Below are 62584 nucleotides of genomic sequence, written 5' to 3'. Positions count from 1 at the left end.
ACCACATGATCATCTCATTAGATGCGGAGAAAGCATTTGAAAAAATACACCCCCCATTCGTGATAAAAGTCTTGGAAAGATCAGGAATTCAAGGCCCATACCTAAACATGATAAAAGCAATCTATATCAAACCAGTAGCCAACATCAAAGTAAATGGAGAGAAGCTGTAAGCAATCCCACTAAAATCAGGGATTAGACTAGGCTTCCCACTTCTGAGCAATTTGACAACAAAAGATATCAAGGGGATACAAATTGGAAAGGAAGAAGTCAAAATATCACTTTTTGCAGATGATATGATAGTATATATAAGTGACCATAAAAATTCCAACAGTGAAGTCCTAAGCCTGATAAACAGCTTCAGTGAAGTAGCTAGATATAAAATTACCTCAAACAAGTCAATGGCCTTTCTGTACACAAAGGATAAACAGGCTGAGAAAGAAATTAGGGAAATAACACCCTTCTCAATAGTCACAAATAATATAAAATACCTTGGCGTAACTTTAACTAAGGAAGTGAAAGATCTGTATGATAAGAACTTCAAGTCTCTGAAGAAAGAAATTAAAGAAGATCTCAGAAGGTGGAAAGATCTCCCATGCTCATGGATTGGCAGGATCAATATAGTAAAAACGGTTATCTTGCCAAAAGCAATCTACAGATTCAATGCAATCCCCATCAAAATTCCAACTCAATTCTTCAACGAATTAGAAAGGGCAATTGCAAATTCATCTGGAATAACAAAAGACCTAGGATAGCAAAAACTCTTCTCAAGGACAAAAGAACCTCTGGTGGAATCACCATGCCTGACCTAAAGCTATACTATAGATCAATTGTGATAAAAACTGCATGGTACTGGAAAAGGACAGATAAGTAGACCAATGGAATAGAATTGAAGACCCAGAAATGAACCCACACACCTATGGTCACCTGATCTTTGACAAGGGAGCAAAAAACCTTACCGAGGAAAAAAGACAGCATTTTCAACAAATGGTGCTGGAACAACTGGTAGTTATCATATAGAAGAATGCGAATTGATCCATTCCTATCTCCTTGTACTAAAGTCAAATCTAAGTGGATTAAAGAAATCCACATAAAACCAGAGACACTGAAACTTATAGAGGAGAAAATAGAGAAAAGCCTAGAAGATATGGGTACAGAGGAAAAATTCCTGAATAGAACAGCAATGGCTTGTGTTGTAAGATCGAGAATCAACAAATGGGACCTCATAAAAGTACAAAGCTTCTGTAAGGCAAAAGACACCATCAATAAGACAGAAAGGCCACCAACAGATTGGGAAAGGATCTTTACCTATCCTAAATCAGATAGGGGACTAATATCCAATATATATAAAGAACTCAAGAAGGTAGACTCCAGAAAATCAAATAACCCCATTAAAAAACGGGGCTCAGAGCTAAACAAAAATTCTCACCTGAGGAATACCGAATGGCTGAGAAGCACCTGAAAAAATGTTCAACATCCTTAATCATCAGGGAAATGCAAATCAAAACAACCCTGAGATTCCACCTCACACCAGTTTGAATGGCTAAGATAAAAAATTCAGGTCACAGCAGATGCTGGTGAGGATGTGGAGAAAGAGGAACACTCCTCCATTGTGGGATTGCAAGCTTGTACAACCACTCTGGAAATCAGTCTGTCAGTTCCTCAGAAAATTGGACGTAGTACTACTGGAGGATCCTGCAATACCTCTCCTGGGCATATATCCAGAAGATGTTCCAACTGGTAAGTAGGACACATGCTCCACTATGTTCACAGCAGCCTTATTTATAATAACCAGAAGCTGCAAAGAACCCAGATGTCCTCAACAGAGGAATGGATACAGACAATATGGTATATTTACACAGTGGACTACTACTCAGCTATTAAAAAGATTGAATTTATGAAATTCCTAGGCAAATGGATGGACCTGGAGGGCATCATCCTAAGTGAGGTAACCCAATCACAAAGAACTCACACAATATGTACTCACTGATAAGTGGGTTTTAGGCCAGAAACTTAGAATACGCAAACATAAGATACAGTTTGCTAAACACATGAAACTCAAGAAGAACGAAGACCAAAGTGTGGACACTTTGCCCCTTCTTAGAATTGGGAGCAAAACACCCATGGAAGGAGTTACAGAGACAAATTTTGGAGCTGTGATGAAAGTATGGACCATCTAGAGACTGCCAAACCCTGGGTTCCATCACATAATCAGTCTCCAAATGCTGACACCATTGCATATACTAGCAAGATTTTGCTGAAAGGACCCAGATATAGTTGTCTCTTGTGAGACTAGGCTGGGGCCTAGCAAACACAGAAGTGGATGCTCACAGTCAGGCATTGGATGGATCACAGGGCCCCTAATGGAGGAGCTACAGAATGTACCCAAAGAGCTAAAGGGGTCTGCAACCCTATAGGTGGAACAACAATATGAACTACCCAGTACCCACCAGAGCTCATGTCTCTAGCTGCATATGTATGAGAAGATGGCCTAGTCGGTCATCAGTGGAAAGAGAGGCCCATTGGTCATGCAAACTTTATCTGCCTCAGTACAAGGGAACGCCAGGGCCAAGAAGTGGGAATGGGTGTGTGGGGTAGTGGGTGGGGGAGAGGGTGGGAGACTTTTGGGATAGCATTGGAAATGTAAATGATTTAAATGCCTAATTAAAAAAATAAAAAACCAACCAAACAACAACAAAAAAACAAACAAAAAGAACTTCTAACTGTTAGCCTGTGTTTTTCTGTATTTCTTTAAGAGAGTTATTTATAACAGCCTTAAATGCTTCAATCATCTTCATTAGATGGGATTTTAGGTCATCATCTTGAGTTTCAGGGGTGTTAAGGAATCTAGGGCTTTTTGTAGTGGGATAACTTGGTTCTGATAATGGTGAATTGCATTGTGTTCTGTCCCTTATGATTTTGCACTTGCCTTTTATTGTTTTTCTTTCGTTTTTGTTTTTAGTTTTTGGTTTTGAATAGATGTAGATATCAATCCACTATTAGATTATAGGAGTCAGAATTACAGTGTACAAATCATTTGACCTTTCAATCTGTGCTCTCTCAAATGAAAAATGAGAATAAGAAAAGCATCTGCATCCTAACATCTTGTAAATATTCTCTATATGTAAATTGCTTACCATAATGATCAGAATTAAGGGATATGGGTAGGAATATTTGGTCACTATTACTATAGTTATTGTCAAAGCAACACTCCTATAGCAGGGCTACAAGGGATCCTGCAATTAGGATCTGCAAGAGAACTAGAGTACCACTGATTCTTTGGGCTGAAGAGTTAGTGTTATCCCATGACCTATTTATATCAAGATCACTACTCAAGCATGATATGTGGACTATATTTCCATTGTTGGGAGCATCCAAGTAATTTTAAAATTCTACTTCTTTATGCAATTTTAAGACATTTATGTTCTGACTTCATATCCAATGATGAAAATGTCAAAAATATTTGTTATTTAAAATGTAATTTTTTATATAAAGTTCCATTTTATGCTCCCTTGGGATACTGGATGGCATATGCTAAAGATGGCCATTAAACTATTTATTGATAAAAATTATTGCTAAATATATATTGAATGAATAAAAGTAGTTGTAGCTTTTATAGTTGATATTTAGCATTATTAATTTATTGCAAATATCACAGTAAAAGAAACAACTGTTCTTAGAAAAAATTATTATAGATGATGTAGTAAATAGTGAACAAATCATATAACACTATGCATGAACACCTAGACAAAACAAAATAATAAATTGACCTCTTGAGAATTGACAGGAGCTTGGGAGCTTAGGTATTCTTCCCTGTGATTTGAATCACTCAATATCCATCACAAGAAATAATAAAGCTCTATGATAACCTCAGAATTCACATTTGAATTTTCAGCATCTTCAGGAATTGATCTCTAAAGGAAACAAAAGCTAAAAGATGACAATATAACCACACAACATTGACCTTATTCTGAAGAAGGAATGAGTTCTCATTTCAGGTAGGTCTTTGGCTTTTCATAATGAATTTAGCTGAAAAATATTCATGTATGTCCTGAGAAAATGTATGTTCTACAAATAAATCTATTTTAGCTATTGGTTAAGTATCTATTATATTTTCATACTAACTCCATAGATCTATCAAATTATTTGGTAAAATATTTTTTATTTAAAAAATAGGAAAATATCTAAAAATTTAAATTAGATAATTTCACTAATAAATTAAAATTCCTGTCTAGTTGTTGTTTCAATAATAAATAAATAATAAATTTATTTATTTATGTAGGAAAATCTCATACAATGTATCTTTTAAACATTTTTATAAAACCATTCCAATCATTTTTGGTTTATAGGAGTCTAAGATTATTATTATTATTATTATTATTTAAGTATATTATTATGTGGCTGGCAAGAAATTGGTTTCTAATTCTAATTTTGCTGGATGTTATATAAACTTAATGCAAGTTAAACAATCTCTTCCAAAGATATTATAATCCTGATTTAAATAATATATGAAAATCTTATATTTTATGAATAATGTGGCAAACATTATAATGTCATAAATTACCTATGTGTATCTATACATATTTCTTACATTTCTCTTAGATATTTATACTTATTATTTTAAGAACCATGTAAAATATTGGCTACTATCCAATTCTTTCCTATAAAACTCTGCATTCATTTTCCCAAATAGGACCAGCATTCATTTTTGTTATTTTTTTTATATTATATTTTTATATGTCATTTAAAGGTACAAGTGGTTAAACAAGATAACAAGAAAAGAAAATGACATGTGAGGAAAACAGTTTTGGTGTATTGCTAACCAACTTGAAATATTGACTCATTCCTGCAGGCAAATAAGTAGGGATGCTTGGTCATATTTAAATATAATTGATTTATCTGTGCACTAAAGAAATTGAAACTACCCACTTATAAATCCTTTCCTCTACTATCTCCATGACAGACTTGATCTGGCAACAGCTATACTGTTCCATGGCTTTCCTGGAGGACGGGAACTACACTACAGTGACAGGATTCATTTTATTGGGATTAACAAATGACCCAGTCCTTAGAGTTGTCCTCTTTGTCATCATCTTGTGCATCTACCTGGTGACTGTGTCTGGGAATCTCAGCACCATTATTCTCATCAGAGTCTCATCCCAGCTCCATCACCCCATGTACTTTTTTCTCAGCCACTTAGCTTCTGTTGACATAGGCTATTCATCTTCTGTCACACCCAATATGCTTGTCAACTTCCTGGTGGAGAGAAACACCATCTCCTATCTTGGATGTGGCATCCAGCTTGGCTCGGCTGTTTTCTTTGGGACAGTTGAATGTTTCCTTTTAGCTGCCATGGCTTATGACCGATTTATAGCAATCTGTAGCCCACTGCTTTATTCAAACAAAATGTCCACACAGGTTTGTGTCCAGCTGCTTGTAGGATCTTACATAGGGGGTTTTCTTAATGCCTCCTCCTTCACTCTTTCCTTCTTTTCTCTTGTGTTTTGTGGTCCAAATAGAATCAATCACTTTTTCTGTGATTTTGCCCCATTAGTAAAACTATCTTGTTCTGATGTCAGTATCCCTGCAGTTGTTCCCTCATTCATAGCTGGCTCCATCATCATGGTGACCATATTTGTAATAGCTGTCTCCTACATCTATATCCTTATCACCATCCTGAAGATGCGCTCCACTGAGGGCCGACAGAAGGCATTCTCTACCTGCACCTCCCACCTCACTGCAGTCACTCTCTTCTATGGGACCATCACATTCATTTATGTGATGCCCAATTCCAGCTACTCCACAGACCAGAACAAGGTGGTATCTGTGTTCTACATGGTGGTGGTCCCCATGTTGAACCCCCTCATCTATAGCCTCAGAAATAAAGAGATTAAGGGTGCTCTGAAGAGACAGTTGGGTAAAAATACATTTTCTTAGAGACCTCTGCTATTTAGAAAGATTTGATTTAGTAATAAATTTCTCATAAGATTAAAGGGAAGGTTCTGACTAAAAAAGATTGATGACAGTGTTAGCATGTGACAAGCTCTTCAATAAATATTGGTAATCTTATTTCATTATATATGGAAAACTGGAAATTTCATAAAGTCAAATTAAGTTTTTAAATTAAGGGAATAAATCCAATCACATAAATATATATTGCTAAACATAATTTTGATGTTACGTTAATACTTTTTTAAAGTTATTCATTATGAAACATGTTATAGACAGGATCTTTATTTGTTGTTGTTAGGTTTCTTTAGACAGATATCTCTATATTACAGTCCTGGTAGAACAGGCTGACCTTGACCTAACAGATCTGTTTTTCTCTGCCTCCAAAGTACTTTGATTAAAGGCAAGCACTACCACCACCTGGCTTAGATTGGATATTAAATTTCCCCCAAATCTCATGTCATTTGCAAAAGTCTACTGCCTATTGTAATGCTCTTGGACAATGCAAGAAAATTTAGAAATTGAGCCTACTTTAATAATTCCTTTACTTGAGGCATGTCAAAAAAAAATAAATAAAAGTGACTCAGAAATTTGCTTATTGTTCCTTTTGTCCAGGAGGTGAGTAGCTTTGTTCAACCACACATCCCTACCATGAGGTATAGAAATAGATCATATCAATATACTCATCCTATCAGTGACTGTGAATTGTAAACCTCTGTGCCAGGAATAATTTTTTTGATAAGTTGATTATCTTAGCTATTTGTTTTAGTATGAGAAACCTAAATAATACAGACTTCAATCCTTCAGGCGGTACTTGACTTAATACTGTTATCTTGAGATAAATTCAATAAATACTCCCATCTTATTGAGTGATAAGAAGCAAGAAGAGACTATAAAATTTCTAAAAATATTGTAGAAAAAGTTGTCTATATATATCGATGTTCTAGATTCATAAAACTTCTGATCTGTAATCTTTATCCCTGGCCATGGCCTTATTGTGGAATACACAGAGAAGAGTTGGGAATCAATTCCTGATTTCTCTGTTAATTTCTCTTTCTAAAACTATATTCTTATGTTTTGAAATTTACATAAATCATAATATATTGATCATATCCACCCACTACTATCCCTCTCTAACTTCATAGTGTCCCCTCTATCTTCTCCTGCTCAAATCCATATATTTTAAATATATTTATCTCTTTTATTTTGTGTACGATATTTTTCCTCCTTTCTTTTGTCCAAATACCCTATTTGATTTTTCAAATTCATAGCTACTTTTTTCCATTTTTATTAATACCATCTGAGTACAATTAGTATTGTTGAATTGCACATGGCTGTGTGGACATTTGCTGGGTCAGTATCATAACAGCAGCCTTATTCCAAAATGAGAGTGAGTGTCTCTCCTCAAGAACCATCACACATCAGTAGCTCCTCTTACTGACTTAGGGGAACAGAGTCTCGTTTTCTTTTATTCATGCTGGACTGTGCATTGGCCTGACCTTGTGCAGGTAACCATATTAATTGTGCATCAGGCATGTTATATTTAGAGCTAAGCATTTCATAGTACTGGTATCTATCTGTCAGCTCTTACATTCTTTCCAACTTATTTTCTGTGATGTTGTAGGGGGGTTAAAAGGTTGAGAATGGTATAGATGACCCATGTGCTTTGATCAGCTATAGGCCTCTGCATTAATCACTGTCTTCTGGGAAGAAAAGTGCTTTTCTAACTAAGATTGAAAACAATACAGACTTCTTTCCTTGTTTTTGGACTCCTGCCAACCTGAACTCATGGACTGCATGTTCCTGCCAAGCTCTGGCCTGGGATGGTCTGTGACATTCTATACCAGGCACAAAGTGTGGGATCTTGTCCTGGAAAGAATGAGTTGCTGAGTTTCCAAGAACTAAGATGACCAAATGAAAATACTTTCCCAGAAGAGTCAAGCTTGTAAGTTTGACCATGAATTTGTGAAGAGGAAAATTTTAGAAAAAAATTGTGGTCAGAGTTACACCCTACTCTGAATGCTCATTTTACCTTGGCTGTCTTTTCTTCGAAGTTGTGATTACCTTCAGTGGGGGCAACCTTCAGATGATGGTGGTTATCATACTCAATCTCTTTTGTGGTCTCTGCTTTAAAGCTTCAAAATAAAAGTCTATCTTTGAATATATTTTAGAATTATATTTTGTAATTGGACATGCAAGGCATTAATCTATGCCAATAGTTTTGTGAATGAATAAACACTCAAAATGGATCTTATATACTACAACTGGATTCCAAGAAAGAACTTTAGAAGTTAGAGATGTGAACTATAGTTTGTGTTGAGTAGTGTGAATGAAAAAGACAAAACAAAAACACCCAAAACAAAATTAAGCCAATGAACATAGGAGATGGTTGTGTTAAGACAGGATGTGTTCAACATAGCCCTAACTGGGAACCCAAGACCCTAGCAAGGACTTCAGAATGTCCTCACATTCTTCTGGGATGGGATGCTATCTCTGTATATCTTGTTGTGTGAATTCAATACTCACTCATGTGCATGCGATTTACTTTTAAGTTTTCAGTTGCAACAATATCAGCATTGGTCATTTTAATCAATCCAATGGGGCACCACAACTAGAAAAATTAATAAATGTTAGGTTTGATATAAAAATAGGGTTTACGGAATAACAAACCTGAAAATATAAGAGCAGGCAGAACTGTGTATTGATAGAGAGGGTGACCTAACATTCAATTTAATTCTCTCAATAGTAAGGATTTGATAATCAGGAAGATAATCAGGAAGAAAATGCTACATACATGGTTTAATGTTCTTTGGGAATGGATGGGATAAAAGCCGAAACTAGGTATTGTTCCTGGAAGACAGGCTATTGGTAGACATCACACATGTTCTTAGGAAAAGAGGAAATATAATATATCAAGCCATGCAAAGGTAACAACTACATATCTCTAGCCATGGCCTTTTGTTCAATATGGTCAAAATCCAGTGATTTCTCAGGATAAATTGAGTAAATGAACAACTTTCATTTTCTCAATTACTTCATTTACTTCAACATTCAAGTTGTCCTATCAATCAAGAGAAAGTTATTGACAAGCCAAAAGGAATCCAGGAACACTAAATATGGAAGTTATTGAAAGCAACATATGCAAGAAATGAAACCAGTAACATTTGGTTAATATTGATATGAATCAACACAGGCCATAATATATTAATTTTACTAAAGTGGTCAGAGATAATTGAATTGGATATAGTGATCAAAAATGAAAAAGTAAGTGCCGGCAAAATATAGAATCTTCTGGGTGATACGGCCAAATCGTAACATCCAGGACAATATGTCTCTACTAGAGACCAACAACCCTTCCACCACAAGCTCTGAGAATTTTGACATAGCTGAAACACATGGCAAAATACTTGAAACAGCTTTTATGTATCTGAAAGAATACCTTTAAAAAAGGAAATGAATACATCCCTTAAAGAAATCTATGAAAAACAAGCAGTGGGAGGAAGTAAATAAATAGTTCATGATGCAAAACTCGAAGTTGAATAAATAAACACAAAACCAAAGGAAATCAGGAAGTATAATTTAGGTACTTGAACAGGAACCTCAGAGACAAACCTCACCAACAAAGTATCAGATGTCAAAGAGAGAACTTCAGATATTGAAGTCCCAAATAGAGGAAATGATTACCTCCATAAAAATCAAATGTTAAATCTAAACGTCACACAACATAAAACATCAAGGAAATCTGGGACACTATTTAAAGACCAAACCTAAGAGTAGGTATAGAGGAAAGAGAAGAAACCCAACAGAAATTTTCAACAAAATAGTAGAAGAAAATTTCCCAAATGTATAGAATACCAAATAATTGAAACAGGAAAGAAAAGCCTTTCAGCACATAGTAATCAAAGCACTAAACACATAGAATTTAAAGGAGTATTAAAAATTGCAAGGGAAAAAGTCAAAGTAAGTTATAACGCCAGAGCTATTTCATTTACACTCAACTTTTCAATGAAGACTCTAAAAGCCAGAAGGGCCTGAATAGACGATCTAAAGATAGATTGAAAATCATAATCACCATCCTAAAATTCATTATGCCCAGGAAACTGTCAATCACAATTGGTGGTAGAAAATAAGGCATTCCATGCAAAAACCAAATTTAAGCAACATCTATCTACAAATGGAGCTCTACAGAAGGTGCTAGGAAAATTCTAAGAAAAGACAGTAATCACACCAAAGAAAACACAAGAAATAAATAATCACAGGCAAGCAAATCAAAAGAGGATACACCCTCTCTTCCCGCCACCCAGCACATACATCCCACTCCCACATTTTGGCAACAGCCAGCAGCAATACCACAAAATGTGAAGCAAAACAGTGCTCATTTATTTTCTTTTGTTTTTATTATTAGTTTTTAAAATTTACTTTACATTTGGATTGCAGGCCCCCCTACATCCTCTCCTCCATGTTCTTGTGGGGCAGTGGGCTATGCAAAGACAGTCTGGTCTTCAGTTGAGCTGAGATGCTGAACCCCAGGACCCGGTGGTGATAATACATCTACATAAGATGGAAGGAGTTCTCTCATGTCTCCTGGAACCCTAACTCCTGTTGAAGTTACTGCCCCTCACAGCCCCCATAAGAGAAGCATGGTTAGAAGTCATGTAGGGAATGTCCCAAGCTTCTGACCTTCAGGCTAAACTCCTCCCCAGTTACCTAGCAACAGAAAAGATAGCAGCATACTTTAAAAGGGGCTGTTTATCCCTCCTTGCTTTCTCTCACCCCTCTCACTCTCACTCCTTTGTTCTCTTGCTCTTACCTTCCTCTCCTCTCACTCTCTCCCTCTTACTCTCATTCACTCTAGCCTTTCCCCCGTCCTTCTCTCTTGCCCCCTGCATTTCTACAATAAAGCTCTAAAACCATAGATTGTTTCTGTTCTGCTGCTCTCAGTCTTACCTGTGTGGGAACCTCTCTTCCTTATGCCCTCTGTCCCATAACCAGGACTCTACAGGGTGTAACCCTGGGGCCCCTTTTGGTTTCAGGGGCTGCCTCTTGTCCACCCACCCCCCATTGAGTGGGTCAGAGGCTTGGATGCCCACTCAGGGCTGAGTGGAAAGCGTCTGGCAGCCCTCCCGTGTCTGCCTGTCCAGAGCATAGGTGGAGCTCTGCCAGACGTGGGCTATCCTCCCTCCCCTTTCTTCCCCAGGCCCCCTTTTAGTTACCACATGTTCTACCCTTATGAGCTACTTCTGATATTATCTCCTCCACTTTTCTTTCAAGAATGGGAAGGTCCCCATTTGCTCTAACCTGCCCTGACACATTAAATCTCAGTAGCAGTTAAGGCAAACTATCTCACTGAGGGTAGACAAGGCAGCCCAGATAGGGTAAGGGATCAAAGTAACAGAGTGAGAGATAGCCCCTGCTCCAATAATTAGGGCATCCCCATGAATATGGTGCTATATCTGTTACAAATATTTACAGGGCCTAGGACAAGCCTATACATGTGCTTTAGTTAGAGGAGTCCCATTGAACCAGGTTAATTGACTCTATACGTCTTATTGTTGTGTCCTTGACCCATCTGGCTCCCTCAATCTTTCCCCTTCTCTTCCACAAGACTCCTTAAGTCTGCCTAATGTTTATAGCAGAGTATCATTTACAGTCTCAGGGGTAGACTTTCCCTCATGGGTTGGGTCTCAAGTTGGGCCAGTCGTTGGTTGCCCATTCCCTCAATCTCTGCTTAATCTTTGTCTCTGAAAATCTTGTGGTAGGAAAAATTTTGGGTCAAAGTTTTGTCAGTGTGTTGGTGTCACCCTCTCTTCACTAGAGGTCATGCTTAGCTATAGGAGAAAGCCATTTTTTTGTCTCCATATCCCCATCTTGTAGGAGTTTCAGCTCGAGGCAACTCCTTAGATTCCTTGATGCTGCACTGTTCCAAGTACCCTGCCAGTTCAAAAGATGTCTCCCCACTGGTTTCCCTTGTTTCCTCTATTCCACTCCCTACCCATTTCTCCTCCCCAGTCTGATTCCCAGCCCCTATCACTTTCCCTTTTCCCTCCCAGGTTCCTTCCTCTATCCACTCTAATGTTTATTTTATTTTCCCTTCTGGGATTCAAGCATTCTTCCTTGGGTTATCCTTGTACTTAGGTTCTTTGGGTCTGCAGATTATAGAAAGGCTGTCCTATACTTTATGACTAATATCCAATTATAAGTACCATGTGTACCTTTCTGGGTTTGGGTTACCTCACTTCGAATGGTATTTTCTAGTTCCATTCATTTGCCTGCAGATTGCATAATGTCATTTTTTCAATAACAGAGTAATATCCTACTGTTTAAACCTATCACTTTTTAATTATCCATTCTTTTGTGGGGGGACATTCAGGTTGTTTCCCATTTTTAACTCTTAATAATAAAGCTGCTATGACTTTGAGCTAGTGTCCTTGTGGTATGTGGGAGCTTCTTTTGGGTCTGTGTCCAGGAGTGCTATAGATGGGTCTTGAATTAAAATTTACCTGACCTTTCTGAGACATCAGAATGATTTCCTATGTGGCTGTACTAGTTTACACACACACAAACACTGGAGGGGTATGCCCATTGCTCCACATCCTTGGCAGCATGTGCTGTCCCATGAGTTTTTGAACATAAATATTATGCCATGTGTAAGGTGAAATCTCAGAGTAATTTTGATTTGAATTTCCCTAATGAGTACATATGCTGAATATTTCTTTAAGTGCTTTTAGTTCATTTAAAATTTATCTGTTGAGAATTCTCTATTTAGCTCTTTATCCCTTTTTAAAATTGAGTTCTGTTGGCTGCTCTTTGTCCTATTGATGTTGTTCTTTGCCTTACAGAAGCTTTTACACTCCACAAAGTCCTATTTATTCAGTGTCGATCTTAGTGCCTGATCTATTGGTACTCTGTTAAAGACATCTCTTGTGCCAATGTGGTATAGGCACTTCCTCACTTTCTATTCTATTAGATTTAATGTACTGGTTTTATGTTGAGTTTCTTTTTCCACTTGGACTTGAGTTTTGTGAGAGTAATAGACATGAATCTATTTGCATCCTTCTACAAGCAGACATCCATTTACACCACCACCATATGTTGAAGGTGTTTTCTTCATCCTAAGATTTAGATTGTTTATCAAAAATCAAGTGTCTGTAGGTGTGTGGGTTTAAATCTGTGTCATTTATTCTATTCCATTGATCAACTTGCCTATTTTTATACCAACACCATGAGGTTTTTATTACTATTACTTCTGTAATATAGCTTGAAATAAGGGATAGTGATATCCCTAGAAGTTCTCTTAATGTACAGGATTGTTCTAACTCTCCTGTTTTTGTTTTTTTTGTTTTTTTTTTTTTTTATGTCCTGGCTGGAGCAGTCTTTCAGGCTGGACTATTTGATCTATCTACTTTTGAAGTGATCCAGCATGTAATACATTAGCTACTCTATGTAGGTCAAGTGCATTGTCCCACCAGACAGGCATAAGAATTAGTAAGGTTGAGTGAACTCAAACATTGGGACTCTCAGAGATTTGAGAACTGCAGATGTAGGGCCACTTCCTACCTGTCTCTGTACTTGCTCTGAAACACATAATTTCAGAGGACTGTGGGCAATCTGTCACATAACATAGTACTGGAATCCTTCCCCATGCAAATGGAGCATCACTAACATCTCAAACTCAGTCAATAGAAAATCCCCCCCAAATTCCATCCTGCTCCCCAAGGTTCATATAGTCCCCACCCACTGAAGATCATCCGAGAGTGGCTGATCTTGCTGAACTGTAACATATGTGGAAGAGTTCTCTCTGTAGGAGTATTCACTTACGGATCTTGGACAAACCTGGGAGAGGCTCGCAGCATCAGTTGACTTCAGAGGCTCAAATCAGAGCCAGTGGCAGCTCATGCCATCACCATGACTCCCACTGCCCCTGGCACCACTGCAGTTACAGCTATTGAGATACCCAGGATCCCAGCCACTTGCCCTGTGCAAAACACCCAAACCTCTTTATTTTTATTCCAAGAGCTGTAACACTGTTGAACAGATTGGAGTCCTGTAAAACCTATTTATCCCACATTCCCTTTCACCCTCCTTGGTCTGGTGTACAGAGACATCTGACACCTAGAGAGAAGCAGGTAGACTGTGAGGCTACAAGCAGGTACAAGTCTATGAGGTTGGATCACCTGGGCAACTTGTCTTGCTTTCATTGGTGTCTGGTTGTTTTGTTCTGAAAACACATAAACTTTTAAAGGTAATATACATTTCTGCATTAACACATGTATGGATTGTGGGGTGTGGACAAATTGACTAAAGATATTCTCTGCTCTATGTTTGAGCAGGTGAAAGGTATTAAACTTTAAAAATCTGTTTGGATTGTATAATCAAATGGTATAATAATCACTCTGGCATATGGGAGGATGGCATGTAATAATAAGTCATGAGAACTTTGTTAACAATATTATTTATTGGCTACTGCAGAGACATTCATATCTCAGCTAGTCTCAGAGCTGATCTCATGTAGAGGGATCACATTTCCACCATCTGTTTTATTGTTCTTCTGGGTCTCTTTGTTCATGCCTGCAGCCAGGAATTTTAGGTGGTCTCCCACGGTCAAATTAAATCTTAATTAATTTTAAAGGAATACGTAGCTTTTTGCTTCCTGCTGAAACAAAGGTATTTCCTCTCCCCACATGCAACACTTTTCCTGACTTCCATTCTGGACTTAATATATCCATATAATATACAAGCTAGTTTAATTCAGCAATCTTTTCTTTTTCTTTTTTTTTTCTTTTTTTTTTAATTAGGTATTTTCCTCAATTACATTTCAAATGCTATCCAAAAAGTCCCCAATACACTCCCCCACCCCAGTCCCCTACCCACCCACTCCCACTTTTTGGCCCTGGCATTCCGCTGTACTGGGGCATATAAAGTTGGCAAGTCCAATGGGCCTCTCTTTCCAGTGATGACCAACTAGGCCATCTTTTGATACAAATGCAGCTAGAGTCAAGAGCTCTGGGGTACTGGTTAGTTCATAATAATGTTCCACCTATGGGGTTGCAGTTCCCTTTAGCTCCTTGGGTACTTTCTCTAGCTCCTCCATTGGGGGCCCTGTGATCCATCCAATAGCTGACTGTGAGCATCCACTTCTGTGTTTGCTAGGCCCCTGCATTGTCTCACAAGAGACAGCTATATCTGAGTCCTTTAAGCAAAATCTTGCTAGTGTATGCAATGGTGTCAGCGTTTGGAAGCTGATTATGGGATGGATCCCTGGATATGGCAGTCTTTAGATGGTCCATCCTTTCTTCACAGCTCCAAACTTTATCTCTGTAACTCTTTCCATGGGTGTTTTGTTCCCAATTCCAAGAAGGGGCACAGTGTCCACACTTTGGTCTTCGTTCTTCTTGAGTTTCATGTGTTTAACAAATTGTATCTTATATCTTGTGTATCCTAAGTTTTTGGGTTAATATCCACTTATCAGTGAGTACATATTGTGTGAGTTCCTTTGTGAATATGTTACCTCACTCAGGATGATGCCCTCCAGATCCATCCATTTGCCTAGGAATTTCATAAATTCATTCCTTTTAATAGCTGAGTAGTACTCCATTGTGTAAATGTACCACATTTTCTGTACCCATTCCTCTGTTGAGGGGCATCTGGGTTCTTTCCAGCTTCTGGCTATTAAAATAAGGCTGCTATGGACATAGTGGAGCATGTGTCCTCTTACCGGTTGGAACATCTTCTGGATATATGCCCAGGAGAGGTATTGCTGGATCCTCCGGTAGTACTATGTTCAATTTTCTGAGGAACCGCCAAACTGATTTCCAGAGTGGTTGTACAAGCTTGCAATCCCACCAACAATGAAGGAGCATTTCTCTTTCTCCACATCCTCACCAGCATCTGCTGTCACCTGAATTTTTGATCATAGCCATTCTGACTGGTGTGAGGTGGAATCTCAGGGTTGTTTTGAGTTGCATTTCCCTGATGATTAAGGATGTTGAACATTTTTTCAGGTGCTTCTCTGCCATTCGGTATTCCTCAGGTGAGAATTCTTTGTTCAGTTCTGAGCCCCATTTTTAACGGGGTTATTTGATTTTCTGGAGTCCACCTTCTTGAGTTCTTTATATATATTGGATATTAGTCCCCTATCTGATTTAGGATAGGTAAAGATCCTTTCCCAATCTGTTGGTGGTCTTTTTGTCTTATTGACGGTGTCTTTTGCCTTGCAGAAGCTTTGCAACTTTATGAAGGCCCATTTATCGATTCTCGATCTTACAGCACAAGCCTTTGCTGTTCTATTCAGGAATTTTTCCCCTGTACCCATATCTTCGAGGCTTTTCCCTACTTTCTCCTCTATAAGTTTCAGTGTCTCTGGTTTTATGTGGAGTTCCTTAATCCACTTAGATTTGACCTTGGTACAAGGAGATAGGAATGGATCAATTCGCATTCTTCTACATGATAACCGCCAGTTGTGCCAGCACCATTTGTTGAAAATGCTGTCTTTTTTCCACTGGATGGTTTTTGCTCCCTTGTCAAAGATCAAGTGACCTCAGGTATGTGGGTTGATCTCAGGGTCTTCAATTCTGTTCCATTGGTCTACTTGTCTGTCGTTATACCAGTACCATGCAGTTTTTATCACAATTGCTCTGTAGTACAGCTTTAGGTCTGACATGGTGATTCCACCAGAGGTTCTTTTATCCTTGAGAAGAGTTTTTGCTATCCTAGGTTTTTTGTTGTTCCAGATGAATTTGCAGATTGCCCTTTCTAATTCGTTGAAGAATTGAGTTGGAATTTTGATGGGGATTGCATTGAATCTGTAGATTGCTTTTGGTAAGATAGCCATTTTTACAATGTTGATCCTGCCAATCCATGAGCATGGGAGGTTTTTCCATCTTCTGAGATCTTCTTTAATTTCTTTCTTCAGGGACTTGAAGATCTTGTCATACAGATCTTTCACTTCCTTAGTTAGAGTCACGCCAAGGTATTTTATATTGTTTGTGACTATTGAGAAGGGTTTTGTTTCCCTAATTTCCTTCTGTGCCTGTTTATCCTTTGTGTACAGAAAGGCCATTGACTTGCTTGAGTTAATTTTATATCCAGCTACTTCACCGAAGCTATGTATCAGGCTTAGGAGTTCTCTGGTGGAATTTTTAGGGTCACTTATGTATACTATCATATCATCTGCAAAAAGTGATATTTTGACTTCTTCTTTTCCGATTTGTATCCCCTTGATCTCCTTTTGTTGTCTAATTGCTCTGGCTAGGACTTCAAGTACAATGTTGAATAGGTAGGGAGAGAGTGGGCAGCCTTGTGTAGTCCCTGATTTTAGTGGGATTTCTTCCAGCTTCTCACAATTTACTTTTATGTTGGCTACTGGTTTGCTGTATATTGCTTTTATCATAGTTAGGTATGGGCCTTGAATTCCTGATCTTTCCAAGGCTTTTATCATAAATGGGTGTTGGATTTTGTCAAATGCTTTTTCAGCATCTAACGAGATGATCATGTGGTTTTTGTCTTTGAGTTTGTTTGTATAATGGATTACATTGATGGATTTTCGTATATTGAACCATCCCTGCATCCCTGGGATGAAACCTACTTGGTCAGGATGGATGATTTTTTTGATGTGTTCTTGACTTCGGTTAGCGAGAACTTTATTCAGGATTTTTGCATCAATATTCATAAGGGATATTGGTCTGAATTCTCTATGTTTTTGGGTCTTTATGTGGTTTAGGTATCAGAGTAATTGTGGCTTCATAGAATGAGTTGGGTAGAGTACCTTCTGATTCTATTTTGTGGAATAGTTTGTGAAGAACTGGGATTAGTTCTTCTTTGAAGGTTTGATAGAACTCTGCACTAAACCCATCTGGTCCTGGGCTTTTTTTTTGGTTGGGAGACTATTAATGACTGCTTCTATTTCTTTAGGGGATATGGGACTGTTTAGATCATTAACCTGACCTTGATTTAACTTTGGTACCTGGTATCTGTCTAGAAACTTCTCCATTTCATCCAGGTTCTCCAGTTTTGTTGAGTATAGCCTTTGGTAGAAGGATCTGATGGTGTTTTGGTTGTCTTCAGGATCTGTTGTTATGTCTCCCTTTTCATTTCTGATTTTGTTAATTAGAATACTTTCCCTATGCCCTCTAGTGAGTCTGGCTAAGGGTTTATCTATCTTGTTGATTTTCTCAAAGAACCAGATCCTCGATTGGTTGATTCTTTGAATTGTTCTTCTTGTTTCCACTAAGTTGATTTCACCCCCTGAGTTTGATTATTTCTTGCCGTCTATTCCTCTTGGGTGAATTTGCTTCCTTTTGTTCTAGAGCTTTTAGGTGTGTTGTCAAGCTGCTAATGTGTGCTCTCTCTAGTTTCTTTTTGGAGGCACTCAGAGCTATGAGTTTTCCTCTTAGAAATGCTTTCAATGTGTCACATAAGTTTGGGTATGTTGTGGCTTCATTTTCATTAAACTCCAGAAAGTCCTTAATTTCTTTCTTTATTCCTTCCTTGATCAAGGTATCATTGAGAAGAGTGTTGTTTAGTTTCCATGTGTGTGTTGGCTTTCTATTATTTATTTTGTTATTGAAGATCAGTCTTAGTCCATGGTTATCTGATAGGATGCATGGGACAATTTCAATATTTTTGTATATGTTGAGGCTTGTTTTGTAACCAATTATGTGGTCAATTTTGGAGAAGGTACCGTGAGGTGCTGAGAAGAAGGTATGTCCTTTTGGTTTAGGATAAAATGTTCTGTAGATATCTGTCAGATCCATTTGTTTTATAACCTCTGTTAGTTTCACTGTGTCCCTGTTTAGTTTCTGCTTCCATGATCTGTCCATGGGTGAAAGTGGTGTGTTGAAGTCTCCCACTATTATTGTGTGAGGTGCAATGTGTGCTTTGAGCTTTATTAAAGGTTCTTTAATGAATGTGGCTGCCCTTGTATTTGGAGCACAGATATTCAGAATTGATAGTTCCTCTTGGAGGATTTTACCTTTGTTGAGAATGAAGTGCCCTTCCTTGTCTTTTTTGATGACATTGGGTTGGAAGTCAATCTTATCAGATATTATAATGGCTACTCCAGCTTGTTTCTTCCTACCATTTTCTTTGAAAATTGTTTTCCAGCCTTTCACTCTGAGGTAGTGTCTATCTTTTTCTCTGAGATGAGTTTCCTGTAAGCAGCAAAATGTTGGGTCCTGTTTCTGTAGCCAGTCTGTTAGTCTATGTCTTTTTATTGGGGAGTTGAGTCCATTGATATTAAGAGATATTAGGGAGAAGTAATTGTTGCTTCCTTTTATTTTTGTTGTTAGAGTTGGTGTTCTGTACTTGTGGCTGTCCTCTTTTAGGTTTGTTGAGGGATTACCTTCTTGCTTTTTCTAGGACGTGGTTTCCGTCTTTGTATTGTTTTTTTTCAGTTATTATCCTTTGAAGGGCTGGATTCGTGGAAAGATAATGTGTGAATTTGGTTTTGTCGTGGAATACTTTGGTTTCTCCATCTATGGTAATTGAGAATTTGGCTGGGTATAGTAGCCTGGGCTGTATATTTTGTTCTCTTACTTTCTGTATAACATCTGTCCAGACCCTTCTGGCTTTCATAGTCTCTGGTGAAAAATCCGGTGTAATTCTGATAGGCTTGCCTTTATATATTACTTGACCTTTTTCCCTTACTGCTTTTAGTATTCTATCTTTATTTAGTGCATTTGTTGTTCTGATTATTATGTGTCAGGAGGAATTTCTTTTCTGGTCCAGTCTATTTGGAGTTCTGTAAGCTTCTTGTATGTTCATGGGCATCTCTTTCTTTAGGTTTGGGAAGTTTTCTTCTATAATTTTGTTGAAGATATTTGCTGGACCTTTGAGTTGAAAATCTTCATTCTCATCTACTCCTATTACACGTAGGTTTGGTCTTCTCATTTTGTCCTGGATTTCCTGGATGTTTTGAGTTAGGATCTTTTTGGATTTTTTATTTTCTTTGATTGTCGTGCTGATGTTCTCTATGGAGTCTTCTGCACCTGAGATTCTCTCTTCCATCTCTTGTATTCTGTTGCTGATGCTCGCATCTATGGTTCCAGATTTCTTTCCTAGGGTTTCTATCTCCAGCGTTGCCTCAATTTGGGTTTTCTTCATCGTCTCTACTTCCCTTTTTAGGTCTTGGATGGTTTTATTCAATTCCATCACCTGTTTGGTCTGGTTTTCCTGCAATTCTTTAAGGGATTTTTGTGCTTCCTCTTTAGTGTCTTCTACCTGTTTAGCACTGTTCTCCTGTATTTCTTTAAGTGTGTTATTAAAGTCCTTCTTGATGTCCTCTACCATCATCATGAGATATGCTTTTAGATCCGGGTCTAGCTTCTCTGGTGTGTTGGGGTGCCCTGGACTGGGCGAAGTGGGAGTGCTGGTTTCAGATGATGGTGAATGGTCTTGGTTTCTGTTAGTAAGATTATTACGTTTACCTTTCGTCATCTGGTAATCTCTGGGGTTAGTTGTTATCTTTGTCTCTGTTTAAAGATTGGAGCAGATGCTGTGTTCTACTCACTGGAAGTCTTAAGATCCTGTTGCGGGTGTCGTGGGTTGCTGGTGGGTGTCAGCCGACCCCGCCCCCCAGCCACCCCGGTGCTGGTCAGACAGGAAGAGGCCTGTGGCCCCACTCAGGCCGGCTTTCTGCTTCCCTAACTAAAGCAGACTCAGGTCCCGCGCGATTGGATTGGAGCAGAAGCTGTGTTCCACCTACCAGAAGTCCCATGATTCTGTGGTGGGTGTCATTGGCAGCTTGCGGGTGTCAGCCGACCCTACGCCCTAGCTACCCCGGTGCTGGTCAGGCCGGAAGAGGCTTGTGGCCCTACTCAGGCCGTTTTTCTGCTTCCCTAACTAATGCAGTCTCAGGTCCCGCGCGCAATTGGATTGGAGCAGACCCTGTGTTCTACTCACCGGAAGTCTTAAGATCCTGTGGCAGGTGTTGTGGGTAGCTGGCGGGTGTCAGCTGACCCTGCACCCTAGCTACTCCGGTGCTGATCAAGCTGGAAGAGGCTTGTGGCCCTACTCAGGCCGGTTTTCTGCTTCCCTAACTAAAGCAGTCTCAGGTCCCACGCGATTGGACTGGAGCAGAAGCTGTGTTCCACTCACCAGAAGTATCAAGATCCTGTGGCGGGTGTCGTGGGTAGCTGGCGGGTGTCCGCCGACCCTGCGCACTAGCTACCCCGGTGCTGGTCAGGCCGGAAGAGGCTTGTGGCCCTACTCAGGCCGGTTTTCTGCTTCCCTAACCAATGCAGTCTCAGGACCCGCGCACAACTGGACTGGAGCAGAAGCTGTGTTCCACTCACCAGAAGTCTTAAGATCCTGTGGCAGGTGTCGTTGTTTGCTGGCAGGTGTCAGCCGACCCCGCCCCCCAGCCACCCTGGTGCTGGTCAGTCAGGAATAGGTCTGTGGCCCCACTCAGGCCGGCTTTCTGCTTCCCTAACTCCAGCAATCTTTTCTAAAACCCAGTGTGTTTCAGCAGCTGTACTATCTGTCTCAATGATATTTCAAAAATTTAAAGATAATAAAGCATTATTTGGTCTATCTTTGGGAGATTTCATATCCCCTTCTGTTTTAGAAAAATTTACTTTAAAGTCCTGTTAGATCTTTCAACAACTGCTTGACCCATAGACCATCTTTTAGTGTCAGAATTTTCACTTATTTATGTAATATGCTAATTACTCCAACAAGATAATAACAATTTCAACTAAGATATATATATTACAAATCCTGTCAGTGTATGTTTTCTTCTAGTTGCTGAAAAGACTACTCAATTGGGATGGTAAGCCAGTCTTACCAGTCTAAACACTGAAGAAGGATATGTAAGATGGAATATTTGGCTCGGTAGAGAAGTTGGATATAGTGTTAACATTCTTTCTTCTCTCTCTCGCTTTGTCTCTCTCTCTCTTTCTCTCTTCCCTCCCTCTCATCTCTTTCTCTCTTTCTCTTCTCCTTTTATTGAAAATTGATTTTTCTCATACTATAATCAATATGTCCTGATTATAGTTTCCCACCCTTCTACTCCCCCCAGTTTCCCTCTTCCTCCCCTATGAATCCAGTCCTTTTCTGAATTTATAACTTTCAAAATGCCGCATAATCCATTGAGTTATTTTAATTTAGGTGCACATATAATAATATTTCCATTTAAAAATTTATCCGGTAGTTACTATTATTAGTAAAATATTCTCCATGCTTCTGAGTAAACACCACAAAAGAAATACTGCATTAAACACATGAAATATCCACTCAGTAGTGACAAAAAATATACAAGGAGTAATAAATTGAGCAAAGAAAGAGTATACAGATGTTGTCCACTGGAACAAGGTTTTAGGAAACTGAAAATTCCACACAAAGTATTTTTTACACTAAAAGGATTCATGCAGGATAATAAATTAGTTAGATATATTTAGATAATTGTGAACAACTATCATTCCAGGAAACAAACTCTAGGTCTCCAGGAGACAGACATAACATAAATAAGTTTTGTGGAGACATAGAAAACAAGGAAACTACAGATTGAAAAGTACTAGGAAATAGAATGTTGTATTAGTATGAATCAATCAAAGAAGAGGGGCTGTCATGACTTGCATAGCCAAGAAGTTTTGAATGGTTGCTATGCTCTATAATAATCTCCTTTTTTTTAAGTCATTGTAGATGCCAGTTTATTGATCTCCAACCTAGGGTATTATTTCTAAATTTTAGGTGTTTATGAAATAAGGAGATTTAAAATAAGTTTACTAAGCCATTATTTTTAACAAAAAGAAAGAGAATAGAAAATATGAAAATTCATTACACTTGATGGATTTGTATGTAAGTGTGAATCTTTTTTTCCCCCAGGTAGAGTAGGGAAACAGAGGCTAATGCACATAGTAGTAAAATCTGTTACTAATACTATGAGCATTGGTATCATAGGTCCAGACACTGTCATTTTAATACTGAATAAAGGAGAGAGACTCCTTATGTTCATATAGACTAGCTCTCTCTAATAGCCTCTTGTTTTATTTTTAAAGGCATTAATTTACTTTTATATTTTATGCATATGAGTGCTTTACAATCAAGGATGTGCCCTATATGCATTTTAGGTTTGTTTAGAAGACAGAAGAATGTGATCAATTCTTTAGACTTGGTATTGTAGATGGTTTTGAGTCACAATGTAGGTTCTGATAACTGAACCCAGATCCTCAGCAAGAGTAGGATATACTCTTATTAACTGATTTAGTTTTAGTTTTTATTTTTCAATTTGTCTAGTCTGCTTTTTAAAATATGTTTTAGCCTTCATTGTGTGTGTGTGCACAACTTATGGGAGTCAGTTCATTTCTTTTTTCATGTAGTTTCCCTAGGATCAAAGTCAATTTATTAGGCTTTATGGCATTGACTTCTCACTGAGCCTCTGCTTTTTATCTTAATAATACTCAGGTTGGGAGCTATATACAAATCTCTCTCTTGTTCTTAGTCTTTATCACTTGACAAACATCTCAAAGTATCTGGTAAAATTTAATGAGAGTGTGACTATATAATACGTTAGAACTTTAGTCATGTCAACCCCAAAATCTTGAACATAAAAATTAGCTTCTTCATAAACAGCAAATCCACATCTCTGAGGTCACAGTATTCAAGTATTTTCTGTATTTTATATTACATATTAGCTAAGGTTAGATTATTGAGAAATAAGTTAATGACCAGCAAGAAACATATTAATGAAGATTTATAGCTCATTCTTGACTTGTTTGAGGATAGTTTAGGAATAAGACAATGAAAAGATATAAAAAATGAGTGGTATCTGCTCTTACAACTTAAAATTCTTTCTGAAATATTGTGTCAGATTGGAATTGTTTTATAAATAGTTACAGAATAACCACTGGACCATTCTTTCCATATAGAAGTACTTGTTGAAAATTTATTATATCCTAGAAAAAAATAAATAGCAAAGAAATGTTACCAAATGAAAAATCAACCTTTTAAAACTTAGAACAGAGTAGAAAAGAACAAACAGAAGTGAAATTAGTGATGCAAGTTGCCATTGTGGAAATGGGTTATAGTAGTTTATGTAAGGTAGCAATAAAATCTCCATGGGGCATGTGATATCAGAGCCAGAAAATGAGAAGAGCTTTTAAGAATAGAGAGTAAAATGTTGCTAGATGGAAAACATCAAGTGCACTCATCCTTATAATCTCAATAAAGAAAAAGTCAGTCAGAGCAATTTAAGCAAGGGATCATGAAATGTAGAAAAGTGTTAGAATTCTATTCTGAATGGAATGGAAGGTATTAAAATATTTCAATAGGAGTAACATATTATGAAAATGTTTTAAATATCATGTGTTTTACAAACAGCTTGTCTCATGAACCCCACAAGGAATAATAACTACCAGCTTGGAAAGACATGCCTACTCTTGCTATTTACAGGAGCCATATAGGAGAAGCCAAAAACTAGCAGTTTATCTTCCTGAACTGTTTTCTCCATAGATTATAAGCCTATGACAGATTTGTTCCTTTAGGTAAGTCTGAGCAAATTACATTTGAGGAAATATTCCTCCTATTAATATACTTTTCATATATATATATATATATATATATATATATATATATATATATTCATACATATATTCATTCCTTAGGTAGTAGCTAACCCTTTTGAGCAGATTTCTGCAGAATAATGAAGCTGTACTGTTTTATAGTGATGCTATATAGACAAATAGATAACTTCTTAATTCTTAATTATGATTCTATAAGAATTTCAAAAATTATATTAGTAATTTTTTATAGTGGGACTGTCATTAAGCCCTGTCTGCTAATCAAAATTGCAATGGGAACTCTGACAGTCTTCAGGTGTCATGAGTTATTTGTGTCTGAGATAGAATGCAGGGATTTACAACCTAGAGCACATTCCAAGAGGTTGTAAAACAATCACAGGCCATAAGAGAACTAACAATTTAATGTAGGTACAAGGACAGAATATAAAAAAGTGACTGAGTTTATCAATATGAAATTTCAATGACAACTTGGTTATACTCTTTAGCTCTCCATAAGCCTGAAGAGCTAGTGACGGATTATGAACATTTAGTCAGGTAATTACTCTTAGTGAATATGTATATAAACATTTCTGTTGTAAACTTCTTATTCAATTTATTATTTGAATTTATGTGTAAACTCGTGGTGAACTTTTTAGCATGCGATCATGTATTCTGTAATATGTATACATGCTGAGAACAAAGATGTCTCAGAGAACATTTTAGAGAGAAAGAGAAGATTCTTTTAGAAAGAACTTTTTGGGGGGACTTTTTAGAGAGCACAGATATCAAAAACTGTTTTAGATACAAAACTTAAAAATAAAGATTAAAATCACTTTTAAAAGTATTCTCTTTTTTTTTTCTGTGACTTTCACTAGAGTTAGAACCAGCCAACTTCCTGCAGAGAAGGGGCATAGAGTACTTTATTTAATACCCTGATGTTAGGCTAAAGGTATTCCTTGTCTAAGCCAGTAGTTTTTAACCCTCAGAATGAATGAGAAAGTTTATAGGAGTTTTGGAAGTTATTAGCAAGCATTCAGTATAGTTAGACAGCTAGAAGTTCTGAGACCATCAGTATTTAAAGCTACACCTATGTCTGACTCTGTGTCCCATTTCAACCCATTCCTGGCTGGGCAGGCTCTCAGTATGCTATATACTGACACAAATCTTATAGGAGTAACCATTTTCTGACTGAATATAATGCTAGTTCCATAATGTGAAATCCATGCCTAATACCAATCTCAGGGACAAACTTGTGCTATAAATTTTAAATGCCCTATTAAAGAATCTACCACCATTTTATTCTGAAATGGAAATAGTGTTAAAACACTTTGAAATGACTTGTCATTATACCAGTAGATTAGCATATTTCCCAAGCATTATAAGAGAATTGTTGTTTTGCTCACCAATATGAAGATAATTAGAGATTGTTGAAGCTGTAAATGGGGTACTCATTTTACTCCCTTCTATTCTACAAGCAAATAAGTCATTGTCAAAGAGTAGATAAAGATTTCAAGAGACAGAGGTAGGAATGATTTCAAAGACACTTTTCAATGACTAAAAAGAAACCGTTTAAATAGGCACAACAGAATGGTTGCAGATATGAACTCATGGGGGCTGTGTCAGTGTGTCTGAGCTCAAACCATACAAAAGCCCAACATGGAATTGGGAGGAGAAATTGACAACTGATACTTGCCAGGAGAAGGAGACTCAATTGTTTTTAAGGAATTGTCTTTGCCTGTATACCAAAGTCTATAAAGGCAGCACAAGTATTATCTGACAAAGAAAACATGGAGTTGGAACAGGGAGCTATAGGATTATGATGAGTTAAGGAGAGGGGGAAAATTCTCTAAGACAGATTTTAAAATACAAAAATGGAAAATGCAATAAAAATAGTTACCTATCCTGGGAGGAAAATGAGATGAGAAAAGAGTAGTAAAAATACTAATGAGCAAACCTGAGATGGTAGTCATATGGGGCTTGCATGATTTCTAGTATTACTTTAAATTTATAAATCAAAAGATTACTTTAAGAAAGTGTTTTCTTACCAAGATGTCTCCTCAGGGCATCCTTAATCTCATTATTTCTGAGGCTGTAGATGAGGGGATTCAACATGGGGATGACCACCATGTAGAACACAGACACCACCTTGTTCTGGTTAGTAGAGAAGCTGGACTTGGGCATCACATAAATAAATGTGATTGTCCCATAGAACAGAGTGACTGCTGTGAGATGGGAGGTGCATGTGGAGAAGGCCTTCTGTCGCCCCTCCGTGGAACGCATCTTTAGGATGGTGATAAGGATGTAGGAATAGGAGATGACTATGATAAACACTGTTAGCATAGTAACTGAGCCAGCAGAAAATGAAACAAGAACTACGGAGATACTGATATCAGAACAGGACAGCTCAGCTAAAGGAGCAAAATCACAGAAAAAATGTTCAACTCTATTTGAGCCACAGAATAGAAAAGAAAAAAAGGAAACCATAGCAAAGGAAGCATTGAGAAGACCTCCTATATAGGATCCCACAACCAACTGGACACAGACTTGTGTGGACATTTTGGTGGAATAAAGTAGTGGGTTGCAGATTGCCATGAAGCGATCATAAGCCATGGTAGCCAAAAGGAAACATTCAACTGACCCAAAGATATCACCAAAGCTGAGCTGTATGCCACATCCAAGGTAGGAGATGGTGTTTCTCTCCACCAGGAAGTTAACAAGCATATTGGGTGTGACAGAAGATGAAATGCCTATGTCAACAGAAGCCAAGTGGCTGAGGAAAAAGTACATGGGATGATGGAGCTGGGAAGAGACTCTGATGAGAAGGATGGTGCTGAGGTTCCCAGACACAGTCACCAGGTAGATAAACAGGATGATGGTGAAGAGGATGACTCTAAGAACTGGATCATCTGTTAAGCCTAACAAAAGGAACTCTGTTACTGTAGTGTGGTTTCCATCCTCCTGGAAAGCCATGGGATAGTGTAGTTGCTGCCAGATCAAGGCTGTGATGAAGAAAGTACAGAAATAGATTAATAAGTAGGTCTCTTCCTTTCATTTAATACTGACAACAGGAGCATTAATAACATATTATTTAAAATTGCATCAATAATGGATGTTTTACTGAGATTGGAATTGTTTGTTCATTTATGTGTCTGTTGCCTGGATGTTATACATGTGCACTTTTGAGGATCATGTTAGTTTTGGGGCTTACCAATGGATGGATAAGTAAGGAATCTTTGAAAACTCTAGGTAGCTGGGAAGAGTGGAAGAAGGAGGAGAAACTATGACTGAGAAATATTGTATGAGAGAAAAAAATCTATTTTCAATAAATAAAAACAGAATCTTAGTTTTATACACAATCACTCTGAATAATTTGCCTATGTAAATATGAGGTGTTTATTTTTCTTTTGTTACATATTTTTCTGATTGCATCTGATTTCTGTTTATACAATGCTTGGGAATATAGTGCATTTTCTAAGAAAAAAATGTCTACATTTACCAGAGGGGGGGGGGTCTTACCTCTTGAAATAAGAATTCATTTCAAAGTAAGAAGTCCAAAGTTTTTATGAATTTATAGGTGCAAAGTTGTCTCCATTGTCTTTGTCACTGAATATAAGTCCCTGCTGAGGCTCTGGAATCCAGTGTGAATTCAAAGCATCAGGGATCATTACCTCATTCCCAGTGAGTGCTGAGCAGTTCATTTCACAAAAACACAATTAATTTTCAAGGAGTCTCTCAATCTCATGCAATATTTTGTTTTCCTCTTTATGTGAGTATTGATGTACTTGGTAATCATGAGAAATACAGAATAACTAATTATCTTAGGTAATTGTTCAAGTTGATATTTGATTCAGGTTAGTTCAAACTAAAAGATATTAAATAAAGTAAACTATTTTGACTTTTTTCATTCACATACATGGATATTTCTTTTAGTATTTTAGTGGTTGCTCTAACATATTATTTTAGGTAGGTTCATGGTGAATATAGGGGTGGATGAGAAACAAAGTTGAATAACTATTTGAGTCAAACACAATTTTTATAGGCAAGTGTATAAAATGTAATGTTAACTAGAATATAGTCCAAGAAAGGTATGGATGGTTTCCAAGTAATGAGTAACATTTATAATTCATACCCTCAAGTAAGTGACATGTGGTAAAAGCTTATGTCGTATAAGGCAGGATAGAAGGCACATTGATTTTCAACATACTCATCTCTATTACTAATCTTTCAATAAGTTCTACACTGCTCCCTTGATATTTTCTTGATAAAAGTGTTTGGCCACTGAATATTAATCGACTTTCATTCAAAGTGTCTCATGTCCCTGCTGGCAGAGGAGAGACAGGATCATCACTGAAAACTCCATGTCTACTAGCCTGGAGTATAGAGCAGCAAATGACAGAAAAGACCCTGTATCAAAGGGTTGGAAGATCAGTAAAGACAATCATATTGAATTCTGAACTTCATATATGTATTGTGGCATGCAGGTAAATCAGCTCACATGGACACATGTATAACTATGCATACACACATTCAGAAGTAGCAGTCAAAGCTGCTTTCTCTAAGCTATATATTTACCAATTTGTGTAAGTTATCTTTCTCTTTTAAAGATTGTCTTTTGTAATCCATGTTGACTTTGAAATTCCTAGGTAGCTAAGAAAGAGTTTTAATGTCTGATATTCTCTAACCAACTCTCAAGTATTTAACTGACAAGTATCTAACACTCATTTTATGTGGTTTTGAGGATCTAGCAGAGAATTATAAGTATTCGAGGCAAAGATTATATCAATTGGGTTATTTTTATAAGCTAGTATTTTATCTTAGATTACTAATTTGTTTACACACACACACACCACATACACTCATACATGCAATTTTCTTTGTGCAGAGGTGAGTAGAGGTTGAGATTAAACTACTTTTCTAAATGTATTCATGGGTCACATTGGATACTAGAATGTATAGTGTGGCTAACTGTCAGCAAGGAGACTTCACAAACAGCTATGGGAAAATCATTCATTCAACCATTTCTTTCAAAAATATGTGTTGAATATTTATTGTATGCTATAAATGGGGTGAAAACTTTAGATTGGTTAAGGAATTTTTTTTTTAGGAAATTTAACATCAGTGGAGGAGTCGCTAGAGAATGAATACCTAACATGGCAAGTACTGTAGACGACAAATTACATTGACACATTACTAAGGATCCATAGATACCATGCCACTGCAGAACCAAGACTGACTTTCACCATCCTGCTATTGAAATCAAGGTAAGGCATGTCGATTCCCTCTGAAGCACAGTTCCTTTGATTTGAGGTCATATGAGCTAGAGAAGCAAGACTTCTGCTTCACAATCTCCTGACAGTTACTGTTGAGATGCAGGAGAAAGCTACACTCTGTGCTCTCATTTATAATTATTTTTTTTTAATTTTATGACACATTTCCAAGAATGTGTATCAAGCACATAGCAGCAAAAACACCCTACTACATATTTTGTAAATTTGTACATGCTCTCAGTTTCACTTTAACTCTTTCAAGGATCATAGTTACTTAAAAGTTAAATAAAGTCCAGACTGCATGCAGTTCATATCCTCATTCTCAACTTCTTATATAGTCTAAAGCCATTTACCAATTATCAACTATTCTCATTGAAATAGTAAAAAGGATTAATACTATTTCTTAAAAATGAAAGACCTCTTTGTTAAATTCTATGTCATGTCCTGGTGCTTAGTGAACAATCAGTAAATATTAGTAGTGATTATATAATTCTGGGATTGTATATTTTAATTTCTGTTGGTGTTTATAACTTTTGTTATTTTACCCAGGCTCATCCAACACAGCACTACATGCACTGTTATCTCATCTTTTTTTTTACATTATACCTTCTCTTTGTCTAAAATATCTGGTGATTGTGAAGAACATTGAGTCAGTAAACAAAGCATGTATTTCCACAAGACAATACCAACATTATGCCATCAAAGCACTTCTGTCACCTCCAATTTCGACCAGCAGAAAGGAACAACAAAACTACATACTTCTCAAAGCAGTTTATTCAGGAACCTTTCAACATGCCTGCAGGAATCTCTCTCCAGAAATCAATCTCTCTAGGAATAAACAACAATCAACCCGCCCCCAATCGCAATCCCTTATATAACCCCTCAACCATACCCCATCAGCCCAGTCCACATAACAGCAGTCCATTGTTCAGAATCATCACTCGTCATATGGTCTGATCTTGCATCATGGTGCACCTGCACAGTTCTCACGATGGTTGTGGCTTCTTTTCAGGTGTATGAGAAAGTCAGGTGCAAGTCATAAGACTTGGCTGCAGTCCCGGGTGCCATCTTCGGACTGCTGCCACACCCGCTCCTCACATCTCCCCCTTCTTTACTTATTGGCAGAGAGAATGCCTGTCTTAGGTTTCCCCCTGCGGCAATGCCCCTTACCTGTCCTTGGGAGACGAACAGCATTGGTTTGATCCCTGTCTTAGGTTGGTGACATGCCCAGGGAGTCTTACCTGTCATTGGCTACTTTTCTAGCATGCCAAGCCACACTTGAGGAGATTGCCCTGCCTCCACCACCGCAAAATCCTGCATCATCAAGGCTTGGGCTCTGCGCTGACGACTCTGCATATGGCAGGTGCACGAGAAGGCCAGGATGCTGACTAATATCAGACACAGGGCAAGTTCATCAATTCTGGCCCACTCTTTCAAGCAGGAGACAGCTGTCAGCAATCCAAAGTTTCTGCAACACCCGCGGATAAATTATTCACAGACACAGCAGTTTGTAAGGGATATCACCGCAGTTGTGGCTGCAGTGGCAGAGATTGCTAAAGCAGTGACAATGACTGCAGCAACGCCAAAAATCCCTCTTAGGTCTAAACAAAGTCATAGCAGAAGGAGCTTGAACAGGCCAAAGTACAAAAAGAGGCATCCTAGTCACAACAGCCAAATGGTATTCAGATGCATTCCAGCACATACTATAATAACAAATATCACTACTACAATTAACAACATTATTCTTATAAACAATAAACACAAAAGGAGGACACATACAAACAGGCATAGCCTGAAAAGAAACATTCCTCCCTCCAGCAAATTGAAATACAGAAGTTTTAAACACATTAGAACCATTCCAATAAAAATTTGCATTGCACCAGGCCCCTTCCACCACCATGCTTAAGGGGGAAAGATCAGTGCAACTACCATTCACCCCACATAACAACCATACATTAAAAGGATTACTAGCTCCTACTTGAGCTGGATTTTGATATGTCCAATTATACCCTGAAAAGGAACTACTATGGACTGTACCTATATAAGGGGAAAAGGAAAAATAATCCTTCACTGCCCAAGCTACTTTTGTGTGTATCCTCCGGTCCAAGGAGGAAGGGAATCATGAAAACTCCTACAAAAAGGGGGCCCATCTAGCTTGGGAGGGTATAGAGCCATTGCCCTTGGATATACTGGCAGGCCACACCCCTTGAATCCAGGTAGCATTAGCTTTAGTAGATACAGCTGAACACAATCACTCATCTGTGAAATATTTTGAATCATCTGAAAACACAATCCCTTTAGCTGAAGCAGCATAGATTCCTGCACTGGAGCTATCTCTCCATCCCATGGTAAAAAAGGCAATTGTAGCGAAGCATTAGATGTAAAGAATCGAGGAAACACTTGTTCCAAATGCGTCAACGACATGGGTTTCCGGAACACAGACATAATTCCCCAACATAGCTCTTCAGTTCTCACTAGTGGGAGCATTCCCAGCCACAGGAACATCTACATCCTCATTGCTCTGCTTGCCCTGAATTGCTCTGGACAGCCGCTCTGGGACCCACAGTGGTTGTCGGTGATCCTGGGGAAACACACAAACAGATCCTCTCTCCCAAACCAACACTAGATCTCTAGCAGTAATACGAGGAAAGATTACTGGATGTACTTTAACCAACTGTAATGTTGGATCCTTGGAGTAATGATTATCTATAAGGCCTTGAAACTACACCTCAAAATACCCCAATTATCCTCCGTGTCTGTTAACACTTCAATTTGCTTAGCATTATCTGGTACTATTAGACTTTCAGGTGCAACTCCAAAAAAAAACTGCATGCTTTGCTGTATACCAATCAGAGCCAACTGAGCTACTGAGGCAGGATAATAAACAAGTGTCTTGGCTGGGGAGATTTTTGTGTGTATCCATAACAGGGGAGCTCCCTGCCATAAAACCCCAGTGGGTTGCGACTCTGCAGTACAAGATAAACTGTTTGGACCCATCTCGGCGTTTCAAGGCAGCACTCTGACTATGCTGTTCTACCAACAACAAAGCCTTCCTGTTCCTGGCAGCATCAGTAAGATATCTGGGAGAATTTAAATCTGTATTGCCTGGTAAGATATCATATAATGGCTGTAATTGTTTATTGGTCAACGAGAGATAGGGTCTGACCCATTGAATATCTCCCAATAACTTTGAAAATCATTCAGGGTGCACAATCCATCTGTGCAAAACTGAATCTTTTGAGGAGACACATATTGTGCCATAATTTTTGTTCCTAAATAATTCACTACAACAGCCTTTTGCACCTTTTCTGGGGCCACTACTACTCCAGCAGCCCCATTATCCACTTCACCTGCTCAAATGAGACTCTCTGGCGCTGGACGTGCTGGCTTTAATGACCTCCCTGTGCATCCTGAAATACAGGAAAGCACCGGGCTCGCAGTTGTCTCTAGGTTTCTGGGTGCAGACTCCCCCTGATGCTCCATCAGGGGCATACTGAGGCATCCATGGCAGCCCTGGCCCCGAAGGTTCTACCCTCATTTTCACTTTCTCTAAACTGTTGGCTATGCTCTCCAGATCATTCTCAAACATATCCCCATCACTAGAACTTCCTTCTGCCTCTAACTTCTGGGATCCCTCCTCTCTCACCTGATTCACTGCCTCATTGCCCTTTTGGAGTTCTGCTCCACATTTTTCCTTATCCTCGATACAATTCCATATTAGCTTCCACACTGGCAGCACCCCTTTAGCCAGAACTCCCTGTTCTTCTGAAAACTTCAAGTCCTTCCCTAACCTCTCCCAACTGAGCCCTGTAAGATGTCCTGATAAGGGACACCAAGGAGCAACCTGATCCACTGCTTTTAAAAAGTTCTCCAGGGTCTCCTTTTTCAGCCTGATTCCTTTCAGTTTCATCAAGTCCATAAGAGCTTGGTGCACTGTTTGACCAGTGGTTGAATTTCTTATGGTGCTTGGTGCAACTTGTCCCAAAACCGGGAAACGTATCATTTCAATCTGAGAAAATAAATTGTCCCACTTACCTGGGAACCTTACCAGCTAACTGCCCTGACTTCGATGAGTTCTGATCATCCCCGTAGGGGCCACCATTTGTTGCCTCTGATTCTGACCAGCAGAAAGGGATGACGAAACTATGTTCTTCTCAAAGCAGTTTATTCAGGAACCTTTCAACATGCATGCAGGAATCTCTCTCCAGAAATCAATATCTCTAGAAATAAACAGCAACCAACCCGCCCCAAACACAATCCCTTATATAACCCCTCAACCATGCCCTATCAGCCCAGTCCACGTAACAGCAGTCCAAAGGCCAGAATCATCACTCCTCATATGGTCCGATTTTGCATCATGGTGCACCTGCACAGTTCTCACGATGGTCGTGGCTTATTTTCAGGTGTATGAGGAAGTCAGGTGCAAGTCATAAGACTTGGCTGCAGTCCTGGGCGCCATCTTGGGACTGCTGCCACACCAGCTCCTCACACACTTCAAAGATAGGGACTTCATTTGCATGAGTAAGAGGTCTCTATACTATTAAAGGTAATACTGGATTCTGGATTCTTCAGTGGCTAGATAAATAATAATCCTTTAACAAGGGATGTTACTTGGATATATATATGAGTTTGAATGTGGAAATACAAGTTAATTCAGTTAGTTTTTGGTCTATATTATTGCCTTCTTCCACTTGACTTGTGTGTCCATCTAAAGCTTATAAATTTGGATACATTTTCAAAGGATAAAGTGTTCTCCAAAGATAAAGACCAAGTATTAACCAGATTTGCCCATAAAACTCAAAACTTACCTCTTTCAACCAGTATTCGTTGCAAAGTAATAAGGTCAAGGTTACTTTGCTTTTGTAGCGGCACAGCTGTCTTCTTGTGTCTGATGTTTAAAGTAGCATGCATGGCATCCCCTATCTCATCTTTAATCCACAATTAATTTTTATGAGCTATTTGGTTTCTTTATCCTGTGTGATGCTGCTGCCATGGGTCTGATGCTCATCATCCTATTTCCAAGGCCTTAGTAAGATTAGCTTACGTTGCTCAATACAGTTCAGGCTCAAGGGGAACAGGGTCATGGTCTTGCCTGATATGCTTATCTTTTGAATCAGTCCACTGTGTTGTGTCCAGCCAGCAGATCACAGCCTGGGTTCTAGCCTGGAAAGGCATTTTGGAAACCTGGAAGAGAAGAGGGGCTAGGCGGCGAGAGAAGGGAATGAAGCTAAGACAACATTCTGATCAAAGCTCAATTTTACTATTTCCAGACACTCAGTTATAAAGGAAGGGGGAGGGAACCCGATTTCCCGCCAAACAATCTCGGGGTCCAGTAGCAGGACGAACACGTGTGTGCCTCCAAGCAACAAAGCGGCAGGGTCCAGCAGTGGGCGTGGCAGGACAAATGAGCAGGTAGCTCCACCCTTGAGCAAGCAGGTTCAAGCAGGTGGGGGAAGGGAGACCACATCTCCTCCCATTAGTTAACAAAAAAATAAAAAAAGAAAAGGCTGGCCTGAGGCAGAAAAATTATCTATGTTCAATAGTTCTGCCTGAGTTCTTAGGGCTAAAGAAAAAACCTGTTTCCGTGGGATTCCCTAACTTTTCTAATGGTAAACTGTATCTGGCTAAGACTGTCTTTAAAGCACTAACAGAGTAGTGCTGAGCTGTAGGCTCTGACTTTATAATGCTAATTAGTGCTGAATAGGTAACTTCCTGGTTGCATTTTAAGTAGGGCGTTGGAACCCTGGCTAAGTTTGACTAAACCAATTTGAAATACACTTTATTTAGAATAACACTGAGTTGATATTCCTCCGCAATTTTGGATGACAGGCAGGGAAACAGGGAGAAGGGCTAAGACCAGCTCTTTAGTACAAGGCCAGTTGGCTTTTTTATTTGGGTGGGAGGCAGTGAAGGGCTTACCCTTTCGACAGTATGGTCTCCAACCTCTCTCCCCCCTATTAATTAAGTTTAAATAGGCAATGCTTAATTGAGGTGATCAAATGATTTTCTCATCCGTAGATGAGTGGGCCTTTAACCTTGGCTTGGGTGGACATTGACCTGATTCCTTCCGTGGGCGCTATAACAACCCACATCTGTGGCTCTTGGTATCTTTTGGGGAGGGGAGGCAGAGCCTTAGGTATTTTTGGTTTTTAGCTGGAATCAGATACCAACCTCTTTCAAATCAGGTGTGTCACACAGGGAACTCAGAAATGGTCAAGCTGGACCTTCCCGCGCAGTAATCTCCTGCGCCAAGCGGTAGCCATACTGTATTCATATGATTATGAATCAGTACGTGCAAAGTTCTGAGCGCTGCGCGGTCTCTATAGGAGACTTGTCAACCTCAGATTTAGCAAGGCCTAGACAAGAATTATGTCATTATTAACACCACTAATTGTGGTTAAAATAGGAGCTGGAAGTCTTTCTTCCTCATCCCTGTTATTCCCTTAGCCTGAGGAACCAAGGACACCTTGCAGTAACAGCAAGGGTGAAAAGCCAGAGGCCAGCTATTGGACTAAGCCTGTCTATCAAAATAAGAATTAATCTCTGTAAATATTTGAAATTTCTACTTCTCTAGCTCTCTTGGTAAATCTAAATTCTATCTCAGACTGAAAGCCACGTGCTGGAATGTCCTTGGAAGGAAGATAATAGTCCACCTGTGTGCTCTTGGGGGAGGGGTAGGCACGCCTGTAGGTCCGGCTGGAGAACGTAGATTGACCTACTTGAAAAAAAAGAAAGAGATCTAGACAATGAGAGAGTAGCAATGCAAATTTTCTTTTTGGAGAAGTCAAGGTACTTTATTTAGTTGAAAATTTTAAAGCTAAGGCTAGTCTCCAGCCTCCTGTGGGGGAGTCGGCTCAGAGAGTAGCAGGAAAACAGCTTTTTTAAGGAGCCTCAGTTTCCAGCTGAATTTTAAGCAAAAGAGGAATTTTAGTCCTCAATGTGATACTTATAAGAAGATTTGGAATGTGTGTTCATCTGACTAATTAATTTCTCTGGCAACCACCCCACCGTGTTCTATCTTTATCTCTTGAAAAAACACAAACCGAGCCCCTTCCCCAGATTAGAACCGGATCCTTTCATTCGAAGTTAGGGGGTCCTTTTATTTTATTAATGGAATAAGAATTAGAAGTAACTGGATGCCAGTGGCGATCCACTGCAGACTGACCTTTAATATCAGTTTGCAAAAAGTTTAGGACAAATAAGGCAAGATGAGCCTCTGGTGACCTTGGGGGAAATGCTCTGAATTAACTTTGCTAGGTAATTTAGAATATAGGAATCTCTAATAATTGAACTGAATATTAGACCAGTCTAAGATTGAGTTAGAATGGCTGGTCACACTGAAGAAAAGTGAAAAATCATTATGACTCTATTAAATGACTAATTTTACTAAGTCTGAATATACAGTCTCTGATGTACTATTGCCATAAAGTTAAAAGGCTAGAAGCTAGTCTAAACTGGAAAAATGACAAGCAAGGATGGATCTAAAACATGAATTTAATCTTTTAGTCCTTTTAATCAGGACACTGAGTTAACTTACCTGTTGGCTCGGCACACGAATTACTAATATGCTTCTGTAGCGTTCTGTGGAGAGAACCTGTTTTTCCCTTTCCTAATAAGGTAGCTGTTTTAGGATCAATCTATAAGCCAATAAGTAGACCCTTTTAAGATACTAAAAGGCATTTATTAAATTTGACATTTTAATCTCAAATTTTGAAAATAAAGGTATGATTTAAATAGTGTGCATGGAAATGCACTAAATAGTATATATGGGGATACAATTTCTCTCTTTTGTCTTTTAAGAGGTTAAAGTTTAAAATTTTACAATATCTAACCTTTTGAATTAATAACTTTTTGGACAAAACATTTTAAATATTTGGCTGCAAAGGGGCAGTGACTAATTGCACTTTCAATCATTTTTCTTAAGGAACGGTTGTAACTAGAAAGCTTGAAAAGTTATTAAGAGTCACACGTGCATAATTTATTTATTAACTAGAAATATGTATAAGCAATTGTAAATTTGAGAATTAATAGTATCTGAGGGACGAACAATTTTAAGTAATTATGAGCTCAGAGATATAGCATTGACTATGATTGTTCAGCATTTTAAAACACCATCTACAGCACACAACTAGATTATTTGTGCTGGGAACAGGGGCAACTGTGTGTCTTAAGACTTCGCCCCACAGCAGCTAGTTGGGCCCACGTGGGCCAACAATTGGCTGGGAGGATGAGAAAAATGACTTTACAATAATGTTTTTTCTGGCCAAAGAATTGTCTTGGGCACAACTAATTTTTAATTACCAATTAACAACAATTATAAAAAGCTTTCTTTATTTTTTGTAAAACCTTTTGTAGTAAACTAAAACACTAAGTAATAAAAGGATACTGTCTCTGAATCTTTTGGGTGAGAGAAAGGATTTAAGGTAAACTTCCCTTGAGAAGCATTAGTTAATAAAATACTTTCCACTTAGGAAACAATATATACTGAAAGATTAAAACTTTTGGCTTCTTGTAAAGAAGCAGAAACAATAAAAATTTTTCTTACATAATGTAAAGCTATATTAGCCATACCTAGAGGCAAAATTTTCTAGTGATTACCAGTTTACTAGAAGCAAAGATCTTTGAATTTAAGCATTATTTTAAACATCTGAATAGATCTGTAACACTGTTAAAAAGAAATTTTCTTGAACACAGCGAAAAACTTTTTTAGGCATTGTTTGTAAAACAAAAGAAAGTCCACAAGCCGCTCTGGGGCTGCCCAGAGCCCTGTATTGACTCAAAGGTAAAATACTTTTTTAATCTGAGCATCAATCTTAAATTTGCAATCAAACTGCAAGCTGCAGTCAATGGAACAATGGCAGTTTTAACCATAATTTTTAAGTTTCTTGTGCAAGGTTAAGATAATACCTACAACCTTGCGAAAGCAAAACCTATGTTTAAAACAATTTATCACCTTTAAAATCAATATTAGAAGCATTACTATCATATTACGAAGTTTGGATGTCAATTAATATCTATGAATACCTATTAAAGCAAGCTTTAACGCTTTAATAAGGAGGCATTGCTTTAAATCTTATCTTAAATTTTACTATTTAGGATAGTAACCACATTAATCATTATCTAAACTAGAAATATCTTTAGAGACCCAGCCTCTAGGGCTGCCTTAGGCCACGTGTCGGAAGGACTCTAAATTTGAGTTATAAAATTTAACATTAACCATCTATAGCAATGTAACAATTATTAATCTTAACCAACAACTTATGAGCTGAATGCGAAAACATGCAGAACACATTTTCAATAAAAAAAGAACCAAATGAAGCAGTTAATTTTAGACCAATCAGAATATTAATTTTTGTAGCTACAATCATAGAATAAAAAAAGCACTTTACCATTGTCAAACACATTAATCATGAACCATTTATCAGATTCGAAACTAAGAGGCTGTGCACTCGCTGCTTTTTCTTAAAATGAATAGTTTTTCCATCAGGATCCCTCCTGCCACGTGTCTGGTTTTTGGCTGAAACACGTGGCAGCTCTTGGCTTTGCAGATAAAGTTTTTTATACCATCTTTATTATCCAACATAAACATAGAACATTCATTCATACAGACTGGACACGAACATACATGAATTGAACACGAGAACAGATTGGTGCACCAGACATTAAACAAGACACAAAATGGGGGCAGAGTACTCCTGCTATTTGGGACAATTTCCTCCCTCATGATGCAGTTTTTATAACTGCGGCAATCTGCCTGATTGTTAATTTCCTTTTAATAAACCCTTTCCTTTCTCACACCTAACAATGTAGCTTTTTCGAGCCATGGCCTACCGCCTGTGCCTAGCTCCTCTTAAGCTTCACTGCTGAACCTAAGTGAACCAGCGCTCGGGCTTAATGCTGTCTCAGCTTAGCCCATACCTTCTCCGGTATGAATTTCCTTTATCCTTTAATTATTCCATGGATCTCCAAACCAGCAGTGTCTCTTCCAAAAATCCTTTGCCGTTTCTCAGTCCCGCGTTGGTTCGCCAAATGTTGTGTCCGGCCAGCAGATCACAGCCTGCGTTCTAGCCTGGAAAGGCATTTTGGAAACCTGGAAGAGAAGAGGGGCTAGGCGGCGAGAGAAGGGAATGAAGCTAAGACAACATTCTGATCAAAGCTCAATTTTACTATTTCCAGACACTCAGTTATAAAGGAAGGGGGAGGGAATGCGATTTCCCGCCAAACAATCTTGGGGTCCAGTAGCAGGATGAACACGTGTGTGCCTCCAAGCAACAAAGCGGCAGGGTCCAGCAGTGGGCGTGGCAGGACGAATGAGCAGGTAGCTCCACCCTTGAGCAAGCAGGTTCAAGCACGTGGGGGAAGGGAGGCCACACACTGTACTTCTGACATATTCTCTGACAGCATCAAATATTTGGTCTTTTCATCTACCATCTTCATCTACCTGGATGCTAAAAGGGTTGGGTGAATAATCTCTCTTCCTAGTATACTTTGTTGTAGGGAAGAAATGCCTATTAAATACCCAGCTGAAGTAATTGCCTACCCGAGGGCAACTTAATCATTTGTATTTCATTATCATTAATGCCATTTCTGAGCTGTAGTTCAGGGTTTAAAGTTTTTAATAATTGCTTTAGAGACTGCAGAAGCAAAGAATTCTAGGTATGTTTAAACACATAAAATGTACATATGAGGAGCAGGGGCACAAGTCCCTTCCGGTCCACTCCTGCATTGGGGTGCCTTGCCAGCGGAGTCTCCAGACACCCGCAAGGACCCACACAGGATTCCCCACGGGATCCTAAGACCTCTGGTGAGTGGAACACAGCGTCTGCTCCAATCCAATCTCGCGGGACCTGAGACTGCTTTAACTCGGGAAGCAGACAACCCGACCTGAGCAGGGGCACAAGTCCCTTCCGGTCCACTCCAGCACCAGGGACTTGCCAGCCGAGTCTCCAGACACCCGCAAGGACCCACACAGGAATCCTCACGGGATCCTAAGACTACTGGTGAGTGGAACACAATTTCTGCCAGGAGGTAGGTTCGAACACCAGATATCTGGGCACCTTCCCTGCAAGAAGAGAGCTTGCCTGCAGAGAATACTCTGACCACTGAAACTAAGGAGAGAGCTAGCCTACCAGGTCTGCTGATAGAGGCTAACAGAGTTACCTGAGGAACAAGCTCTAATCAGAGACAAGTATAACAGCTAGCTTCAGAGATTACCAGATGGCGAAAGGCAAACGTAAGAATCCTACTAACAGAAATCAAGACCACTCACCATCAACAGAACGCGCACTCCCACCCCACCTAGTCCTGGGCAACCCAACACAACCGAAAAGCTAGACCCGGATTTAAAAGCATATCTCATGATGATGGAAGAGGACATCAAGAAGGACTTTAATAACTCACTTAAAGAAATACAGGAGAACACTGCTAAAGAGTTACAAGTCCTTAAAGAAAAACAAGAAAACACAACCAAACGTGTAGAAGTCCTTAAAAAAAAAACAGGAAAACACATCCAAACAGGTGATGGAAATGAACAAAACCATACTAGACCTAAAAAGGGAAGTAGACACAATAAAGAAAACCCAAAGTGAGGCAACGCTGGAGATAGAAACCCTAGGAAAGAAATCTGTAACCATAGATGCGAGCATCAGCAACAGAATACAAGGTATGGAAGAGAGAATCTCAGGTGGAGAAGATTCCATAGAGAACATTGGCACAACAATCAAAGAAAATACAAAATGCAAAAGGATCCTAACTCAAAACATCCAGGAAATACAGGACACAATGAGAAGACCAAACCTACGGATAATAGGAGTTGATGAGAATGAAGATTTTCAACTTAAAGGGCCAGCAAATATCTTCAACAAAATAATAGAAGAAAACTTCCCAAACCTAAAGAAAGACATGCCCATGAACATACAAGAAGCCTACAGAACTCCAAATAGACTGGACCAGAAAAGAAATTCCTCCCGACACATAACAATCAGAACAACAAATGCACTGAATAAAGATAGAATATTAAAAGCAGTAAGGGAGAAAGGTCAAGTTACATATAAAGGCAGGCCTATCAGAATTACACCAGATTTTTCAACAGAGACTATGAAAGCAAGAAGATCCTGGAGAGATGTTATACAGACACTAAAAGAACACAAATTCCCTCCCAGGCTACTATACCCGTCCAAACTCTCAATTACCATAGATGGAGAAAACAAAGTATTCCACGACAAAACCAAATTCACACATTACCTTTCTAGGAATCCAGCCCTTCAAAGGATAATAATAGAAAAAAACCAATACAAGGACAGAAATCATGCCCTAGAAAAAGCGAGAAAGTAATCACTCAACAACCAAAAAGAAGACTGCCTCAGGAACAGAATGCCAACTCTAACAACAAAAATAAAAGGAAGCAACAATTACTTTTCCTTAATATCTCTTAATATCAATGGACTCAATTCCGCAATAAAAAGACATAGACTAACAGACTGGCTACACAAACATGACCAAACATTCTGCTGCTTACATGAAACCAATCTCAGGGAAAAAGACAGACACTACCTCAGAGTGAAAGGCTGGAAAACAATTTTCCAAGCAAATGGTCTGAAGAAACAAGCTGGAGTAGCCATTCTAATATCGAATAAAATTGACTTCCAACCCAAAGTTATCAAAAAAGACAAGGAGGGACACTTCATACTCATCAAAGGTAAAATCCTCCAAGAGGAACTCTCAGTTCTGAATATCTATGCTCCAAATGCAAGGGCAGCCACATTCATTAAAGACACTTTAGTAAAGCTCAAAGCACACATTGCACCTCACACAATAATAGTGGGAGACTTCAACACACCACTTTCATCAATGGACAGATCGTGGAAATAGAAATTAAACAGGGACACAGTGAAACTAACAGAAGTTATGAAACAAATGGACTTAACAGATATCTACAGAACATTTTATCCTAAAACAAAAGGATATACCTTCTTCTCAGCACCTCAAGGGACCTTCTCCAAAATTGACCATATAATTGGTCACAAAACAGGCCTCAACAGATACAAAAATATTGATTGAAATTGTCCCATGCATCCTATCAGACCACCATGGACTAATGCTGATCTTCAATAACAACATAATAAATGGAAAGCCAACATTCACATGGAAACTGAATAACACTCTTCTCAATGATACCTTGGTCAAGGAAGGAATAACGAAAGAAATTAAAGACTTTTTAGAGTTTAATGAAAGTGAATCCACAACACACCCAAACCTATGGGAAACAATGAAAGCATTTCGAAGAGGGAAACTCATAGCTCTGAGTGCCTCCAAAAAGAAATTGGAGAGAGCACACACTAGCAGCTTGACAACATATCTAAAAGCTCTAGAAAAAAAGGAAGAAAATTCACCCAAGAGGAGTAGACAGCAGGAAATAATCAAACTCACGGGTGAAATCAATCAAGTGGAAACAGAAGAACTATTCAAAGAATTAACCAAACGAGGAGTTGGTTCTTTGAGAAAATCAACAAGATAGACAAACCCTTAGCCAGACTCACTAGAGGGCACAGGGACAGCATCCTAATTAACAAAATCAGAAATGAAAAGGGAGACATAACAACAGATCCTGAAGAAATCCAAAACACCATCAGATCCTTCTACAAAAGGCTATACTCAAAAAACTGGAAAACCTGGATGAAATGGACAAATTTCTAGACAGATACCAGGTACCAAAGTTAAATCAGGATCAAGTTAACAATCTAAACAGTCCCATATCCCCTAAAGAAATAGAAGCAGTCATTAATAGTCTCCCAGCCAAAAAAAATGCCCAGGAACAGATGGGTTTAGTGCAGAGTTCTATCAGACCTTCAAAGAAGATCCAATCCCAGTTCTTCACAAACTATTCCACAAAATAGAAGTAGAAGGAACTCTACCCAATGTATTCTATGAAGCCACAATTACTCTGATACCTAAACCACAGGAAGATCCAACAAAGATAGAGAACTTCAGACCAATTTCCCTTATGAATATTGATGCAAAAATCCTCAATAAAATTCTCGCTAACCGAATCCCAGAACACATTAAAGCAATCATCCAACCTGACCAAGTAGGTTTTATTCAAGGGATGCAGGCATGGTTTAATATACGGAAATCCATCAACGTAATCCATTATACAAACAAACTCAAAGACAAAAAGCATATGATCATCTCATTAGATGCGGACAAAGCATTTGACAAGATCCAACACCCACTCATGATAAAAGTCTTAGAAAGATCAGGAATTCAAGGCCCATACCTAAACATGATAAAAGAAGTCTACAGCAAACCAGTACCCAACATCAAATTAAATGGTGAGAAGCTTGAAGCAATCCCACTAAAATCAGGGACTACACTAGGCTGCCTACTTTCTCCCTACCTATTCAACATGGTACTTGAAGTCCTAGCCAGAGCAATTCGACAACAAAAGGAGTTCAAGGGGACACAAATTTGAAAAGATGAACTCAAAATATCACTTTTTGTAGATGATATGATAGTATATATAAGTGACCCTAAAAATTCTAGCAGAGAACTCCTAAACCTGATAAACAGCTTCGGTGAAGTAGCTGGATATAAAATTAACTCAAACAAGTCAATGGCCTTTCTCTACACAAAGAATAAACAGGCTGAGAAAGAAACTAGGGAAACAACACCCTTCTCAATACTCACAAATAATATAAAATATCTTGGCGTGACTCTAACTAAGGAAGTGAAAGATCTGTATGATAAAAACTTCAAGTCTCTGAAGAAAGAAATTAAAGAAGATCTCAGAAGATGGAAAGTTCTACCATGCTCATGGATTGGCAGAATCAACATTGTAAAAATGGCTATCTTGCCAAAAGCAATCTGCAGATTCAATGCAATCCCCATCAAAATTCCAACTCATTTCTTCAACGAACTAGAAAGAACAATCTGCAAATTCATCTGGAATAACAAAAAACCTAGGATAGCAAAAACTCTTCTCAAGGATAAAACAACCTGTGGTGAAATCACCATGCCTGACCTAAAGCTATGCTACAGAGCAATTGTGATAAAAAATTGCATGGTACTGGTATAGTGACAGACACGTAGACCAGTGGAATAGAATTGAACACCCAGAAATGAACCCACACACCTATGGTCACTTGATCTTCGACAAGGGAGCTAAAACCATCCAGTGGAAGAAAGACAGCATTTTCAACAAATGGTGCTGGCACAACTGGTTGTTATCATGTAGAAGAATGCGAAACAATCAATTCCTATCTCCTCTTACTAAGGTCAAATCTAAGTGGATCAAGGAACTTCACATAAAATCAGAGACATTGAAACTTTTTTAGGAGAAACTGGGGAAAAGCCTTGAAGATATGGTCACAGGTGAAAAATTCCTGAATAGAACAGCAATGGCTTGTGCTGTAAGATTTTGAATTGACAAATGGGACCTCATGAAACTGCAAACTTTCTGCAAGGCAAAAGACACAGGCAATAAGACAAAAGACCACCAACAGTTTGGGAAAGGATCTTTACCTATCCTAAATCAGATAGGGGACTAATATCCAATATATATAAAGAACTCAAAGAGGAGGACTCCAGAAAATCAAATAACCCCATTAAAAATGGGGCTCAGAGCTAAACAAAGAATTCTCACCTGAGGAATACCGAATGGCAGAGAAGCACATGAAAAAATGTTCAACATCCTTAATCATTAGGGAAATGCAATTCAAAACAACCCTGAGATTCCACCTCACACCAGTCAGAATGGCTAAGATCAAAAATTCAGGTGACAGCAGATGCTGGTGAGGATGTGGAGAAAGAGGAACACTCCTTCATTGTTGGTGGGATTGCAAGCTTGTACAACCACTCTGGAAATCAGTCTGGTGGTTCCTCAGAAAATTGGACATAGTACTACCGGAGAATCCAGCAATACCTCTCCTGGGCATATATCCAGAAGATGTCCCAACTGGTAAGAAGGACACATGCTCCACTATGTTCATAGCAGCCTTATTTATAATAGCCAGAAGCTGGAAAGAACCCACATGTCCCTCAACAGAAGAATGGATACAGAAAATGTGGTACATTTACACAATGGAGTACTACTCAGCTATTAAAAAGAATGAATTTATGAAATTCCTAGGCAAATGGATGGACCTGGAGTGCATCATCCTGAGTGAGGTAACACAATCACAAAGGAACTCACACAATATGTACTCACTGATAAGTGTATATTAGCCCAAAACTTTGGATACCCACGATATAAGATACAATTTGCTAAACGCATGAAACTCAAGAAGAATGAAGACCAAAATGTGGACACTGTGCCCCTCCTTAGAATTGGGAACAAAAACCCATGGAAGGATTTACAAAGACAAAGTTTGGAGCATTGACGAAAGGATGGACCATCTAGAGACTGCCATATCCAGGGATCCACCCCATAATCAGCTTCCAAACGCTGACACCACTAGCAAGATTTTGCTGAAAGGACCCAGGTATAGCTCTCTCTTGTGAGACTATGCTGGGGCCTAGCAAACACAGAAGTGAATGCTCTTAGTCAGCTAGTGGATGGATCACAGGGCTCCCAAATGGAGGAGCTAGAGATAGTACCCAAGGAGCTTAAGGGAAATGCAACCCTATAGGTGGAAAAACATTATGCACTAACCAGTACCCCGGAGGTCTTGACTCTAGCTTTATATGTATCAAAAGATGGCCTAGTTGGCCATCACTGGAAAGAGAGGACCATTGGACACACAAACTTTATATGCCCCAGTACAGGGGAATGCCAGGGACAAAAATGAGAATGGGTGGATACGGAAGAGGGGCGGAGGGTATGGGGGACTTTTGGGATAGCATTGGAAATGTAATTGAGGAAAATACGTAATAAAAAATTAAAAATTAAAAAAAATGTCCATATGAAATACACTATACCGTTCAATTGTCTATAAACTGTTATTAAATAAAGTGTGTTGGATTTGTTCAGTTGTAGGGTTGGTAAAGACCTTTTCCCAATCTGTGGATTGCCGTTTTGTCCTTTTGACAGTGTCTTTTGCCTTACATAAGCTTTTCAATTTTATGAGTTCGAATTTGTCTACAGTTCATCTTAGAGCCAGAGCCATTGATGTTCTGTTCAGGAAAATTTCCCCTGTGCCAACTTGTTTGAGGCTCTTCACCACTTTCTCTTCTATTAGTTTCAGTGTATCTGGTTTTATGTGGAGGTTCTTGATCCACCTGGACTTGAGCTTTGTACAAGGATATAAGAATGAATCAATTGGCGTTCTTCTACATTCTGACCAGTAATTGATCCAGCACCATTTGTTTAAAATGCTGTCTTTTCCCCACTGGGTCTTATTGGCTTCTTTGTCAAAGATCAGGTGACCATAGGTATATGGGTTTATTTCTGGGTCTTTAACTATATTCCATTGATCAACCTATCTCTGTACCTTGTAGGTTTTATAACTATTGCTCTGTAAAACAGCTTGAGATCAGGGATTGTGATTCTCCCAGAACTCCTGTGGGATCAGGCTGTCTCTGGATTTGGGCAAGGTGGAGAGGGTCTAGAGCAGAAGATATGCTCCTTGGCACAATTGATGACCTGTGAACCTGGTGGCTTCAGAATTTCCAATTCTCTCTTTTTTTTAATCCTAAAAACGTCTCTAGATAGTTTATATTCTGTATAACACAAGTCCAGTCTTTAATTGTACCTATCTTCCACTTATTTACTCCAGGTTTCTTTTGATTATCTTATGAATCAGTATCCCATGATCACAATCTTTTGCTTCTTAGGACACAGCAAGCATACATTTTTTTCTTAACATAGGGATAGAATTCAGAGATCTGTCTGCCCCTGTTAAACACAGACAATGAGATAGATAGATGGGACCCTGCCCTAAAATTACCATTTCTACCACACCTGGACCCAAACTAACTCTGTCCTATACTGACCTTGAACTTAGATATCTGTCTGTATTTGTATCTTTTAGACATGCTGCCTCATAGTATAGCTCCCTTTGTTCCTTTAGATTCATGAAGCCTCTTATAATTCTTATTCCATCATTTTGCATAGTTGATAAGTTATATGTATACTTTTTCCACACATGTATTTAGAGCTCTTTCCCATAGCTTTAAAGACTGTTATGAACTCCCAGTGTTTAGCATTTTGCTGAGACATTAGTCACACCTTCAGCTCCTGGGCTCCTGCTGTCTTAGATTATCATGTAATCATTATAACCCTAACAAGACATTCCTTGGAGGAATGTGAAAATATGTACATTATTATACAAACAAACCTTTTGCCCAGAGCAGCCATCAATACTCATGGAAGCTCACATTCGGGCCCTGTCCCAGGGGTAGGAACCATGTTACTCCATCCTCACCAGGACCTTACAGGGCTTGGCAAAAACACCTGATTGATTCTGAGGAAAAATTCTATACAACTCTGAACATATGGAATGAGCATTTTAAAGAAATGAATTTGTCATTTTCCTCAACAGGGACAATCTGGACAAGAGATGGAGCCTAGAATCCACAGTACCTTGATGGAGTTCATCCTATAAAGGTTAACAGACAAGATTGTTCTTTGTTTCATCATCTTTTAGCCTTTTCTTGGAATATGCTTTCTCAGTTTAATAGCATAATCAATTTAGTAAGAAGCTGTCTCCAGCTCCATAGTACTGTTATTGGAGTCAACCTCTCTATTGCTTCTTAGCCATCTGGCTCTTATGAATCTTGCCTATTCCAAAGCAATTACATCTATAATGCTGAAGGTATTCATTGTACATGGAACAGAACTCCTTGTGCATGTCCATGAAGCCTAAATATGTTCTGTGGTGACTTTTGTGACAGCAGAGTGCTTTCTGTTAGCTGGCATGACCTATGATGTCTATATGGCCATCTGCTTATCCCTAAACTACCCCATACATATGTTTCACAAATCTGCCTCCTCTTAGTTGGACTTCTTAAGGGACTGCCAATGTGAGTACTTGAAAACTTACCTGTTCTTAAGTCTGTATTTCTGTGAATCAAATCAGATAGCTCTCTCCTGTGACTTCTAAATAATTGAAACTATTTAGCTCAGATGTCTCCATTGTTGGAATCATCCCATCTATCTCTGTTGTATCCATCATTGTAGTATCAGTGTTTTTCATAGCTACCTCTTGATACATCCACTCCAGTGAAGTCTGCATGGCAAGTCCAAAAGCTTGGCTGCAGTCTTGAAGCAAAAAGTTTTACAGAAACTTATCTCCTGGAGAGTCTCTGGTTCCCCATAACCAGATTTGTCCCTGCAATAGTGTGGAGGGTCTTATATGCTTTCTTGCACTATTTTACTGAATAAGAGCTAAAAATCTCAGGGCTAGTTCAACAAAGTAAACTTAGAATTACAGCTGAGTCATTCCCATATGCAGGAATTTATAATGGTCTAGGAAGAAGGAGGGTTAAGGTTTAAGGAGGAAATAGAATATTGTATTATTCATGAAAAGGTTAGCAAGAGTGGAAACCCCCTGGTGGTGGGTTATATAATAGATCAGAATTGCACCTGGGCATATTAGCCCCTTCACCTGGCCCCTATCAATAGCTGACTTTAGATAGGGCTGATTTTATCTCAGTTGTAACCATTGCCTGGTTCCTTTCAGTCTTTATGTATGTATTTTTCTGTTTTGTGTCAGATAACTTCAATGTACCTTGGCTGATTTGTCACCTAACTTTTTTGTTTTCTTCTGTAAATAAATCTGATGCTCACTTTGAGAAATTATATTCAAATACAGCATTCTCTCTGTATTAGCATCTGTTTGTCATTTTTCACCAACTCCTTGCCCACCTGCATACTGAGACCCTAATTCTCCTGCAGGATGAGAAGCCAACTGAGTCCACTCCACAGCAACCTCCTACATTTACATCCTCATCACCATTCTGAAGATGCATTCCACTGAGGGCTATCACAATGCCTTCTCTTCCTGTACCTGCAACATTATTGCAGTCAACCTCTAGTATAGAACCATTGCTTTCTTTTATATGAAGCCCAAGTCCACCTACTCAACTAAGTAGAACAGTGTGGTATCTCTGTTCTACAAAAAGGTGATCTCCATCCTGAATTCCCTCATTTACATTCTGAGGAGCAGAGATGTAAAAGAGGCCCTAACAAAAGCAAATGCTTTGCATAGAATCTATTCAAAAATATTTCATTTATTCATGTCAATCTCAGTGTCTACCACATGACAGTTTAATCAATATCTTATTTGACTGTTCTAAGTTTTATTTGTACACTTGTGTATAATTTGGAAACTATCTTGAAGTATTTAAAATTATTCTAATAACTATTACTAGTACAGAATTCCTACAGATGTCAAGACATCTTTCTTTTTTAAAATTCATGTAGCCAACAATAATTTGCATGACTGTGTGCCATCTTCACTCTAAATGTATCCTATATATAAATACAACAACATGTGGGAAAATGTATCATTAACCTTATTTTGTAAGTAGCTTGATTAAGGAATTAGATCATAACACTCATGGCCATAAGTGGTAAGTTTAGCATTGAACCCTCAGAACCTGCTTCTACAATCTCTACTTCTATAGTCAAATTCTTCAATACATCTACTGTCCTTAAAAATCTTACCCCATCTCACAAATGAGAAAATACCAGTGAGAAACTGACCTTACAAATATGAAACAGTTTCTCTACACTGGGGTGTATTTAAGTCTCTTGATTCTGTCTTTCATGCTCTGTGCTTATACTTTCCATGACAATTTCTAAAGAAATTCAGGCACTGAAAATGATGTAGGGGATGTACTTGAATGGTACACTTTATCAGTCTTTTGAAAAAATTGTATACAAATATAACTATGGTGTACAAATACTGGGAAATGGATTGATTTCCAGTATATATTTTTAATTCTTTCTTTAACATAATTATATATTGAACTTATTATCAACCATTTGGCTGGAAACCATTTAGGCACCTGAAACCTAAACTCAGATTCCAACTATTGTTCTCACTGAGATTGGGTGAAAATATTAGGCTTTACAGTGTCTACCTGAATAAAAAAATTCATATTAAGCTATAAAGAAAAACCATAACAACATTTCAATGAAAGATGATAAGCACAATTGAAAGGATTCAAGGTATATTAAATAGAAAAAAATTATGAGGTGCTGCATAGTTATGATTTTAATTTCTCATACTTTAATGCCTTAGTTCAAATATATATACATTGAAAATAAAAGAAATTCTGGGGGACTCACCGTCCCTGACCTCAAGCTGTACTACAGAGCAGTAGTGATAAAATCTGCATGGTATTGACAGACAGGTTGATCAATGGTCTATAACTGAAGACCCAAAAATAAAACCACACACTTACAGAAACTTGATCTTTGATAAAGAAGCCAAAATATACAATGGAAAAAAGAAAGCATCTTCAATAAATGGTGCTGGTATAACTGGCAGTCTGTGTGTATAAAAATTAAAATAGATCCATATTTGTCACCTTGCAAAAAGCTCAAGTTCAAGTGGATCAGAGATCTCAACATAAAACTAGATACACTGAATCTAATAGAAGAGAGAGTGGGAAAGAGCCTCAAACTCATTAGGACAGGGGGAAATTTCCCAAATAGAACTCTTAATAGTTCAGGCTCTAAGATCAACATTTGATCAATGGGAAGTCATGCAACTGGAAAGCTTCTGAAAGGCAAAGAACATAGTCAATAGGACAAACCAGCAACATACAAATTGGAAAAATTCTTCACTAACCCTAAATCTAACAGAGGGCTAATATCAAAAAATACAAAGAATTCCAGGAGTTAGACTCCAGAGAACCAAATAACAGTATTAAAAATGGGATACAGAGCTAAACAAAGAATTCTCATCTGAGGAATCTCGAATGCCTGAGAAGCACCTACAGAAATGTTCAACATCCTTAGTCATCAGGGAAATGCAAATCAAAATGACCTGGGATTTCACCTTACACCAATCAGAATGGCTAAGATAAAAAACTCACTTGATAGCAGATGATGTTGAGGGTATGGAGAAAGAGGAACACTCCTCCATTTCTTTTAGGAGTACAACTGGTAAAACCACTCTAGAAATCAATCTGGAGGTTTCTCAGAAAATTGGAAATAGATCTACCTGAAGTCCCAGCTATATCACTCTTGGGCATATATCCAAAAGATGCCCCACTAAGCCACAGGGGCACAGGTTACACTATGGTCATAAGAGCGTTATCTGTGATAGCCAGAAGCTGGAAACAACCCAGATGTCCCACGACGGAAGAATGGGTACAGAAGATGTGGCTCATTTACACAATGGAATAATACTAAGCTATTAAGAATGTGGACATCATGAGTTTTGCAGGCAAATGGATGGAACTAGAAAATATCATCCTGGGTGAGGTAACTCAGACCCAAAAGGACATACATGGCATGTACTCACTAATAAATATTAGCCAAAAAGATACAGAATACCCAGGATACAATCCAAAGAACTCAAGAAGGTTATCAAGTCAAATGGCCCAAGTGAGGATGTCTCAATCCCACTTGGGAGGGAGAGCAGTATACATGGACTTGTATTTATGAAGTAGTAAGAAAAATGGGATTGCATTTTTAATTGGGTTGATTTGTTGAATTCTATTTTCTTGAGTTCATTATACATTTCAGATATTAGTCCTCTTTCAAATTTATGGTTGTGTAGATATTTTTTTCTGATTCTGTAGGCTGCCATTTTTTCCTATCAATGGTGTCCATAGCCTTGTAAAAGCTTCGCAGTTCCACGAGGTCCCATTTATTAATTGTTGATCTTAGTACCTGAACTATTGGTGTTCTGTTAGTTAATTTGTCTCCTGTTTCAATGAGTTCAAGGTCATTACCTACATGCTCATCTATTAGATTTAGTATGTCCAGTTTTATATTGAGGTCATTCTTCTACTTGGTATTGGGTTTTGTGAAGGGTGATAGATATGAGTTTATTTGCATTCTTCTGCATGCAAACATTAATTAGACCAGTACTGTGTTGAAGATGCTTTCATTTATCCTTTGTATGGTTTTAGCTTTGTCAATTAAGTGGTTATAGGTGTGTAGGTATAATTCTAGATCTTCTATTCTATTCCACTGATCAACTTGTCAGTTTTTATGTCAATTCCATGCAGTGTTTATTACTACTGCTCTGTAGTAAAGCTTGAAGTGAGGGATGGTGATACCTTAAGAAGTTCTTTTATTGTTTAAGATTTTTTTATCTATCCTGTTTTATTCATATGAAATTTGGAATTGCTCTTTCTAGCTCTGTAAGTATTTGTATTGGATTTTTGTTGGGAATTGCATTGAATCTGTAGATTGCTTTTGGTAAGATGGCCATTTTTACTGTTAATCCTACCAATCCATAAGCAGGAGAAATCTTTTCATCTTCTGATATCTTCCTTGGGTTCTTTCTCAGTGACTTGAAGTTCTTGATATACAGATCTTTGACTTGCATTCTTAAAGTTACATCAAGATTTTTTCATATTATTTGTGTCTATTGTAGAGAGTTCTGTTTCCATAAATTCTTTCTCAACCCATATATCAATTGTATAAATGAAGGCTACAAGACCACATAGCCTTTTGCATTGATTTTGTGTCCAGCCACTTTGCTGAATATGTTTACCAGCTGTACTTGTTCTTTTGTGGAAATGTTTGAATCCTTTATGTGTCATATTGTGTATCATATCATCTATTAATAGGGATACTTTAGCTTCTTCCTTTCCAATGTGTATCCCCTTGATCTTCTTTTGTCCTTCTTTTGCCCTAGCTATAGCTTCAAGTATTATGTTGAATAGAGAGGGAGAGAGTGCAAAGCCTTGTCCTGTCCTTGATTTTAGTGGAATTGTTTTAATTTACTCTCCACTTAACTTAATGTTGGTATTGGTTTGCTGTATATTGCTTTTATTATGTTTAGGTATGCACCTTGTATCCATGTTCCTTCACATATTTTAAAATGCCAGAGTGTTGGATTTTGTCAAAGGCTCTTTCAGCATCTAATAAGATGAACTTGTGTTTTGTTTTGTTTTTTCAGTTTGTTTGTAAGGTGAATTACTTCCATGGGTTTTCATATACTGAACTGCCTGACATCACTGGGATGATGCCTACTTGATTATGGTGGATGAAGAATTTTCAATACAGCCATCTCGAATAGCCAAGAAGTGCTTAAATGATGTTCAATGTCTATTCTTAGCCATTAGGGAAATGAAAATCAAAACTAATCTGAGATTCTATCTTACACCCATCAGAATGTCTACAATCTAAAAGTCAAGTGACAGCATATGCTGACAAGGATGTGGAACAAGAAGAGCACTCTTCCATTGCTGAAGAACATGTGCAAACATGTAAAGCCACTTTGGGAATCAATTTGGCTTTTTCTCAGAAATTGCAGACATTTTTACCTCAAGACCCTGCTATACTACTCCTGGGCATATATTCCAAAAATATCCTAATATGCTTCTTGCTCACTGGAAACAACCTAGATGTCTTTCAACTGAAAAATGAGTAAAGAATTTGGGACATGTCTACAGAATGGAATACTCTTCAGCTATTAGAAATTAAGATATCATGAAATTTGTAGACAAATGGACGGAACTTGAGAATATCATTCCGAGTAAGGTGATGCAGAACTAGAAAGACATCTCTGATAGGTAACCACTTGTAAATGAACATTAGTCATAAAGTCCAGAATAACAATCCACAGATCCAAAGAAACCAAAAGAGGGCCCAAGGTAGGATGTGTGAATCTCACTTAGAAAGGAAAACAAAATAGTTATAGGAGGTAGATGAAGAGAGGGAACTGGGTAGTAAGGGAGTCAGGAGGGTTATGGGGATAATGGTAGGGTATTGGCAAGTAGGGAAGAGTTGAGAGTGAGAATGGAAATTGTTGGGGGCCATCTGTGGGAACAGGTGAAGACATGGGTTTGAAGAGGCTTCAGGGAATCTGTGGGGTTGAGCTACCTATTATTCTGACTACCTGGGGATATTGAGACTGAAGTGACTACCTCCTGTAGCCAAGCAGAACTTTCAGTAGAAGGAGGGGACAACCCCCCCCCACACACACACACACACAAACCTTCAATACAAAATTTGTCCTGGCTACAAGATATACAAGGATATAGATGAATCAGGGACTGGAAAGAACAGGAAACCAATAACTGGTCCAATTTGAGACTCATCCAATGGGAGAGAGCCTACCCATGACACCATTCATGCTACTCTGCTTTGTTTACAGAGAGGAACTTAGTATAACTATCTCTTGAGAGGTCCTACAGAGTCAATTAATCTGACCCAATTGGCTCTCATGGAAGCTGAACCACAAAAAAAGAGCATGAAGTGGCTGGGCCCAGGCTCCTTATACTTTTGTAGAAGATGTGCAGTTTCTTTTTCATGTGGGGCCTCTAACAATTGGAGCAGGGCCTGTCTATGACTCTGTTGCCCATATCATTGGATCCCCTTCCCGTACCTGGACTGCCTTGTTGAACCTCAGTAGGAGAGGATATACTTATCCCTGCCGAGACTAGATGCCTCAGGTGGGGTAGTATTCAATGGGAATCTTCCCTTTCTCTGAGGAAAATAGAAGGGGTTAGTGGGGGAGTAAATTATAATGGCAGAACTGGGAGGAAAGTATGGTAGTATAATTGGGATGTAATGGGAATAAAAATACATTATAGAAAAAATGGGGTGACAGTGGGTAACAAGGATGAATATTTTCTCAATGAGTTATATTCATGTATGAGATTATCAAAATGGAAGCCGTTATGTGATATCCATTTACTAATAAAAATACATAAAGAGAGAATTGTGCTGAGAAATGGAAGTGCTGTCAGATGGTGTCCACTGGTATGTTTAGATAATTCTATCACCTATCATTCCAGGAGACATACTCAGAAGCACACTCTAGGTCTCCAGGAAACAGTGACAATGATGAAACCAGTTACTTAGAAAAGTGGAAGATATGGAAATTATGGATTTAAAAATATTAGGATACAGAACTTTTTGACTGTTAGATGGGGATTAATCATATCAGAGGGGATACCATAACTCCAATGGCCCAGATGTGACGAATGGATGCTGTGATCCATATTATTCTCTTGTTAATGTTACCAGGTAAACTAGGAAAACAGAGGCTTAACTACATAGCAGTAAAATTTTTACTAATACCATGGCCATTTCTATCATAGAAACAGATATTATCAATTCAAGACTTCAAAAACCGAGAGAACTTTAAATTCTCATAGAGAAGCTCTCACAAATATCCTCCCTTTCAATTAAAAAAGGATTCATTTCTTTTTAATTTTTGTGTATGAGTGCTTTGCCTTTAAGGATATGTACAATATGCATGCCAGGACCCTTTAGAAGGCAGAAGACTCTGCTGAATCCCCTAGATTTGTAATTATAGGTGGTTTGAGCCACAGTGTTGGTTCTGGGAGCTAAACATAGGCCCTCTGAAAAATTAATAGGTGTACTTATATACTGAGCCATCTCTCCAGTCCATTCAATCTCCTCTTACTTCCACCAGATAGGAACTTGTCTTTTTTCTTTAGTCTATCTTACCTGCTTCTTTATTTGTTTCTGTTTCATTTAGTGTGTGTGCTTGTAAGTATGCATGTGTGTGCACAAGAATGTGCAAGTCCACACATAAGAGCATAACTTGTGTGAATTAATTCCTTCCTTCTACCATATATGTCTCTTAGATCAAAGCCAGATTATCAGGCATGCAGCATTGACATTTACCAATAAACATCGACTTCTTCATACTATCAGCTATCATTTTGGGAACTTTATGCCTAATTCTTCTAACAGATTGTTCCTAGTCTTTAGAATTCAACAAACTTCTCCATATATCTGGTAAAATTTTAAGGTGCTTCTGACTACATGAGACTTTAAAACTTTAGTCATGTAAATTCCAACTTCATGAACATAAAATTAGTCTCCCCATAAACCCTGAACGGAGTGTTCAAGTGTTCTGTAATTTACATTATGTACTGGCTGAGTTTGAATAATAATAACAATAATAATAATAATAATGATAACTTACTGACTAGTCAGGAATATTAGTTAATATCAATGAAGATTTCAGTCACATTCTTCATATGTTTGAGGACATCTTCTGAAGAAGACAGGGGAAAGACATCAAAACCACCATTGTGTTTCTTCATTACAGGAAGCTTTTTCTGGAATCTACTGTCAGAGCTTTGGAATTATTTTACAGGTAGATACAAGATAACCATTGAGCCATTCATTCCATCTAGATGTTTTATTGAATATTTATTGTATTGTAAAACCAAGTAGATACTAAAGATTTGTTACTGAATGATACAAATATTACAGAATTCATACTTCAGTGGATATTACACTAGAGACGAATCAACCCTTTAAAACATAGAATGTAGTAAGGAAGAATAAATGGAATAAATAAGTAGGAATGTTAGCTGTGTCAGGGATGTGTTGTGTTAGCTTGTGTAGGGTAGCAATGAAATCTCAATGGAGCAAGTGGTATTAGAGCAAGAAAATATGATGGGCATCTAGATTTTATTCTAAAGTGGATGAAAATATTTAAAAATAAAAATAGGTTTAGAGTAATATAGGGATATTTAAAATACATGTTTACAGACATTTAACATGTGAGTACTTCATTTGCAATAAACACCAGCCTGGAAAGTCATACCTACTGGTGCTATAATATAGTTTAGCTATAGTATAGATTATTCCTAAGTATGATGAGAATAAACAAGAACTTTGTTATTTGATCCAAGTCTAACTCAACCATATGAAAAATCACACCTAACACATCTATGAAGGCCAAAACCTGTGCTAGACAGGTCGTAGGCCCTAGGGAAGAACCCACCACCATTATCCCCCTCAATGGACATGGTATTAAGCCACTTCTCAATGACTTATCATTGGATACATATATTTTACTCTCCCAATTTTTATCATAATGGTTTCTTTTTGTAGTAAATAGTGATTAACAAAAAGCAAAGCAAAGAAAAACAAAATAAACACATAAACAAACACTTTTCAATATGCAGAGAATTGGACACTGTGAAAGGCTTTACAATATGTGGAACTTCTATACCACACCTCCTTTTCTCCAAGCTCTGGAATCATTGTGAGGATGGAAGAAAAAGTGTAAGAGTTGGAGCTGGTAGATAAATACAAATAAGCGGTGCATTCAAAACACAACAGAATGGTTACAAATATGGCTTCATGTTAACACTTTTGGTATCCACATGCTCACATTAGACAAAATCTAAGCACATAGAGGGAACATGGGCATGAATCTACAGGTATCTGAGGAGTTATTGGAAATTTACAGAAGGAAAGTAAATTATCTATAAGGACATGCCCTGGTAGGCTAACCATGCTTCAGTAAAGCCTAAATACCTAAATATGTACAAGAATAAAAAGACGAATTTGATAGAAAAAAAAAAGAATTGTTGAATGTATAGAAGAGGAAACTACATTGCATAATGTTCTCAAAGACATACTAAAAACTACAAAATAAAAAATGCAATAAGGTATAATATCTATGTGTACTGAGAGAAAAAGGAGATTCAGGCAAAAGGAATAACAAGAAGGTGAATAACTAAACCTCAGATGATGGTCATACTGGGAAACTGTGATTATAGTGAGTTTTATAAAACAGGTTACCATAAGAAAATACTTTCTTACCAAGGTGTCTCTTTAGAGCCCCCTTAATCTCATTATTCCTGAGGCTGTAGATGAGGAGGTTCAACATAGGAATAACAACTGTGTAGAATATAGACAACACCTTGTTCTGGTCAGTGGAGTAGCTGGACTTGGGCATCACATAAATGAATATAGCAGTTCCATAGAACAGAGTAACTACAGTGAGGTGGGAGGTACAGGTGGAGAAGGCCTTCTATTGACTTTCTGTGGAGTGCATCTTCATAATAGTGATGAAAATACAGGAATAGGAGATGGCTATAACAAACACTGTTGTCATTGTGATAAAGCCAGCAGAAATTGAGGTAATAACAACAGCGAAAGTGACATCAGAACAGGGGAGTTCCAACAAAGGAGCAAAATCACAGTAAAAGTCATTGATTCTATTTGGTCCACAGAAGAACAAGGAAAAGAAGGAAAGAGTGAAAAAGGAAGCATTAAGAAAACCTTGTGTATAAGATCCTATAACCAACTGGATACAGGCTTCTGTGGACATTTTTGTGGAATAAAGCAGTGGGTTGCAGATTGCTACAAAGCGATCATAAGCCATGGCAGCCAGAAGAAAGCATTCAACTGTCCCAAAAAAAGCAGCTGAGGTAAACTGAATAGAAAATCCAATGTAGGAGATGGTATTTTGTTTTACTAGGAAGTTAGCAAGCATATTAGGTGTGACAGAAGATGAAATGCCTATGTCAACAGAAGCCAAGTGACTGAGAAAAAAAAAACAAAAACATTGGGTGATGGAGTTGGGAAGAGACTCTGATAAGAAGGATGGTGCTGAGGTTCCCAGACACGGTCACAATGTAGATGCACAGGATGTTGATGAAGAGGATGTCTCTAAGAACTGGGTCATCAGTTAATCCCAATAAAATGAACACTGTCACTGCAGTGTGGTTTCCATTCTCTAGGAAAGCCATAAAACACGTAGCTGCTGCTAGATTAAATCTGTGATGAAGATATTACAAAATGAAATTTATAAGTAAGTCACTTCATTTCAGTTAACTGGGGCACAGAGAGCATTACAAACTAATATATTATTCAAAACATTGGATCAATTATCACCAGCGTTTTTATTATTTGTACACTTATGTGCAACAATTATTTCAAGATTATTTAAGCAGAAATGCTAGAAATGTGTTATAAATAATAAACAACTTTTATTTACATTTACTTAAAATGAAATATACAAGATTTTCATTAAGGCTAAAGTTAAAAACTATGAGACTTGGACCAGTAAGATAGGTTGGTAAGTAAATGCTCTTGCCACCAAGCATGACATGGTACATCTAGAGTTTGATACCTGTAACCTAAAAGATGGGAAGAAAGAACCAACTCCTGAAAGTTGTTCTTTGTGACCCACACATATGCTGTGTTACCAGAACCCCTTGTACAAATAAATAAATGTATGAATACACAAATAAATAGATATATAAATAAATATAAAGTAATGTGAATCTTAAGAAAATATCAAGGTATTTATTAGAAGCTTAACAAAAGGATAAAATATAAAATCATAGAACTAAGTAATGGTGTCTTAGCTATTGCTATTATTAAATGATTACTACATTACCGACATAGGATTTAAAAAAAAGAAACTTGTATGTTTTCATGTATTTATTTTTATGTAGTTGCATTATACTTTTTATCATTTCTATATTCTAGCAGAAAATATTTTATGTAACAAACACACATACAAAGTAATCAATTTATGAAGCTTCAGAGTTGGCTCAGTTATTAAGAGCACTTGGTGAACTGGCAAAAAAGGGTTCAATCCGTACTCAGGTCATTGTTATCTAGCAGAATTCTGTTGTTCCAATTCAGAGGATCCAATACTCTCTTGTGGTCTTCACAGTCACCAGGCATTCATGTGCTACAATTTGCTCATGCTGGCAACATTCACACACAAAATGAAAATAACAAATCTTTAAAAAGAGAAGTAGAGACAAATACCAGGTAGGTTGATCTCAGAGAATTCCTTTTAGTAACCAGGCTATAAAATGATGTATGGCCACACAATTGAGGGTTATATAAATTAGGACCAATATTAAAGTGGAATTTCAGCTTTCTGATGGGTAATACAAAGTCTGCAAAACTGAATAAAGATCATATTAAATTTACAAATCTGACTTTCAGTTGTAAACCCATTAAGTATTTTAAATTCTTTTAAGTAGGTCATTGTTCTTTAAAGTAATTTGAAATATCAATTCCATCATCATGTTTTATGAATATACAGCATGTTTTTAATAACTGTTTAGACATACCCATTGCTTTTCCAGTGTCACATGTTCTCTAACTGAAATATTTTTGAATGAATTCACATGATTTTCAACAAAGGACACTGCCCAGTATTCAATCTCAGATGTTAAAAGATTTATCAAGGCTCACCTAGCAAGGCACAGATTGAATGTAATTTTTCACATTCTATACTTACACTCTCATTTGTCTTAATGATGTCTGTAAGGCTGGCACATTCACTCCAAAACCAACCAGGCCCTTGCACAGGATATCCCCTAACAGTAAGCCACCAAATTATTTCAAAACTAGTGAACTTGTTAGCCTGTTGAAAATGCTACATGCATACAGCTTGGAGGGTCATGTTCGTTTCTAGTCTTGCCACCAGATGGAGAAATAAGGAATCTATAAAAACTTGCTTTCATGTCTGATTATTCTGAACAATTTATTAATGAAACACAAGGAAATTCTACCAAAGTTTCTTTTTCCCCCTTCTGTTATATAACTTCGTAATTCCATCTGGCATCTTTCTCCCCGTTGGATTTCAAATAAAAAGTATCTCCATTTACCAACAAAGTCAAACACTTACCCCTTGAAAAATGAATTAATTTTAAAGTTAGAAGTTCAATGTTATTATGTTTTCATAGATATAGATCTCTTTCCTACTGTCATTGTTTATCTTGGAGGATAAGTCCCTGTAGAGGCTCTGGATTCCAGTGTGAATTCAAATCATCAGTGATCATTACCTTTGCTCTGGTGAGTACTGAGCAGGTCATTTCCTAAAAACACAATTAATTTTCAAGGAGTCTGTTAATCTCAAGCAACCTCTTATTTTCCCGCTTTATGTGAGTAATGGTGCACTCTCACTTGGTAATTATGTGATTTACATGATAACAAATTATCTTAGGTAAATGTTCCTTCAAGTTGATATTTGATTCACGCTAGTTTACATTCGAGGATATAAACTACTCATTAAAATGGACCATTTTGTTTCTTTTAGTATTTTAGTGGTTGATGTAATAATACACTCTATTAGGTTCGTAGGTGAATATAGGGAGGGATGAGATTCAAAATTGAGTGATTGTTTGAGGCACACACAATTTTTATAGATGAGAGTATAAAATGTCATCATTACTTAGAAAATAGAGCATAGAAATAGGTGTGTATGATTTCTAGTAATAATTAACATTCCATAATTTATACCTCAAATCTGTGACATGTGGTCTTACCTTATATGCTATCTTGGAGAATGGAAGGCACAGTAATTCTCCCCCTGAAGACTCAACTCAACATTCTCCTAAATCTTGCTTTCATTAACTTCTACAGTGAACCCTTGATAGAACTCTAATAAAACTGGTTGACCCTGAGCATCAATCAGTTCTCAATCAAAGTGTCTCCTGTCCAGCTTAGCATAACTATCCTCTGAGTGGCTATATCCAACAGTGGTCAAAAACAGAAGCAGATACCCACAGCCAAACATCAAATAGTGTGTGAACAAAACTAGTGGGACTTGGGGGAAAGATAGAGGGCCCAGAAATAGATGGGGGCTCCAAAGAAGATCAACAGGTCAACAATCCTTAACCCTGGGAGCTTTGAGAGACTGAGCCACCAACCAAAGAGCATACAGGAACTGAAATGAGGTCCCTGGCATATATGTAGCAGATAAGCAGCTCAATCTTCAAGGTTGTCCTGTTTGACCTCAGAGGGAGAGGATATGCCTAATCTGGCAGAGATTTGCTGTACCAGGGTAGGGAGATACAAAAAAGATCTCATCCTCTCAAAGAAGAAGGGGAGGGGGCGAGAAGGGTCTCAGTGAGGGAGGGACTAGGAGGGGGTGAGCAACTTTGGAAAAAATAAAGGAATAAACCAAAAACCAAAAACCAAAGTTCTGTCCCTGCTGGCCAAGTAGAGGCAGAGATATTATCAGCACTGCAGCACTGAAAACTCCCTGGTAAATAGAAGGG

General features: G+C 38.0%; 3 protein-coding genes across 3 annotated transcripts; 1 reads left to right on the top strand and 2 right to left on the bottom strand.

Moving 5' to 3' along the window:
• Positions 1 to 3922: 3922 nt before the first annotated feature.
• On the top strand, positions 3923 to 5934 carry LOC110288450 (olfactory receptor 5P76-like). The gene is made up of 2 exons (XM_021154800.2): positions 3923 to 3995; positions 4961 to 5934. The coding sequence occupies exon 2, from the start codon at positions 4990 to 4992 to the stop codon at positions 5932 to 5934; it is 945 nt and encodes a 314-aa protein (XP_021010459.1). The 5' UTR covers positions 3923 to 3995; positions 4961 to 4989.
• A 20531-nt stretch (positions 5935 to 26465) lies between these two features.
• LOC110289051 (olfactory receptor 5P72-like) lies at positions 26466 to 27411 on the bottom strand. The gene has a single exon (XM_021155254.2). The coding sequence runs from the start codon at positions 27408 to 27410 to the stop codon at positions 26466 to 26468; it is 945 nt and encodes a 314-aa protein (XP_021010913.2). The 5' UTR covers position 27411.
• Positions 27412 to 58305: 30894 nt separating this feature from the next.
• Positions 58306 to 59305, bottom strand: LOC110288566 (olfactory receptor 5P73). Its single transcript, XM_021154874.2, is given in 2 exon segments — positions 58306 to 59118; positions 59120 to 59305. Coding segments are annotated over 2 exon segments (999 nt in total).
• Positions 59306 to 62584: the final 3279 nt, after the last annotated feature.

Source organism: Mus caroli, unplaced genomic scaffold (assembly GCF_978045245.1).
Source record: "Mus caroli unplaced genomic scaffold, Mus_caroli_1 scaffold_8, whole genome shotgun sequence".
Classification (NCBI taxonomy): Eukaryota; Metazoa; Chordata; class Mammalia; order Rodentia; family Muridae; genus Mus; species Mus caroli.
The sequence above is the reverse complement of the archived record's forward strand: the minus strand, read 5'-3'. Positions and strand labels throughout refer to the sequence as shown.

What these genes read in the sequence shown, in the direction of transcription:
- LOC110289051 (XM_021155254.2), bottom strand. Translation starts at nt 27,410, where the DNA reads ATGGCTTTCCAGGAGGATGGAAACCACACTACAGTAACAGAGTTCCTT.
- LOC110288450 (XM_021154800.2), top strand. Translation starts at nt 4,990, where the DNA reads ATGGCTTTCCTGGAGGACGGGAACTACACTACAGTGACAGGATTCATT.